The following is a 71676-nucleotide window of genomic DNA, read 5'->3' as shown; positions in this document are numbered from 1 at the left end:
GAATTCAGAGATGGAGAAGACCTGGTCCCTGACCACAAGGAGCTCACTTTCTAATATAGGAAATGTGTGTGAGTGAGGGCAGGTGGGGACCTAAATAATTAGAATGCACTGAAAAGTTTGATGGTAAATTTGCACACATACAGTGCTGTATAAGCACAGTGGAGTGGGCCAGAAAGTTCAGGTAGCACAAGGGCTTTGCCCAGGCAGTAGTACCTGGTGGGGAAGAAGCATGTGTGGAGAACAGTGTCAGGAGGGAGAGTGTAGGTAGAGAAGGAAGTCGGTGTCCTGACAGTATGAGTATTTGGGAGGGGAAGAGTGGAGGTGGGGAAGGCTGAGGCCACTTGGTCAGGGGCCCCGCGGATCCAGATGAGGTGTGGGCCAGGGAGAAACAGGAGCGCTTTTCATTAGGGGAGAAACACCACCAGCTCTGGGCTCTGGAAGATTCTTTTGGCAGCACCCTGAAGGCAGCAGGAGGGAATGGGAAAGAGATCAGGCAGGAGGCTGGTGCCATGTTCCGGTTGAGAAGGGATGGGGAGTGACCTCGAGGCGGTGGCATGCAGGAGGTAGTGTGCCTATCCATTTGGAGGTGACTGGTGACAAAGGACTCCAGGACGCACCGGAGTGTTAGGTTGGGTGTTTGGGTAGGTGGATACTAACGAAGAACAGAGATTTTGTTTCCTCTCTTCCCTGTGGTGGCAGAGGGTGGGGCACAGGGAAAAGACTTTCAGTGCTTTTTGCTCCATTAACTTGTAAGCTCTTAGAGGGCAGGGACTATGTCTGGAGCTTCTTGACAATATCCCCTCCATGCTAGGATTGTGCTGGTGTGTAGTAAGTGCTTAGCAAAAGGATGTGGCTTGTTAGACTAATCGATTAAGTCATATGAGGATGAATCTCTAGGAGAGAATAGAATGTCTGGAGCTTGTGATTCTTTTTTTTTTTTTTTTGGCAGCTGGCTGGTAGGTGGATCCAAAGCCTTGGCCTTGGTGTTACAAGGCTGTGCTCCAATTAGAGCCAGAGATTCTGAGTACAAAAAATCTGAATCTATATCCTGGCTCTGACATGTCCTGGCAGCATGACTTTGGATGGCTATTAAATCTTTCTTATCCTCATCTCTGTAAAGAGGGAAATCATTCCTCCTTCACAGAGTGGTAGTGAGGAAGATTATGTCTATAACAAATTTAGCACAGAATCTGGCAAAGGGCGTGCTCTTGTGTCGGAAGCAGTGGCCGTGTGTGGAAGCAGAAGCGAGGCAGACAGTGGCTGCTAATGTGGGGAGGCTCACTCTCTTGGGCAGGCTGGATTTCTGGACCTTTCCCAGGCCCTTATGGGCTGTTCAGTTTTTCAAGGAGAAGATGTCACCTTTCCCGGGTGAAATTTCTGAAGAAGTCAAACAAGATTGGGCTGGGGGGTAAGGAAAGTACTTGTCTTCCATGACCTCGGCAACACCTGCCTCCTGAAGCCATGTTTGCAGGGTCTGCATTACCCCCAGCCTCCCGAATCTAGACCTCCAGCTAAGTGCCACTTACCCAGTACTCCCAAGGCCAGGCCCCCCAAGGCAATCCCCATGGCTCGCCCTCTCTCGTCATCATCAGTGTAGACACTTGCCAACATTCCCAGACCTGAACAGAGTGACAGGTGCAGTCAGCACACGGGAGCTTTCTGCTGCCGCTCTCACTGGGTCCTTGGTCCCTGCCCTTTCTATCTGTGATAGTCTTGCCTATCGTTTCAGTCTGAGGAGTTTTACAAAACTTAGTCCATAGCATTTTGCAAATACTGCCCCCTCCAGTCACTCAAGCCCCCACATCGCTCACTCCTGTTCAGAATATTGCTGGAAATGCAAAGGCCTCTGGGAAGGGTAACACAGAATACCATTGTCTAATTATACCATTTTGTAGCCTTTTATCATTCCCTAGCACATTCCCCTGGATGAAGGGATTATAGGTCAGGGAAAAGAAAACCTGTGAACAGAGACTGTTCTGTTCAACTGATGTGCCCAAGGAACAGCAGAAAGCACCAAGTGCATGGAAGAGAGCCGGACGAGATGAGGCATGGCACTGTGCTCTCAGGTCCACTCAGGCATGTGTAAAATGGCACAAAATACCAACTTCACAGAGTTACATTAACTATTGTATCTGGCAATACATTGCAAACTGTGATGATATTACTGGTAGTATTAACATTACTTTTCCTATGAAATGTTAAGAAGGGGACAGAGAAAGGACCATAGGATGGCACTAAATAAAAGCCTGCCCTTCTTCATGGTTTTGCCTGGGGCTTGTTCTGACCTGAGCTAGCTGCATCAGAATGTTATTGGAGGAAGTTATGCCAGGCTTAGGGATTTATGGGCCCTGCCAGCAGCTCTACAATTACCTTGTTTCTGAATCAAAATTTCTACCTACCAGGATGATATTTTTCCTAATGTCTTCATATAAATCTCACAGTGTCTGAGCTAGTAAGAGATTTTTTGTGAGTGCGCATGTATGTGTGTGTGTACATGTGTGTTTGTGTGTGTCTGCATGTTTTGAAGATGTTGGCATTACCTGCAACAGATGAAAATGAAGATCCGATGCCTTGAAGGGCTCGGGCCACAAACAGCAGAGTATAAGTGCCAGAAAAAGCAAACACTGGGCAAAGAGAAGAGCAAGAATGCTCCTGTTAGCTAAATTGCCTTCGATTCTCCAGCCTCCAGAAGACATGCCCACGATACTGCAGATATGAGTCATTATACATATATTTTAATAAAGCATGATGACTGCTTCCAGTTTTCAAAATTGTCTTTCTAATCTTGAACCCCTCAATCAGGACAGCTTTCTAATTAGAAAAAAGACAAAAACCTCAGTCACTACACAGTGAATGGAAGGCTGAGTCTCCCCATTTCTTGCCAACAGCCCAACGTCCTGTCTACTGGAATCAGGAATGTCCATGAAGCCCAAAGCCCTGGGCTAGGAACTAGCTCCTGACCCTCTTCCTGGATCCTCCATATGCAACACCCATTTTTTGGTCTTTGTCATTGCTGGGCCCCACTGGGTCATCTGGAGTAAAGTGACAATAAGTTCTGTGCATTTCAAGAACTATATGCATGGGTATAAAATAATATCTTGTGATCAAGTTAGATCATTCCCTTTACCTTATATCAGAAGATCTTTTAACCAAATTAAATCAGCATTTATTAAATCACACTGAGCATGCAGCTCTGCTAGACTCCCCACCAGACACAGAATAAAGGAAATGAATCCAGTTCATGCTCTTGAAGAGGTTCAGTCTATTCGAGACTAACATCTATGAAACTGAGGAGCAATCAGGAATATCTTACCAAAAACTAAATTACAGGGTGTTGGTAGTACGTCCAGACATGTATCTTCTCCAATTCCAGAACAATGTCTCCAAAAGTGAGAAGAATCCCTCCCAAAGTGTCTGAATCAGAGAATTTTAGCCCCTTTGCCTATTCGATACAGATGTCTTTGGTTGCGCTTATCACCTTTTCCTGTTACGTCCCAACAGGATCACCCTGAACTGCTCCTTGGCTCTCTAACATGTGCATTCTTGGTCTCTCCCTTCCTGGCCTCCAATGCCCTTTTGTACGCTTTTTGATTTACAATCAATTCAAAGTCTACTACTCCCATGTCCTTTAAGAATAGAGTGACCAACTCATCTTGGTTTGCCTGGGACTGTCTTGGTTTTAAAACTGAAAGAAAGGCTCATGTCCTAGGAAGCCCCTCAATCCCAGGCAAACCAAGATAATCGATCACCCTGTTCAGGAAGATAAAAGCAATTTCCTCTTCACTCTGCACCCCTGATGCGGGCTACCTTTTAGCTCCTAATTATGTGAAGCATGGTCCTTAGTTGGGGGTCTTTGAGGGCAGTGATGGGCATCAGCAACCTCTTTTAAGTATTTTAAACAACCCTGAACAGTGCTACAAAAACACCCTAAACACCAAATGTATTTTCTTTTGGCTAGAGTTAGGACAACTCAGAATAGCAACTCTCGTTATCTCATGGAGACAATAGTTGCTATTTAACACATACAGTTTGGTAGATAAGAAAAGCTTTTAAAACATGAGTTCTTGGCAGAGAACATTGCTAACTTGAATTTCCTCATTTTCTTTGATTCAGCTAGAATTTCCCAACTAAGATGCAGATCTCAGACAGAACTTCACATCTCAAGCTCCTGCTCTTTGCAGGCTTCCAGCCACAAATGCAACAAATTCTTGTTAAACATTGGGTGACAAGAGTCAAGTCCTGTGCTGGGAAGGAAGAAAAGAGGAGGAGGAGGAATAGAGAAAGTAAATAAGTAACAGAAAGGTAAAAAGAAAAACATGAGGAAGAAGGAGGGAAGTTGTTGGAGAGCAGACTCAGCAGAGGTAACAGGAGCCACCGATGGGTCCCTAGGCCACCTTTGCCTGCATTAACCCCAAACGCTAACCCCCCATTCATTCCCATTTATTTTACTTCTCAAGGTCAATTTTCAGATTATTTTTCTCACTTACAGTTCCTGCTCCATTTCCATTTTATTAGATACTGATACTGGATAGACTGTTTGTCTTTCTCTTTCTTGTTTCTTTAGCAAATTTACTTTCCTAAGCTATAACCTTTAATGTCCTTAATTGGAAAGCAGTAGACTTTTTGGAATTTTCCAGATGCTATTGCCCAATTTTCTTTTCTTTTCTTTTCTTTTTTGTTAGTTGCCCTTTACCATGGCATATAGAAATAATGTGATCTCCTCCCAATATGGAAGTTTATATTAAACTCACTCGAGGGATTATTGATAGACACATACACTTGTTAGCACACATATTCAAATAGCCTTCATGATATCCCAGCTGAAGTAAATGAAGCATCTGTTTTTCTACAGCAGAATAGACAAATTCCAACCAGACCGGGTTGCCATTGCTGTTCTAGTCTCTATAACAGAAACTGCAAAGCATTTACATCAGTGTCCCAGTCCACTTAGTCACATGCTTAATTGTCCTCTGGACTAGATGGACCCCACTGCATTCACACAATAAAATCAAAGGTCATCAGTGAAGGGAGGAACAGAGGAAGCAGGTTACTTACTGACTGTGGAGAGAAACATGATGACAAAGCCAGCAAACATGGGAATGTGATATCCAATCCTAAAAGGGAATTGAAAAAAAAAGATGCAATTCCAATAGGTATTCATATACTTGGACTACGTTTTCAAATGTACATGGGAACAGAAATGCAGTTAATTTGAGTACATGGGAAAACACACCTCTGAATGCAGGTGTGGAGATAGAACACAACATCTAAACGAGTACAAAAAGATAAACCACCTTGCAAATTTACACATCGACCAGGGCCCAAATTATCTGTTCCAGAAAGAATAGCCTACATAGAGTGTATATCCTTTTAAAACATCAGCATAATCCCAAACACAACTACTAGGAAGCCAGTGCTCTAGATTGCAAAAGGACAGTCACACCCTCATCCCATTAAAGCCATGTTCCAGAGCATTGATGTAACATCAACAGTACACTGCTGTTCTCTGCTTCTCTTTCTAGAACTCAATATTCATTGTGTCACTGAGAAAACTTGAAGCTCATGACATTTCGTCAATAATGTGTTATCCTTTGGGGTAACCCGCTTTCCAAACAACTGACTCCCCTGGGGACCAGGCAAGTGAGTGTTCCTTCTTTGTACCATCTGACCACCTTTATGAAGCCTCAGTCAACCTCCTTTCCTGAGCCCCTGAGTACCGTGTGGGGCACTGCATCCACTGAGATAGATACCTGTTGGTGAGAGGTCCTACGAAGGGGTTGACCAGAAGTTGCATCAGAGCCTTTGAAGCAAACAGAACCCCAACCCGGATGTTCTCTTCCTTGAAGAACTCTGTGTCTTGCAAGCAGTTGTTTTTATGTGCTGAGATGGCTTCAGTGACTGGAGGGGGGATGGTGGCAGAAGTGCCATTCATCCATGCTGTGCCACTGGGTGCATTTTCTTCAACCACTATGGTGTTGTTGTCAAAGAAGGAGAAGATGGTGGAAAAGGCGGGAGAGCTGAGGGCCTGCTGGGAACTGAGAGCATGGCCAAAGTGCAGAGAAGAGTTGACATCTTCAAACTCTGTGGCATACAGGAAGGTGGGCACAATGGGCACTGAAAGTCAAGGAGAACAAGTGATAAGGGCTAAAGACGGTTGTCTTTTTATCACTATAAGGTTCAGGGGCATTACTATGGGGTTTTGTTTTATGCTCAAGGAAGGTGTCTAAGTGACATAATTTAAAGCCTATTGAAAGACTGTTCCTACCCAAATTATCTCACTAGCTAAATAATCTAGATTGCTACCATCATACAGATAGTCCTCATTATTCATGGATTCCGTATTGGCTAATTTTTCTACTCGCTAAGATATATTTATAAACCACAAATCAATACTCAAGGAGCTATCACGATTTTTTGCAGACATGCACAGGGTGGCGAAAAATTTGTCTCCTGCCTGCACATGTTCCAGCTGAGGTGGAGCAAGGCAGGCTCTGCCTTCTCCATTCAGCTCTTGCAAGAAGATGACCAGAGGGTGGAATCGGAGGGGCACAGTGATGTGGTGCCAGAAGCTCCAGTTCTGGAAACCTGGAGTCCCAACTCTGGTACTTGTTCACAGTGCCTCGAGCAAGTCACTTAACACTTCTGGAAGTCGTTTTCTCTTTTGTAAAGAAAATAAAATCTTCCAGGATGCATTGTTTTTAGAGTTAAGATTATAGTCTATTTTGTGTGTGCATTTCCCCTAAGAGCAATGATTCAGTATTCCCTAATTCAGGGTTTGCTGTGACTTTATAGAATATAACTGCAAATATAGTACCATAAATAATGAGAATTGACTGTATTGGATTAACAACTTGACTCAAGAAGATTCCTATTTAAAAGTAGATATTTCACCCAGGAAGTGCAATATGTTAGTACCCACTTATACACTGGTGCAAACTTAATGTAACAATTAAGAGAGTGCAAGAAAGGGAGGTCTCAATAGGAGTTGTATATCCAGATAAAGCATGGTAATTTTATAGAGCAGAGGCTTGACAGGAAACACAGTGAGGAGATGCTCACTGTCCCAGAGGCCACCTGGAGTCCAGCACCTTAGGAAGATGGAATGAGGAGGAAGAAAACCAAGGTCACCCGCTTTTCTGGTCAAATAATCTCTGAACCTTCTCTTTGAACCTCTGGAGTCTTTGAGCAATGATTGGCAAGCTTCAGACTCCATTTCCTGCAGTTTCCTCCAATCCCCACCAACCGCTGGGTATTTCTAAGCACCAAAAGAAAAATTCTCAAGTCCGTTCACTGCTGAAATTGAGCAGGGTGCCTGCTGCCTGCTGGGGTCCAAAGCAACTTAATCCTTAGCACGAAGAACCCCAACGTACCCACTACAGTGAGCAGCATGTTGTCCAGCAGCAGAGCGACAAACACCACCACCAGCACCAGCTGCCGGGACTCTCTCCCCTCCTTCAGGAGCCGCTGAGGAATGTCCAGAACCGCCTGGAGCATGCTGAGTGGGGGCTGGGGGCGCCTTCTCCTCCAGGTTCTTAGGGAGGGTCCTGGTACAGCTGCAGGTCTTCTGCAGTTCTTACAGAGAGGGGAGGAAGTCTGCCCGAATGAAACTCACTAGTAAAATGAAAGGTGCAAAAGGTTGCAAGAAGCAGGATGGTGCTTGGAAATTCTTCTGTGTCTGTATCTCTGTTCACTTCTTATACATCTCAATAGCTCTGCCTGGTTGCCAGAATTCTCTTCAGGTGTTTACATTTGAAATTATAGCTAGAACATTAAACAGACTCTGCAGATCACCTAGCTCTGTGTTTCTCAAATATAGACGTTTGCCCATCATCTTGATGGTTTACGTCATATTGGAGGACTACCATATGTGCTACTATTTACTTCATCTTCTTCTCTAAATCCACTCTTTTTAAATGTTAAAATACTGTTTTTGAAAGTAACTTTATGTGCCATGCAAAAAAGAAATTGTGGTCTATGTCTATGTACCACCCTGAAATGATGGTCTATATATGTTCTATGTACCACACCAAATGTGGCACAAGAGTCCCTTGTGTTGACTACTGAGAACATTGACCTAGATCGACATTTTCATCTCACAGATGAGAAATCTGAAGACTTAAGAGGTTAGGAGATCTGTCTTGGGTTACACAGTTAGCATCAAACTGTAGTGAAATCCCAAGCTTTTTAACCTTCAGGTCTATTTTCATCTTCCTGTGCTTTGCCATACTAGAAACACTCTTATTCTTTTGTTTAAGCTATAAAACCCCTGCTTGGAAAGGTGTGTTACTCTGTGTGAATAAAATACTAACTCTTATGATTAGTTTTCTATTTAGGATTTCAAATCATTAGCCAGCATTAAGTCACAGTACCTTGTCAAATTTCAAGTAGTAACATTTACTGGGAAGAATTTTCTTTTATGTGACTTCTGTTTTGGTATCAACTATACCAATCATTTAAATTTTAACATAGATTACTGTCATGAAATGTATCAGGTCCTAAAAATTGTATACCCGTTGATTTGGTAATTCTACCTCAAGGAACCTATCCTAAGGAAATGATCATAGGTACAGCCAAAGATTTACGCTCAAAATTTTTAATTGCTGTATTATTTTTATTAGTGAAGAAACAGAACAATTTAAAATCATGTTTTGAAATAATTTTAATGATCTAGAAAATATTCTTAATATAATGTTAAGCAAGAAAAGGAGGTCAAACTGTATTTACAGATTGACCTCAATTATGTAAAAATACACATTTTTGAGACTAGAAAGATACCCAAATTCCAGCTATTTGTAATCAATGACTTAAATTATCTTCTTTTTCCTTTTCTGTAATTTCCAAATTTACTATAATGAACTATTTTCACAATACAAAAAGTAAATAATTTCAAATGATTGTCACTGGGTTTAATAGCCTTAGATGTAGGAAGTATCCCAAGCATTGAACAACTCTGTTCTAAGAAGAATATCCTCTGTACTATAGAACCTAAGTAACCAAGGTCCCAAGTGACCCAAATTCTCAGATAAGTTTCAAACAAAAAATGCATGCAATTATTTAAGATCCTTCATTTCTCTTTGTATAGAAGGTATTTTAAATACAAATTTACTTAGGATACATAAGGATGAAAATAAGGGGAGACTGAAAGAAAAGAATGAAAACTAAAAGATGTGAAATGGAACTGCTACTCCTACTACAAGAAGAGACAAACAAACAAAACCAAAACAAAAAACCCTAAACAAAAACAAACAAAACCAGGAATTTCCCAACAAATCAGTAGTAAACTTTGATGAGAGACACAAAATACAAGAAAGGATTAAATTTGTCCAGAGAAAGAGAAATTTTACCTTAGAGCCTATCTTGGTGGGAGGCTCTCCAGCAGGCTTGGCAGCTGTTCACAAGGCAGCAGGGACTCTGTTCTCTGAAAGTGGATGTGCTGATGGGTTTATTGCCACCTGTTATCTGAGGATGCTGTGTGTGTGCCCTTTGTCCACAAAGATTTAATTGGAACCTCCAAAGGCAGGACAGCAGCGCTTGAGAGGATAAAGAGAGGAGAGATATTATCCTAAACAAAGAGGCACCGGGCTGCGCTGTTTTCCATCTGTGCTTATCTATCATCAAACTCTTTAACTCTTGCCTGGGTCTGAATACAAATTGGTAAAGAGCCACAAAAAATGATGACAATGTGTAAGGCTGAATATACTAATTATCCTGATTTGAGCATCACTTATGGCACACAGGTATTGATATTCAGGGCTGTACCCCACAGATATGTACAATCAATTATGTTTCAATAAAAAATTATGTTTTGTAATGATGAATATGTTAATAATCCTGATTTAATCATCACATATTTAAAAGCAATTACTGACAGTCAACTCTGTACCTCACAAATCTGTATAATCAATTGCTTCAATAAAAAATTTTTTTAAATACATAAATAAATAAATAATTGAAAGACAAGGTGAAACCAGGGTGCAGTCCCTGTTCTTTGCTACTTTGTCAGAGAGGCTCTGTATACCCCGATTACTTCCTGGAAAGAAATAAATCTTAGAACATGCAAAGGGGGAAAAATCTATGCACGTTTTTCTTAAGCCATAAAAATCCAGCATGCATGGCCTCTGTAAATGCATAGATTGTGCAATGATTCTTACTTTCCCAATACTAGCTTAGTACTGATACTGGAGGAGAGGATATGGGGAGGCTTGATGGCTGGTCTCAACCCACCCCGTCCTCTTACTAGGTTCTTGACTCTGCCACTGGAAAGAATTCAAGAGCAGAGTCACAGTAGAAAGTGAGGACAGGTTTAATGTAATGAATATGAGATACAGATTTCACAGAAAAAGTGTGGCCTAGCTTCAGATACTGAGCAGTGCCCACACCAAGTTTAATACAGAATTAAGAAATACACATTCACAGACAAAGTGCAGGCTGGCTTTAGAGTGAACAGCAGCCTGTTAAAGGCAAGTTTGATACAAAAAGAAAGAAATATACACCTCAGGAGAAGTGCGGGCTGGTTCCAGAAGAGTGAGCAGCAGCCCCACCTTTTGCAAGGATTCCACTTTTATAGTTTCACTGCCTAATGCATATTCATGATATCTAATGAATATTCAACTAAGGGGGTGGTTCCCAGTTATGTAACCTAGTCTTGCACATGCTCAGTTAGTCTCTTTCAGAGCATGCTCATTGGTCAAATTCCGTCACATGCACCAATATATTCAAATATATTTGGTTCTCTCTAGTGCTTCCAGTGTGAGGTCATTCAAGAGATAAACTCTTTACTGAGCATGCTCTGTCAGTGAGCTAACCCTGTGGCCTCAATCTCTGCCTGCTGGTATGGAAAATAGGTGCTACAGACCACCAGTAGCTCAGGACTCAGGGACAGATCTTGAGTCCTAGGGGAGTGGTTTGAGACTCAGGGGAGTGACCTGAAACTCAATCCCTTGGGACTGAGCACCTCCTATCTCAGTGCCAGTAAATATTTCTTGTATGGATGAGTAGGTGGATGGCTACATGGGGGGACCTTAAGAGGCACTATAGATCTATATTATTCTGACATTAAGAGCATTGGTGGGCAAGAATATAAACAATTTACAAAAGAGCAAACACAACTAACCAACACAAGTAACAGCAGAGGTCTCCTACTTATGAAACTCGAGGGCACCTCGTAATTGTAAAAATTAACTTGGGAACTTTTGATTTAGGGCTAAAACAGAAGAAAAGAGCATGAAAATGGAAACCTGGAGAGAGAAACAAGGAGAGGAAACAAGGAGGTTAGGAGAGTGTATTAGTTCCTATAGTTTGCTGCTGTAACAAACTACCATAAATTTAGTAGCTTAAAATAACACAAATTTATTGTCTTACAGTTCTGGAGGTCAGAAGTCCAAAATAAGTATTGCTGAGCTAACATCAAGGTGTTGGCAGGGGCTGCATTCCCTCTGGAGACTCGGGGAGAGAACCATTTTCTTGCTTTTCCTGGCTTTTAGAGGCTTCCTGCATTTCTTGGCTCATGGCCGCTTCCACTTGTAAAGCCAGCACATAGCATGTTCAGCCCTCTGAGCTTTCTGCCTCCCATCTCAAGATCCTAAAGCTAATCACATCTGCAAAGTCCCTTTTACTATGTAAGGGAACATATTCACAGGCTCCAGGATCAGGATGTGGACATCTCTGGATGCCATTGCTCTGTATGCCCCCAGGAGCATGGCTCACAGGCCCCCTTTCTCTCCCCTGTGGCCTGGTCTCTACGGAAAGTGGCGGTTAGAGCCAAACTCTTGGGTACTGTATTAATAAAGACACTTACAAGACTCTGGGCATGAGGCCATGTCTCATTTGGAGTCCAGGTGACACTTCTGCCACCATGCCATCCATCTTAAATACAGTTTGGTACTTAGAAGGGTTAGGGCAGCCACTAGCAGAGTAAAACTTTGTCTAACAGAGAGCTGCACTTGCAGCTGAGGGTGTGGCAGAGCACGACCCCTACAGGGAAGAAAAAACTGTTCTAAGATACCTGCAAACTGGGGATGCTCCCAAGTAATTGGGAAACTGTGGTTTTGGGGAACCGAGGGCCTGGGAGAGCAGGAGTAGGCTAAGAATCCTCAAACTTTAGGTGTTACTAGGAATAGCAACAAAGACATAGCTATCACTTATTGTGCACCTACTACATATCAGGCATGTTTCTAATATATACCCATGCATTATATGTATAATTTATATTACATAAACTACATATATATATTTTTAATTGTAACCATGCTTGTGTTCATAGGCTGGCCAAGCCTAGAGTGTCCTCACAAATGCCCATTAGTGTTAATAATCAGAGTGTTGTCTATTAAAAAGGAATAAGCTCTCATCTTACTGTTTAGCTTTTCAATGTAAAAGATGTGAAGCTCTGAGGATGGTGCAAGATAAATTCATTTGCACTATCACTAGCTGTGCAAATACACATAATGCTTTTAGAAAACAATTTGGCTTTCTGTCTTTTGTTTTTTAAGTAGCAAAATGTACATACCTTTTAACCCAATAATTCCACTTCTTAAAAATCTATTCTAAGAAAATAAGCTAAAATATGGTTGGAAATCATAGGTACAAAATTTTTATTATAGCATTTAGGGAAAAACTGGAAATATCTTAAATATCCAATTGTAGAAAAATATTAAGTACATGGGATTGAAGGACTGTCATGTTGCTGTTAAAACAGAGAAAAAAGATTATTGTGAAGACTATATATCAACCTGGAAAAATTATATATACATATAATTTATATTTATATATAATATGTATTGTACACAATTTATATAATATATAGCTTATATAATATATAAATATATAATACACACAGTTATTATAATGGGAAGTGGGAAAGTAGAATATAAAACTTTATGTACATTTATAGTATCATTATGCACAATCTTCACGAAGTGAAAGCAACCCAGATGTCCACCAACAGATGAATGGATAAACAAAATGTGGTATGCAATGTAATATTATTCAGCCTTAAAAGGGAAAGAGATCCTGACACATGCTACAGCATGGATAAATCTTGAGGACATTATACTAAGTGAAATAAGCCAGTCACCAAAGGACAAATACTGTATGATTCCACTTATATAAGATACCTAAAGCAGTCAAATTCACAGAAACAGAAAGTAGAATGGAGTGTCCCAGGGTCTGGGGGTAGGGGAAAATGGGAGGGGTTATTTAATGGGTACAGAGTTTCAGTTTTACAAGAAAAAAATTTCTGGAGATTGGTTTCATAACAATGTAAATATACTTAAAACTACAGAACTATACACTGAAAAATGGTTAAAATAGTAAGTTTTATGTTATGTGTATTTTGCCATGATTAAAAATTTTAAAAATACTTTGTGTACATTGCAGTTTTGTATATATAAGTGGTTATGGTAAATGGCAAAATTATGGGACATTTTTCAGTTATTATTCAAATAATAGTGGAAAAAATTAAAAAATAAAAAGTTACCAGTAAAAAATAACAGCTCAGTCAGTATGTAGATATACTGGTGGACTCTGAGCCCTTGCTCAGGACTAATGATTTCTAGCCAGAGCAGCTTGTTAAGGGCTCTCTGGGAGTGAAATTGAAGTTTGAACCTCTTTGATAGTGGTCCTGTTATCTTTGAAGTTAAAGTGGTTGGCACACAGCATCCTCAGACAAACAGCTTCTTCTCCAAACCAAATAACATATATTACACAATTACACTTGCCTTTGGCTGTGACTGACATGGCCTGCCAGGGTAGCTGGTCCCGTGACTCAGATCTGGAGGGGGCTTTTGTTTCTCATTGCTTCCTGTTTCCATTGCTGTACAAATATTTCACAATCAGTTCCGACTTCTGTTTATATTGAGCATATGTCATTGTTTCAGCCTCAGACTGGAGAGGTTTGGGAACCAAACCTCTGACTTTGATTTTGGAAAGAAGGCTGGGGAGGTAGGGGGTGTTACTTTATGGCCATGATCTACAATGGCATTGTGAACCCTGTAGGAGTAGATGTGTATACAAAAAGCTAGGGACTTGCTATGCCTGGGAAGCAAGAGAAATGCAGGCTTCAGATCCAAGGAAATGAGATACTTTAAAAAACCAAATCAACATAAGCTGGAACCTCGGTTGTACTGCAGACACTGGTAGCAAGCTCAGCAATACATAAGTAGACTGGGGATAAGGAAATTCAGCACCCCACCACCCTCCCACCACCAGCAGCATCCCTCCACTCCTAATCCTCTCGAGGAGATAGTCCTGCCTATGGAAATAGCAGAGTAAGAAAGGTTTAAAGCCAAAAAAGATGTAGAATCAGCCTCTATGAAACCAGCTAACATTCCTAGAGCCAGGTCCTTCAAACACAGTCTGGATTTCCTTCCACCAGGGTTACTGGGAGAAGCCTGCAGCTACTCCTTACAAGGGAGAACTTGGCAGTAGGTTGCTCTGGGGAGCTCTTCTGGCTGTTGCCCCTTCAGCCATTTCCTTTGTTTCTTTGGACAGACCTAATCCTCACATCCACATTCCTGCCTGTTTTGTACCCTCTCCCTGCTCTCAGCCTCCCTTCATCTCATCTGCCCTGATGATGTCCCTCCTTTCCAGTTCCTTCCTACCTTTCGGTATGTCATTTCAAAAAACCTCCCTTACCATCAAGTTTCAGCCTGGCCAACTTCCCCTGATAATCAGAGTGTACCATCTCCACCTGGCTTGTCGTTAGCCTCCCCTGCTTGGGCAATGCAGCCACAGCTACTTCTATCGGGCAGTGCTTTTACTGCCACCTTGGGGCTATGCAGGAGTTGGTTAAGAGCCAGACTGGCCAAATCCGGAAGCAGAAATACATTACTTTATTGCTTGAGTTACAGTTATCTGCTTCAAGATTGTGAGCAGGGGTTTTATCTTACTGATTTTTGTATTCCATACATCACCTGGCATCTTACCCAATAGAGGAGGTCAGTGACTATTTTTTATTGTTGCTGTTGGTGGTGGTGATGATGATGGTGATGAATCATTCTTACCTCTTTGAGCATCGCATAAGTCTGGCCCAGGTATTGGAAGCCCTAAAGGACACTTGCACTTTCCCAGAGCCTCATTACTTAATGGGAAACCCCATAATTAATTTAAGTAATTTCATTACTTAATAAGGAAGCTCCAGCTTCCATTTCTAATTCAGCTCCCAAACTCACCCGTCCCTGACTGTGCGAGCAGAATTCCACAAGCAGAGCAGAGAGTTTTGAAACCAACCATGGCCCCTTGAGATCTCAGCCTCAGCAATGGCTCCTTATGAACTTTAATTCATATACAAGAGATGGAAAATCTGCCATTCCCAAAACCATTGTGCTGGACCAGAGAGCCTGTCCAAATTTCTCTGACTTAAGGAGGGTAGGTTACTTAGATTGAGTGTCTCCCCAAAACTTGACCCCCACTGTGACAATGTTAAGAGAGTGGGAAATCCTATTATGGAAATAGAAAGGTGGGGCCTTGAAGAGGTGATTAGGTTGTAGGACCACGCTTTAGTGAATGGATTAAAAATGGTGGTCAGGTACGTGGTTCGGAGGGCTTTAAAAGAAGAGTGAATGAGGAGGTCAGTCTCTCTCTGCTCTACATTTTCTGCCATGTGAGACCCCTGCATTGCTGTAAAGCAACCACCAAAGACCCTCTCCAGATGTGTTCCCTGCACTATGGACTTCCCAGCCTCCAAACTGTAAGGAATAAATAATTTTGTTTTCTTACAAATCACCCAGTTCAAAGTATTTTGTTATAAGCAACAGAAACAGACTAATACAGTAGGAAATACCAGTGGTAATGTCTCTTAGGGACAAACGCCATGTTTTCTATAAATATCTTTTTATAAATGCCAGAAAACAGAAAAGAAGCACCTGACGTATCAGAGTTTGGATCCTGGGTCTGCTATTCTCTAGCTGTGAGACTTCAGACAAACTATTCGATGTCTCTGTGCCTCAGTTTACTAACTTATGGAGTTCTTGTGAAGATTCAAAAAATAAACTAACAATATGCACGTAGCAGTGCCTGGCACACAGTAGGCACAAGATATTGTATCCTATGCACTTACTTGGAAAAACAATACAAAATTGACTCTGCTCTGACTGAACCCTTCTGTTTGTTGGGGGAATTTCCAAACACTAAGTTCTCTAAAATACATCCCTCTTCTAAATGCAGTACCCATCATGAACTGCTTCAGAGTTACTACTTTTGGCTAACCATGAGATTTGATATGTCTACTCAAGACTTACTTGGGACACCCAATATTGTTCCAATAATCCAAACCTTTTCCAAATTCTGTTTAACCGAAAAGGCCTACCTCCTCCCTTGTCCCCTTATGGAGAAGCCACCTGACCTAAGTCAATCCTAGCTGACTTTCTCTTACCAGCTAGACAAACCAGCATCTCATTCCATACTGTTCTGCAACTTCTGTCTGTTGAATCCTGTGTGTTAATCTAGTCTCCATGATCTTCAGCTCCTTAGAAATAATGTGTTGCATAGTAATGTTGCCTTTGCTTTAAAGGTGTGACATAGGCCCAGAGACACAGAGCACTGAGCAAGCCTGAGGCTGCTCCCCTTACTCTCAGTCCAATGTACTTACTGCTGAGAGCAGGAACGTCCTGTAGTTCTCCCGAGGCTCTGCAGTGCCCACACCATGTGAAGTTCATTAGCAGAGCTCACTCAATATGTAGTTGTTGACAGAAAATGTCATTTGAGTGTTTTTATTTCTCTAATGAGAGCATCATAAGTAAGCCAAGAATTAAGGCCTTTTCTGACAATAGTCAGATTCAGCAGACACGGTGCTGCCACATCACCATGACAACTATTGGAAAGTGGAGATGAGCCCTAAAATATGTCTCTACAGTTTTTCCTGAGAATCCCAGATGTTCTAAATCCATTTTGTCTCCAGGTCACCTTTAACACAGAGAAGGGGCTTCAGGCAGATGCCAGGTCAGAGCCTGGGTCTTGGACTCTCCTTTCAGAAATTCAGAAGCCCTCACCTGTCTTAGAATTAACTTGGTCCTCCAAATTTCCCCTAGATGGGGGTAGGATACACTATCCATAATTGCCCTGCATCAGAGGACATCTTCGGACTTATTCAAATTAAAAAAGAAAACAAAACATCTCATAACTCAGAGATAGTCACCACTAACATCAATATATATTCCTTTTTGATATTCGTAAGTGTATGAGTAAACAAATAGATAATAGAGATTAAACTGGTACAGTGTATGCCATTTCATTTAGAATGTTCTACTCAATACTGTATTATGAAAATTTCCCCATGCTTAAACTATTTTTATTTCTGTCTTAGCATCTGAATAATACTGCATCAAATAAAAGTATCAGCATTTATCTGATTCCCTTTCGTTGGAACATTTAGAGTGTGAAAGGGCTGTCTTGATCTGGCAATAAAAGAAAGTCTTTGATAAAAGGTACTTGGAGTTTCAAGAACACCTTTCCCCACTTCAGACTACCAGGCAGTAGTACAGTAGCACCTGGTAAGGAGACTTCCAGCCACCGGCCTCTTCTTGGTTTTTGTTTCAATATTGCACCTCTCTCTCATGTTCTGATCATAGGGGGCCCTCTGCTGTTTCCTCTTTTCCAAACACATCTGTGACCCTAGTGACAATGAATATAAGATGGAATATGGAATAAAACCAGAGATCTCAGTTTTCAGGAGGTGAAAGCACGGTTTCTAGCCTATAAAGCTCACTCCGCATCTGATGGTCAGAATTAGAAAACAGCCACAAAAAAGAAATGTACATATATACGTATATATAAACACACACATATACATATGTACCTACATACACACATTACTTAATTCTCTTTCTCATCTTATGCTGGTAATTTTGTATTGATGATTTTATATTGGTTTATGCCTTATTACATGGAAAGGTACAGGCTTGTTTATTTAATCTGCTGTGGTTTGTCTTTATATTATTTTCCTTGATCAGGATTTTCCAGCAAATGAAGAGAGATACACATTATGTGGGGAAAATTAAGTCACTAGCATGAGGTTTCATGACTCTTCCCTATTTTTTCTCCCCAATCATCATTTGTAACAAAAGAATAAAAGTTTGCATTTCTTTCTAAGGCTTGATTTATGGAAGCCTTTTTAAAAATCTTTGAGAACCATGCATGACATGAAATCGCCCCAACACACAGATGGAGACTCAGAGACAGAAATTGAGGACTGGCTCAAGGTCACACTGTATGTAAGGAGACAGTCAATGCTGCAACTGGGGCTGGTGACTCTGAGTCTTGAGTTTTCACCACATTTCCTACAGCTGCAGCCAGCCATGCTTGCATTCCTTGGTAGGAGAGTAAGAACAGGATTTCAACAAATAAGAGGACAATAACCCGCAGAGAATCTGAGTAGGTGACTGTGCCTTAGGAAGAAAAACCCTCTATACAGAAGTATAAGATTGGCGGACAACTGTTCATTCCTAGGAAAGGAGCAACATATTCTCATTCATCTAATACATATTTATTAAGTACTACGTAAAAATTATCTCACTAGGTACTTTAGATAGAACACATAAAAAAATTATAAGATATGGTCCCTGCTTAATACAAATTGGTCATTTAGCTCTTAGAAAGAGCCTGACACATAATAATTAATACATAAGTGTTTTATCAATCAATAAATTAAAGTATGTAATAATAATCTTAGTTAAGAAATATCTAACCCTTGCTATTTGCTAAACATTTTGTATTCTTTATCTCTTTTAATTCTTACAAAAATTTCATAGAGAAGACATTATTATTATCCTCATTTTATAAATGACATAAATGAGACCTAGAGAAAACAAATTTTTGTTCAAGGTCATAGAATTAATATGATTAGGACTTAAACTAAGTCTGTCGCTCCAGAATCTACATCTCTCACCCATAATACTGTGCTACCCTCTCCCTGCCAAGGTGATACTCTCTGTGTGAGTGTGTGTGCCTTCTGGATATTCAATGTGCATTTTAGAGGGGAATATATATCCCTCCCAAATTGCATCATCAATTATTTATATCACTGCACAATCTTCTGATTTTTATCAACGTACAAACATGTTTTATGTTATTGCAATTGGTCTATATCTGTGTACAGCTCTTTTCACTCAATATTATTTTGTATAAAAACTTCCACATACTTAAATTCCACTATCGTACCCATGCCAGTATTGATTAAATATAGAATTCTTGTCCAGTTCATTATTATTAGATATTTCAGTTGCTAACTCATTTTCACTGTGATAAATAGCACTGCCATAACAAGCTATAAACATATTCCTGTCTTTAATAATCCCATCACTGAGATTACTGAATCAAATTATTGGATCAAACTGTGTGAACAAGTTTATGATCCTTAACCATACTGGGTTGTTCTCCTGAAGGACTGGCCAATTTACAAAGCCATCAGAAATGTGTTGGTGCAACTCACAGCCCCTAATCTTGCCAACACTTAAAAGAGAATTACTTGCTTAGTTTTCCTAATTTAACAGATATGGTGGAAACTCATGCTTGTTTTAGTTTGAATTTCTTCATTGTCAGGAAAACTAATAATTTTCCATATTTTCCTACCTATATTTTTCTATATATAAAATATTTGTTTTATCCTTTTTCTTATATTTTAAAGAAATAATTTCTAAAAACTGAGAAAAAGTGTTTAAATAACAATGTTCTAAATAATTCTGATAAACTCTCATGTTCAATTTCAGTAAACATTTTTGGGTTACCTGCACTGTACACAGATACCACCATAAGATCCTAAGAAATTATAAAATTTAAAAAATATGTAGCTGTCTAAGAAGTTGGAGGCAGTGCTAAGTAATACCAACTCCCTGACACAACCATATAGAAATTTGATCAAACACGTGTGATTCTGCAAATGGCAATACCCCTCTCCTAATTACTCAATGATGCTTAACTGTTTTAAATCTCAGGCTCCTTTGAGAATCTGATAAAAATCTCTGAGTCATCTCCACAGAAAATGCCCATATGTGTGCATTGGGCATAAGGTTTCACAGATTTCCAAGAGTCCCAAGTTAATGTTTCCTGTTTTATAGCAATCTTGGACTTATGTCTATTATTTTTTCATTCAAAATATTTCTCTCAACTGCAGTCTTCTCTACATTCCCATTGCCAGTCCCCTCATTCTGTATCTGAGGTTACAGAGAGAAACAGCAGAGGAGACAAATATAGACGGACCCTTTTCAGTGATATCATTACAGTGCTGAGTTCTGTGACAGAGCCAAGGCCAGAGCACCGTGGGGGTGTGCTGGAGGAAAACCATCACTGGAGTCTGAATCATAGTTGCTCCCCCAGACATCTACATAACTTCCTAGCTGGTCTCAATTTCTCTCTTGCCTTCTGCACCAAGTCATATTTTGCCAAATAGAATGAGCTGTCTTTTTAAGGCTAATCAGATCACAGTTCTCCTTCTTAAAACTCTATGATCACACTAGAATAAAAGGTAAGCCTCTATCCACACAGCCTCCAAGGCTCCGTGTAACCTGGCCCTGTCCTCTTTCCACTGCTCTCTGCTTAGTCCTTTTGAGCCCCACTTTCCTTCTACCTCCAGACGTCTGCACTTATCTTCCCCTTTGCCGGCATCTCCTGTCTCTTGGAGCTTCCCGTGACTTGCTTTTTCACCTCTTGTAAGCCTTAGGTGGCCGAGAGGGGCATTCCCTGACCACAAAATCTTCTCTCCATCTTCATCACTCTTTTACCTCTTACCCTGTTTTATTGTTTTTTTTTTAGCACATGTCACTACCAGGCATGTTATTTATATGTTGTTTCTTTTCTGATTACCTTCCCTCCTGTAATATAAGTGTCATGAGAACAGAGATATTGTTTATTTACTGGTCTATCTTCAGGACTTAGAACAGTACCCAATACACATAAAAATCTGCCCAACAAATACTTGTTAAATAAAGGTTGGAAATACTACTCTTCTTATGCACTACAGACCATAACTGATTCTTGTTTGCAGAGTAAAAAGTTAACAAAAAATTTTTAAAAAGTAATAATTCTGAACTATTCCTAAAATGAAAGGATAAAAGTTTTAATGATAACAGTGTGATATCACATCTGATATTTACCTACTATTGTGAAAAGTTGACATGAAAAGACTATATTTATAATTTTTATAAAAAAGGAAGTTGTCATGCATTGTATTGAAAAAATCAGTATAAACACGTTAAGGAGTTGAAACTGCATAGAAAGGTTATTAAAAGTAAAATTTCCCTCTCATGTATATGTATAATATATATAAATGTACATGAATTAAGCTACTCTACATAGCATTTTGTAATTGCTTTCTTATTTTAAACTTAATAATGTGTCTTAGAGATTATAAAAATATATTAATTCTTAAGGTTCCACTGAATTCTTTTTGAAAGGCTGAGGAATACCTTTGACTAGATAGGCTATAACTTATGAATGATTATTTCTAGGTTTTTGCTATTACAAAAATGGCTCAATGAATATCTGTGTGTATATATACATGTATATGTATATAGATCATTATACATAATCATGTGAGCCAATTCCTTCTCTATATATGTACATACATATATACACACATATTATATGGTATATAATGTTGATATAATGTATCATATATAATTGAAAATATTTGTCACATATACTGAGTATATATACATAGTTTTTTCTCTAAGGATAAGGTAAGTTCCTAGCAGAGAAATATCTGAGTGACATACCACCAAATTGTTACTCTAAATATCATACTAATCATGGTCTTATCAATAAAGTATGAAAATTCCTGTTTCGTTTTACTCTTGCCAATTTTGGATATCAGTTAAACATAAAAATTATAGTTAGACTCATGAATTAAAACAAAATTGTGTCTCATTATTTTGCCTTTCTTTTCTTTAACTGGAAAATATACTAAATACTGCACAATATCATTCATAATTAAGGAATGCTTGCTTCAGTGGTGTGGTACAAGGGGGCTGTGGCCATTTACATCAAAGAGCATGGAAATGAGATGCACACGAAATAGACTTTAAATAACTGAATAATGTTCACATCATTTGTAGTATATCACTATTACGTACAGTTCAAACCCTAAAATTTCCTTCTATGTAAAAAAGTTTAAGTTCCTCCATCAAGCATCTATCTCCCCATCATATCACAATGGTCTTCTGATGGCCAAATACAATGGATACTTTAGTTCTCCTATTACTTGCCTTTTCTTCAGAACATTATACAAAGGTCCTTACTCAAAATCCTCTCTTCTTTTGGCCGCCTGAACAGATGGCCTGGGTTCTCTCAAACTCTAACATCATTTCACGTTTGATTGCAGAATACGCTTCCTTCGCCCCTTTTCTAATCTTAGCGATCCCTTAAAAGTTAGCTGTTAGCATCTTCCCACTCTACACACCCCAGTTTGTCTTTTTTCATTCCCATTTTGCTGACATGATGGTAACTCACAAATGTTATCTCAGTGCAGCCCAGATACCTTCTCCTTGGGTATTTACATACAGTCCAATAGAAACCTCATTCTGAATATTTCTCAGGAAACATAACAGATTCCAGAACACAACAGTTTTTCTTTTCCTCCCCCAAAACCAGCAAAGCTCCTCTCTCCCTTCTCACCACAGTCAATTCAAAGCTCAGGCCTCAAGCCTGGGCTATCATATTCCACAGCCAGCTGCATACATCCCTTGAACAGTTTGCAAAACTGTTCCTTTTACACTTCCACGCCGTTCCCCGAGCCCTCAAACCAGCCAGAGTATGTTTGTTGAATTCACACGGTGAATGAATTGGGTAGGAAGATAGTAAAGTGAAATAAATGAATGGCACATAGTACCCCATGTTAATAATCACTGGAATAGGTTTTGTGTTTCTCTGCAAAGCAGCTGTCTTCGCTTGAGTTCTCTTCACTCAACGTCATGAAATGCCACTGCACAGTGGACATCAGTTGACCTTTCCTTGCACGTTTGCCTTCCTCCCTTCCCCTCCCGCCTTCCTCTGCGTCTCTTCTTCCTCCCTTCGCCTCTTCTCCGCTGCAGGCCAGCCTTGCTCTGCGGGCCCCTCTCTCGCTTCCCCTTTCCCTCTCCCGGGCCAGCGCCCGCCCGCCCAGCACGCTGGTCAGCTCCTCTAGCCGCGCGCTCTCGGCCCCGCCCACGCCGCAGAGCCGGGTCACGAGGCTGGGGGAGGCGAGCCGCGAAGAGGGCGGGGCGAAGCTGAGGCTCCGCAGCGCGCATGGGCGGAGCCGGGTGCACGGCCACCCTGGTATATCTGCGCCTGCGCGGCCCTGCTGCGGGGCCAGTCGGGACGGAGGAGACAAGATGGCGCTGCGGGCGATGCGGGGGATTGTGAACGGGGCCGCGCCGGAGCTGCCCGTGTCCACCAGCGGGCCAGGGCTGGGAGCTCGGGAGCAGGCGCTGGCAGTTGCCCGGAACTACATTTCCCAGCCTCGCCTCAGTGAGTATCAGAGCAAGACGTAGCTCGCCTGTGCTCTTCAGCGTAGCCCTTCTCTCCCGCTCACCTGCTCAGCCAGAGGGTGGGGGGTGGCATTTGGTTTTCTCTTCCGCATCTCCCCCGACCCTGACCCACGTGTCTCTGTAGAAGGAGATTTGCATATACCTTACATTTTCCTGACGTTGGCTGGCCGAGGGCAAGAGCACCAACGGGAAGTTTTTCCTGGGGTTGGTGGGTTCCTGTTGCTGCTCCCTCTCCAGCTTCCCTAAGCTGGAGCATTGCCAGGCACTTGCTTTTTGTCTCTGAGAGCCACTTCTTGTCACTCCGATATTAATCTTCCCCGACTTCATTTGGATGTCTAGGGGTCGAGGGAACGCCCCTTCCCATCCCCTCCCACTGGTGAGGACCTCCGGCAGGTGGTAAGCTCCCACCGAGGGCGGACGGTGGAGTGCCATCGCTGACGTGGTCAGGCCTTTCGTGGATGGAGGTCAGGCCCAAAGCCACAGGGAGATGCGGCTTGTTGTTCGGTGGAAGGGCTGCTCCGCGGGAGGACACCTAGGTATCAGAGAACGCTACAGCTGAAAAGTACCCTGCAGTCATCTAGTCCGACCTTCTCATTTTACAGGGGAAAAGCCTAAGGTTCTGGGAGGAGTAGGACTTGCCAAGCTTCAGACACCTAATTATTGCTAGAGCAGGAACTAAAAATATGAGTTTCTTAACTCGCTAGGCCTTTTTTCTGCTGTTGCCTCCTCATTTATTGACCAGTTAACCAAACTTGATTCTTTAGGGGAAGCCAAACAGCTTTGCCCATATGTAGCATATATGCATAATATACACATATGCATAGGCTTGTTTAAGTGTTGCGATTATGAAAAGGCCTTAAGTGGACATCTCAGCAGTTCCGGAACAAATGGTTCTTGATTACTAAAGAGTACAGTTGTGTAGCATCAAACCTCAGCTTCCTTAGGAACTGGAGATGAGCCTTTTTAAAAACTTGGGAAAGCACCTGATGTTTCCCCAAGTGCTGAGAGTGCATTTGCACTGGTTAATTGCCAAAGTGCTTATTTGTGGGCGGCTCATTGGTTAAAAGGAATTTCAGAGGAAGGGTTATAGTCTGGGTGCTCTCCAGCCTGACTAATCCCATCCTGATCTGTCACTGGGTCATGTGATAGCACTGCAGCATGAGGAAGAAGAACACATTTGATTCTGTGGATTGCTGAGATGGGCCTTTTACAGTGGGATTTGTTGGAATTAGAGAATGCTTGTTGGGGGTTTGTATGAGGTGAAGTAAATGTTTCAGTAAATTGACAGATGTTGCATTCTTACATAAAATTTGGCAATAAACTTATACCTAATAATTACAAATTGTCTTTTATAAATTGCATTTGTATGTTTTGCTTTTCTTTGGGCAGAACAGATAGACATTAGTGGTACCTCTAGAAGAAGGTTATTGAGGGTGCAGTAGTCATTTTCTGTATAAATTAATCATTAGATGTCAATCCAGAAAGTATCAACTAAAAAAATGACATTGTTTAAAGAGTACAGTACTCGTTAAGATTATAAGCCCTTAAGGGAGATAAGTATGATTTCTCAGCATTCTGTGTGTGCTAAGTCAGTGACTGAAAAACTTATCCAGATGAGATTATTCCTGACAAAACTGTTGCATCATAGTGTTTAAAACTGAACCTTTAGAGGTCAGGGATCCTTTTTGTATCTCCAGTGCCTAGCACAGTGCCTGACACATAGAAGGTGTCTTGTTATTGTTGAATAACTTTCATTTAAACCCGTTGTTCTAATAGTTTAGGGCATAGATTCTTAACATGGATGAGTAGAGAGTTGGAATACCTAGTTGAGTTTCCCTCATGTGTCTGGGTTATTCTAAAAAGCATAAATGATATCATGCTTAAGCTAACAACTAACTGCATTTGATTATCATCTTTTTCCTATTTTGCTACATTTTTAATTCTAGTTAACAGTTTTAATTGCTTTTGAATAAATATTGATCAACCTTTTAATTTTTGTAATTAATGATGATGATACCATGTAAGGTGGTATGTTATAGTTAATGTGTATTTTTTGAAGGAAGGAATAGGGTAATATTGGCAGTTTGTACAAATTAGATCCTGTTTAAAAACAACTTCAGAATTATAGGGTTATTTAAAAGAAATGGAAGGTAAGATATTCAGACTTGAAATTAGGAAATAATTTTGAGCACTTGAGTTTGATTTTCTTTTAAACTTTGAGCAGGTTTCTATAATATACATAGTTGTTAGATGCTGCATATTTTGAATTCAATGATCTCTATTTTTCTTGAGACCCTAGATCAACTCACTTAAGTTTCTTACATTATAAAATAGAGCTAGCCCCAGCAGAAAGTTAAACAAAAGAATCTTCTTGCCTTTCTTCTAGAACTTGAAGTTCTAAGTGCTCACTGTTCAGGCTGTGGGTCTCTACTGTTCTTGCACAATAGAAGGAGATTGCTCTGGGATTTTGTTTTGCTTATAAGGAAGAGACGAAAGGACTAGGACTCTATTATGCAATGGTTGTAAAATTTTCTCTTTGAATATTTCACAATCATTAAGTGGCGTTAGTAGTGCTGAGCAATCTCTCATTCTGCAGGAGGAAGAGGATGTCATCTGACAGAATATGTGATCCTTAAAACTTTTGTAGATTTTTGTTTTTAAATGTTACTCCATAAATATTTATTTCCTGCTTGATAGTTCAGAATCAAAGATAAGATGTTTAGGTTGTAAAATGTGTTAAGTATGTAACGTAAGCATATGTCTGTTATGTTGTCAGCTGTTATGTTGTCAGAAATTCTGATCATCCTCTGTACACCTACCTATGGACTCAAGTTCTTGTTCATTTGGAAATTTTCAAGAGAAGAGTGGTCATTATTTTGGTAAATAGAAATATGTAATTTATGAATGCATTTTGACTTTTTTGAAGAGCAGCTTAATGTCTTTGACAGTGTACTCTAAACTGATGTCTCTGCTTTGGGTTTTTAATGGCAGTAATGAGGAAGGCTGAATAAATATTGTCAAGGGATAAAAGGTAGTGTTCTCTACTCCACTTTCTTTTCAAGTAATTTTGTTACCATGGAAGAGAGCTATAGTTTGTATATAAATTGTCTTCTAGTACCTACTTGTAGCTCCAAGTACTAGGAACTGTGTGATCTCCATATTTTTAAATTATACTGGGGACTAAAGTTCAGAAATGTTATAGTGTCATAGAGTAACAATCTTAGAATTAAAGGGGGGAAAAAAACATTTACAAGCCTGGCTGCCCCGCTTAGTAGGAAACTTCTCAGGGCCTTAGTTTCATAAATATAAAGTGAGACTGTTTCAGCCATGCATACCTCATAACGTTTTGTGAAGATAGAATCAGATAGCCTATCTGAAAATGATCTGTAAAAGCATGCAGCACTCTCCAAATATTAAGTTTGGTAGTATTTTTGGTGGAGGCGGTGGGGGGTTTGGATTGGGTAGTTATAACATTTATTAGCTTAGTTTTGTTTTGTTTTGTTTTGCTGGCTGCTACAGGGATTGAACCGTGGACCTTGTGGTGTTATCAGCACCACTCTCTAACCAACTGAGCTAATGGCCAGCTCTATTAGCTTAGTTTTTATATGTCAGTTTAATTAAAACCAAGCATGTTTAACCTCTGATTTGTATTGGAAGTGTCATGTTTCTTGTGCTTTCCAATGAGGGAAAACTGCTGAAGCACCTCCATCAGATACTCTCTTCTCTGCTTAAACTCTTCCAGTGGTTATGACTCCACTGCAGAAAGATTGTTTTGCAGTAGTGACAAAATGTGGACACAAGGGAAGTACTGCCTGATGCATTAAATAATAAAAATAACCTATATTTCATAGCTAAAATTGCAGACTCGTGAAATTATTTTGGGTGGTATGGCTACATAATTCTTGCAACAAGAGTGTACCCCACCACACAAAAAGGAGCAGTTCAGTTTTAGAATTTGGTCTGCCGTGAAGAACAAGTAGCTCTGGAGTCAGACTATTTAGGTTTGGATCCTTGGGCAAGTTACTTAATTTGTTTGAGAATAAATTTTCTCTCCTAAAACTTGGAATAATAATAGTTAACTCATGGTCTGTTATAGACGTTAAATGAGAATTCCTGACAAGTACTCAGTAAGTGTGTTGGTGGTATTGGTGTTAATCAACTAATTTGCATGTTTACTTACTGGCATTTTAAAAGGCTAGTATGTACATTGCTGCAAATTTAGAGACTCTTCTTTTGATGAAGTAGAATCTTGTCTTCTGTAGCAGAAGTCAACTTGATTCACTGTATTCAGGAAAAGCTATGACTAGTGTTTATTTTTCTTGGTCATGCTTTTTCTTATGACTGGCAAAATTTCATAGTTTGGAATGAGCTTGCATTTTAAACATGAGATTCTGAAGCATCGTTGTTGTAGAGATTAGAAGTTCAAAGGAAATTAAATCTTGTTTAAAAAGTAAGGGGAATTTTAAGAACCTGATGGATTTTATTGATGTTGCATTTTATTCAAAGTAGAGTTTATTGTAAATCTCAAAACTAGATCCCCTACCCCACCCCCAACTGTTTAGGTTAAGGTTTTGGAAATATCTGTGTTTCTATATTTTTAATGTAGCTCACTTTCCATTTCCACATAGCAATTTTAGAAAGTCATTGAAAAACAGAATGGTTGGAATCTTTTAAAATGAGAACAATGAAGAAATTTTTTAAAAGGTCAGAATTATATATTTTTTAAAGAGTATTAGATTATTTTAAAATGGGAAGAATTTTCGTAAAAGTGGCAGAAAATGTGACAAATGGAGTCTTTGTAGTAGTCTTACGGTCATGATTAATCCGTTTACATTATCCATTCAAATAGCTTACTTTTTTTTAAACTGTAACTTGCCTTTTATCTAAGGTTAGAAAGAAAAAAAACAAAGCAAAACAAAAACTCAGTTTGGGGGCTTCTGTTGAGACAATAACAGTTTCTGATATATTCAAGCAAATATTTGAAGTCAGGATTTAAATATCTTATTATTATGAAGGATGGAGGTTCTTGATGGTGTTTGCCTGCTCTGTCTCAGCATTTGTACCAGGGTGCTTGCTTCCTGGTCTTAGACTGAAGGAATTGTGGTTTTAAATTCCAAAGCCCCTTTAGTGGACAGACTGGTTATTAAATGGTTTCCTCATTCTTGGGAGTACACACCAGAAATCTCTGTCCAAGCTCATTATAAGACCTCAGAAGAAATCATGCAAGTGAAAAATTCCCAATTAGTTGACAGCTTCATAATAGTTTTAGGCCTTGTAGTAAGTTTTCTTCAAAAATGCATGTTACGTATTTTTTTCAGCAGTCCTCATTATGAAATTTAGTGAATTTTGAAGTTGTCTGTTAGAATTACTCTTCCTGAGTATTCTGTTTTATACCTGATTACCATTACACTTGTGAGGAAGGTGCAATGGGGTTGAACAATGGCCACCTCCTTTCTAAAATGAGGAGTTGGGTAGTACCTTACACAGTAGACTAGCTAGCAGCTTACTCCTAGGGCATACTTTGCAGTGGAAAATATCAGTCTCAAACCTGGCGGTAACATTTGACTTTTTTTTAAAAGGATACTTATCTTATTTGTCCCCTGGCCTTTCTTTCCATTGTCCACTCCCTTCTGCACAAAGCTCTTTTCCCCATAGTTTTTTATGACACCACTTAATCATGGCTTTTATCTTACAGGCTCTGTTTTCTCAGATTTCTTCCTGAGTTTTGTCACTTCTGCTTAAAGTTATTAAGGATTCCCTTTCTTTTCCTCATCTTCCTAGCTGAGTGCTGCCTCATAAGCTTTTCCTTTTCTCTCCGAGGTAGACCTATTATTGTTTTTGCTTACATAAGCCTCTGCACACCTCAGTTAGAGACCTTATCTCATCACATTCTAACCCCCTTCCCTACATGAGACTATGAACTTTTTAAAAATTTAATAATGTATTTTATTTAATATATTAAAAATATTTCAACATGTAATCCATTAAAAATATTAATGAGGGATTTTACACTCTTTGTTTTTGTACTAATTGCATTTTACACCTACAGCACACCTCAATATTGATCAATCACGTTTTAAGTGCCCAAGTAGCTACCTTGTAGCTAGAGCCTATTGTATTGGACAGTGCAGTCTTAGAGAGTTTGAATGGTCGTCACATGGAAAGGAAATTCATCTTTTTCTTGAGAGTTCTTCTAGAAGAACTGACATTGATGAATTAAAATATAAGGAGACAGGTTTGACTCAATTTTCAATACAAGTATAGTTGGGTGAAAAATGAATTGCTCAGTGTGTGGCATTGAGCTCTCATTTACTGGACTTGCTGAAACAGACTGAATGATTATCTCTTTTTTAAATTTTTTTTAAAATTTTACTTCTCAAAATACATTGTACTTGATTTTCATGCCCCTTTACCCGTTCCTCTCCACCCCCTCCCTTCCCCCTGAGACTATGAACTTTTGAAGGCAGGCAGGGTCTGCCCCTCTGTGCCTTGATTTTGTATCCCAGGTATATAGAACAATGACTTACTCATAGTAAGGATTCAGGATGTTTTTTGCTAGATGTTGGATCATGAAAAGTTGTACAGGAATAGGCATATTTTATAAATTCATTGAAAAATGTTGTAGCTGTTTGAGTGTGCCATATTATAATAGGTGTGATAAAGCAGAGGGATGTTTTTTGATAATACCGGAGAGTCAGTTTGGGCTTTTGTGCTATTTGTCTAAAGCTGACTCTTCTGTGTTTCTTTCCAGCATACAAGACAGTATCGGGAGTCAATGGCCCACTTGTGATCTTGGATCACGTTAAGGTAATACCACTATCTGTTATGGTCTGACTATTTATTTAGTTAAAAATGTGGCATTAAGTCCTGTTTAGTACACTTTAAATTTTTGTTGTAATTTTTAAGCCATTCTTTGGTTTGAATGTCAGTGCTATATAGGGGACAGGAGTTTTAGACTGCAAGTCAGAAGATCAGATTTCAATACTGGATCTACTGTGTATTCTGTGTGAATCCCTAGCCTGCAAAATAAAAAGAAAAAAAGGAGAAAAAAAGTCAATTCTGCCTAATAGGTTTATTAAGAGGAAAAACAACAGCAGTGATACTTATGAGTGCATTTTATAACCTGCAGGATGCTCTTCAGATATATGGTGTTTTATAGCCCTTGTCATAGACTGCCATGTGTTACAGTTATTTTTTATCCATTTGTCCTATCTTCTCTACTAAATTTTCAGCTCTTGAGTGAACAAACAATGCTACTTTTATCTTTGAGGGCCTGACGAGAACAGATTATCTCAATAGTGACTAAAACCCTAAAGCACAGTTTTTATTTATTCAGTTTGTTGTAAGGCTCTTTAGTTACATGTTACATTTTTAGCCATACTTATACTCAAGAATTATAAACACTGGTATTATCATCTTAGAGAGGCATAGAGTATAGTCTGTAATTGGATACCCTGGACTAAGATTCCTGCCTCAGCTCTATGATCAAAATATCTTCAGAGAAAGTAATTTATATAATATGCTTTCTAGAACAGTAATTCTACATTGGTGTTACTGGGGTGGATCAGGGGAGAGGCACACAATTACTAGTTTGTTGACAGAAGTTAGTGATGGGTGTATGTTTGGCATGTGACCCCCCTCAAAGCAGAAACTTAATTGAGAAACGTTTCTTAAAAGAAAGGGTAAAGTGCATTGTCTCTTCAGCTTTATTACTGAGATAATATTTTTGTAGATGACAGGTTACTTATACAAAGTAATCTTGAGATAAAGCCTAGCAAGTTTACCTCCTGGTGAATTTCATACTAATCTGCAGATTGATTCAAAGCCTCAGTATATCCCACTTAGGTTGTACAAGATTTAGGCATGTGCCCATAAACGTTTGTGAAAGAACAGAGTGTACACTTTTATTTTTTGAGTAAAATATTAGGAAGCCTTATTTGTTTATCTTTTATTCCCCCCCCCCCCATATTCTTTGTTAAAATTTTTTGGCTCATATTTTAAAAAGATAAAATTTTTATATTAGTAAGTGTACTATTAAACAGCTCAAAAAATATTTGAGTTCCAGTGTGTTAAGTGTTGAGCGCAGCACAGAAAGTGGAATGGTAAACAATGAGAATGGGCCCTCGTCCAGCGAAGCGTAGTGCAGTGGAGAAGCAGATAGACACATAACTGTGTAGTTAGTAAGTGCTGTGAAAGGTGCATCAGGATGCTGTGAGATACAGTAATGGGGAAGACTTAGAAAACATCTCTGAAGAATTAATTTCAAGAGAACTAAAAAAAAAAAAGAAAAAAATGTTTCATTGAATGTTACTTTGGAGTGTAGCTCCAGGTGAGGAAAAACTGATAAATAAGTTTTATGTAGTTGTAAAAAGAATTGGTTTATACCATGAAATTTAGAATGGGTTTTTTTTTGGTTTTGTTTTGGCCTTTTGTTTTTAACTTAAAGCATATATGTAAGGTCAAAGAAGAGAAAATCTTCTCTTGTATCAGAATAGAGGAAGGTGATGGGCTGCTTACCCAACTCATTTTATGAAGCTAGCATATCTTTAATTCCAAAACCAAAGGTTAGTACTAGAAAAGAAAAATATAGCTATTCTCACTTATAAACAGATACTAAAATTCTTAATAAATACATTCACATGTTAGGTATCAGCAAAAATATCTATGTAAAAAATCACAACATTATCACAAGGTAGAATTTATCCCAGTAATACAAAGATGATTTAATATTAAAAAATATAACAGTGTAATTGAGCACATTCATGGATTAAATTAGAAAAAGCTTATGTTCTTCTCAGTAAACCAACTCTCTTCACACATGAGAATTTGACTTGATAAATGCAACATTACAGGGCCCATGGGGACACTTTGTGCTACTCAGAATATTGTTGGGGCAACTGGTTTTCCATATGGAAAAGAATGAAAATGAGAAAAGTAAAACTAGATACCAAAAATAAATCCAAGTGGATCAAAGACCTAAACATGAAAAATGAAGCAAGCCTATTAGCAGACAACATAGAAGACCATTTTTATGAATTCAGGTTGGAAGGTTTTCCTAAATAAGACACACAAGGCAAAAATCAGAAAGGACCACAATTCATTTTATTACATAAACAGTTTCAAAACTTTTAAAACTTTTGTATGGTAAGATACCATAAACAGAATTGAAAGACAGGAAACAGGACTGGGAGAAGGTATATGCAAAAGGATTAATTTCCAGAATCTGTAAAAGTCCTACAAATTAATAAGAAAAGACAGATTCACTTGGTAAGTGAGGAAAGGATATTAATAAGCAATTCATAGGAAATGAGGTTTGAGTTGTCAGTAACAACATGAATGAATAATGAGCAGTAATGAGCATGAAAAGATGCTCAGTATCAGTAGAACTCAGGAAAATGCAAACTAAAACGATGCCATTTTTTAGTTCATCACAATGGCAAAAATTAAATTTAAAAATATAAGATTGGCAAAGATGGGATTAGTGGGTACATTTTTTATACTGCTAGGGGGATTGTAAATTAATACAGTCCTTTTGCAGAGTAGTTTGGCAGAAAATGGGCATAGCCTGTATGTAGCCTACCAGATACCTTAGGGGGAAACTCAGGCACACTTGCAGGAGCAGCCGCATGCAAGAATGCATTGCAGCATGTTTGTGCTAGTGTTAATTTTGCAGCAACCTTGAACTCACTCCACTGGTAGAAGAACAACTGAATAAAATGTAGTATAGTCATTTGACTTCTTTTAACTGCATCTGAACTGTTTTAAAATTAATTCTAAGATGCCCATTTATTCACATTTTAACATCTCCAAGGGCATTACAATCCTTATGATGGTGCATCATAGTTTAATTGGCAGGTGTTCGGGCCCCCCCCCATCACACAGAAAAGTGATGCATCTTTCAGTTATGTCAATAAGGTAAATATTAACAACAAATAGTAATGTAATGTTAAGCATAATGTCAAATAAAACAAGTTGCAGAATGATATATGTAGTATGTTGCCATTTATGTAAATAAAACACTAAACTATATTTTTGGAGGCATGTATTTTAAAATAGTAAAAATGAATTAGATACATATCTGGTTAAGAGAACTAGATTGAGGGGGTGATTTGAGAACTATTTTATTATAATGGTAATTATTATTTAGTAACATTATTAAGAACATTAAGTTCTTCCTCCACTCCTCCCGTCTTCATGCCTGGCATACAGGTGATGGCATGCACACAGCCCAGAAAGCAAACGTCAGTTCTGAGTGGTGGGAACATAGTTATTTGTAATTTTGGTACCTTTCTATGGTCTCAAAACTTTAAAACATAAACATAGAGGAAAAGCAGAAAATTTAATTGCCATGTTTTCATTGATTTAGGACCCTTTTCTCTGTACCTTATGCTGTGTTTGCTGGTATATGTGGCCGTGTTATGTAAGGACTTAAATTGCCTGAGGATATTATAAACTCTCTCAGCATAAACTGTGTGTATTGGGGAGTGGATCACACATGCATACACGCTATGGTAGAGATAGAGCATTTAGAGCAATTTGGGGAGCTTTTAAAATGTTGATTATTGACCCTTTATTTTTTCCTGTCTAGTTTCCCAGATATGCTGAGATTGTACATTTGACATTACCAGATGGCACCAAGAGAAGTGGGCAAGTTCTAGAAGTTAGTGGTTCCAAAGCAGTGGTTCAGGTAAGCATCACTTTAAAAACCAGGCCAGTTGAACTGTTTCCTAATCACAAACCCATAAGGAACATTACTTGTTTTTTTTCTAGTGATTATTGTGTAAGTGTCTTTGGAGATTGATTACTGGCTGCAGGGGAAAAAATTATTGTATATTTTCTTGCTCAGTGTCAGCCATCTAGATCCATTCTAGTCCAATAACTCCACTGGTAAAATGGCTTTGTTTGTTAAAGTGGATAAAATAGAAGGAAAAGATGGAAACATAGAAGGAAAGAGATGAAGAGCAGAATTCACTGCTTATGAGATGAAATCAAAATGATATGAGTCTATTCCTTTAAATTGTCTCTTATAGTTTCTATTTTTTAATGTTATCTGATTATGAGAAATGATGGTTTTCTCAAATAACAAGTTCCCCTGAAAAATAGTTTAGAGCACAGGTTGACAAAATTTCTGTAAAGGGCCAGACAGTAAATTTTTAGTCTTTGTGGAGTCTCATGAGGTCTCTTGCATATTCTTATTTCTTTTTTTTTAAGCAATCCGTTAAAAATGTAAAAAATGTTCTTAGGTTGCTTCTCAAATTTGGCCTGCCAGTGTGACCCTTGGTCTAAAGATTGATAATTTGGTTCATCACCATAAATATTTCTTTGTTTATTACATTAAAAATAGTATAATTTATGTATTTTACTTTTTAAGGGCTGTTTAACAGACAAATAAAATGTAAGTGCCCATGATCTAAACTTTTTTATCATGATTAATTCTTTTTCTTGACAGGTATTTGAGGGGACTTCAGGTATTGATGCCAAGAAAACGTCCTGTGAGTTTACTGGGGATATTCTCCGAACACCAGTGTCTGAGGATATGCTTGGTAAATGGATATTATTATTCATTCTGATCAGAGATCTGTTTCCTTTTAAACATATTTCCATAAAGTCTAAAAAAAATATGAACATTTGTAAGTCAGTGTTTACTCTGTACTGTCTTGTTAACTGTTTTCCAGGTCGGGTTTTCAATGGCTCAGGAAAACCCATTGACAGAGGTCCTGTTGTACTGGCTGAAGACTTCCTTGATATCATGGGTAGGAGCAGTAAATGAATTTCTGTGCTTTGGGGAGAATAGGCTCTGTCTTGAACCTTTGCCAGATAGTGATTTTTGTGATGTCATTTTGAGTAGATAACTAATGCTCACCGTAGGTTATAAGTTACTTTATTTACTATTTATAAATTAACTTCCCCTGGAAATCTTTAAAATTTTATATGATATCTTAAGATGTTGTAAAATATCGAGGATATATCTGAAATGTATATGGTAAAACCATGGCTTTGATTAGGATTTCTCTCTTATTCACTGTACCTTTGTTTTTCTTTAGGAGCTTGAGAGTTCTGCTACCATGTTTTGAGAGTCTATAAAAGACTAAAGGAAGAAATCATTTCAAGTTTCAGATTTTTTTTTAAAAAACTAATTTTTTTAAGAGTAGAGAGAAATGCTTTCTATAATTCTTATCTTCTGGTGCTTTTTATTTTTAATTTAATTTGATTTCTACTTCCTTCATGAATAATGTGTATTAAAATTTTTCCTTTCGGAAATGCTTTAGGTCAGCCAATCAATCCTCAGTGTCGAATCTACCCAGAGGAGATGATTCAGACTGGTATTTCAGCCATAGATGGAATGAACAGTATTGCTAGGGGGCAGAAGATTCCTATCTTCTCTGCTGCTGGGTTACCACACAATGAGGTGAGAACTGTGATCTGTTTGATATTAAAAAGTAACAGGGAGGAAGTTCTAAATGCATCACTGCTTATTGAGAAACCAGATAAAGGGTTTTCAAAGTAAATAGCCAATGTTATTGTTTGTATAACTCAATTACATTGAATCTTTATTCATCATATCTGTCTTCTTGCTTACCCTTGCATGTCTTTGCAAAAAATACAGAATAGTTTTGTTGGGTATGTTCCCTAAAACATACAGTTTAATTTGTAATCACAATTCCAAAAAATTTAGGATAAAAGTTATTTTGTTGTAAAAATGTTATTTTAGAATTCAACTTAGTTCTTTTACAATCCTTACCAGATTGCAGCTCAAATCTGTCGCCAGGCTGGTTTGGTAAAGAAATCCAAAGATGTAGTAGACTACAGTGAGGAAAATTTTGCAATTGTATTTGCTGCTATGGGTGTAAGTATAAATTTTTTCTGTTTTAGTATGACATATAATTAATTACTTGTGTTATTAGAACAGTGTAGTATACACAAACATAGTTGAATTTATCTCTGGATAAAGAAGTTTCAACTTGGCATTTTAGCTAAAAAATGAATTAAAATTAAGCATTTGATTGAAACTTAAAAATAATACACTTTGTGCCTAAAGCAGGCACTTTAGTCTGTTGGTTTTGGGAAAATTTTTTGGATACTTGAAACTTTAAAAGAAGGAACAATTCAGATCCATAGCTTGGCCTTCATCAAAAATGAATGTTGAGGGCCGACCCTATGGCGCACTCGGGAGAGTGTGGCGCTGGGAGCGCAGCTACGCTCCCGCCGCGGGTTCGGATCCTATATAGGAATAGCTGGTGCGCTCACTGGCTGAGTCCCGGTCACGAAAAAGACAAAAAAAAAAAAAAAAAAGAATGTTGAAAATTTTTCTTCTCGCAGTGCTGATAAAGTCATTGCTTTTTAGGTAAACATGGAAACTGCCCGGTTCTTCAAATCTGACTTTGAAGAAAATGGCTCAATGGACAATGTCTGCCTCTTTTTGAACTTGGCTAATGACCCAACGTGAGTAAATAGAGCTATTTTCTTTTTGTTCACCCAGACTTAGGGTCAAAAATGTTATGTAAGACTAGGCAGGTAAATGTTATAATGAAAGCATACAGGCCTAGGAATGAGGTAATCCTGTATTTAAGTTCCAGCCCTGCTTCTTGGTAGTTATTTGGTGTCGGGCAAATTACTTAGGCTGTGAAGCTCATAAGATGTAAAAGAGAACACTTGTCTCACAGGGTTGTTGCACGTGTTAAATGACATCGTGTGTATAAATGCCTAGCATGCAGTCGATGCTCCATAAGTGATTTTTCCTCTCACCTGAGAGATCTGGCTTCCATTTCTTCCCTCTCTCTTTCCCTCGGCACCACCCACCTCCCCCTCAGTCTTGAGAAACTGTATAGCTCTATGAAAGGTGATGAACTCACTTTCTGTTGGACCTGGACAAAATAGGGTTGGGAAAGGCACAAAGGAGGGGACAGTTCATGTTTGCTTGTCTGAGATAAGAACTGTTTTGGGAGAACTTTCTAAAACCCATCAGAAATCCCTTCTCATCTTTCTCATCCTTCACACGTCTCCTGCTTTGTTTCTGTACAAGGCTTATCACTAGACATTCTTTAGAACAGTAATTCAGATAAGAAGCTCTGAGAAGGAAGTGCCCAGTAACAGCATCTCAACTAATGAACTGACGACAAATCTGACTTTGTCTAAAACCAGTGAACTCTGTTTCCAAGCAGCTTATGTGAACCTCTCCCTTTTTGCCTATAAAAGTCTTCTCTCACCCTTCCCTCACCTAGTGCATTCATGGCTTGCTATAGTTTGTATTGCGGATTATAATCCTATTTTCTATTCCAGAATATACCCAGCATGTTTGGAGATATGTTTCTCCAATGTGTTTTTTCTAGGTTAACAGCTCTGAGAAATTATAGGGCATTTATAAAATAATCAATTTAACTTTGTAGCACTAAGTCATTCTTATATAAATACATAATAAAACTGTGACTTACATAAGAATTTTTAAAGAAGTAATTGCTTTACTCTCCTTAATTTAAAACTTTAAAAGGGAAACTACTATTATTTCCAGAATCATTTTTTTTTCACCCTTTTGGTCTGAGTGACCTAGGACTTAATGTTCTTTTTCAGTATTGAGCGAATTATCACTCCTCGCCTGGCACTAACCACAGCTGAATTTCTGGCGTACCAATGTGAGAAACACGTATTGGTCATTCTAACAGACATGAGTTCTTATGCTGAAGCACTTCGAGAGGTAAATTTTTTTTTTCCTCTATTAAACAAAATGGTTTAATTTTCAAGGTTATCTTGTCCCTTTGCAAGTTTTCATTTTTTAAAATCATATTGTTTAAACTCATTGTTCATATGTTAGTAGAATACCTTCATTAATCAGAAAGGAAAATACAGCTTCTTTTCTGTCAACTTGGTGGAAATTATTAGATTAGAGGATAAGATGTAAATCATTAGCCTGTTCGTCATACTGTCACCGTTTCCGAGAACTGATTGTAGAAGGGAGTCAATAACGCCAGCTATTTATTCAAGTACTCTCCCAGGTAGTTCTGTCTCTGTCCAGACTGCCAATTTTTAACCTCTTTCAGAATTCCATTTTTAATAATGTTACTATTTAAATAAAGACCATACTCTGGCAACGCTCTCTACAAAACTATTTCCTTCAGAAAACCCAATATTATTCAGGTATAATATTAAAATTCTTTTGGAGTGTTTGTTCTAATACAGATTCCTGAAATTTTGAGTATGTTACTCTTTTAAGCATGTAAAAAGGGAGGAAAGAGACTTCTGAAGAAATATGCTGTATAAATGTCTGTCTATCTTTAAATTCTGTAAGATCTATCACCCTGTCTCACTCTGCTACAGTGCTGTTACGGACTAACTCTGGGGAAGGACTAGTTTTTTTCCCTCATCTGTCACAGACCAGTACTTTTGTAAGATACAATAAAAATGAGTTTTTAGAAAAGTGAAATTTTAAAAATAGATATACAGTGTACAAACCCAGATTTTTTTATCATTATTAGATTCAGTAGACATAAAATTATTCTGCCATATTTCCGTGTTTCTACGTGCTTATTTCCCGTTTTGTACTGTCTCACTGCACATCGATCACAGCTGGTCTGCAGACCCCACTTTGAATAGCACTGCTGTAGCACACTCTTTTGGAAGTACCAAAGTAGCAAGTTGTGTTTAATAATGCTTTGGGTTCTTGGTGGTTGTAGGTTAATATGTACACCTGTATTCTAGCCGGCATGTCTCTAAGAGAAAGATCAGTTATTACTATTCTTACTTTGTGCAGTGGAATGGACTCCTGATTTTGTGATCCTGGGAAACTAGTTTATCTGACCTTTGATTCTACTCGTAAATTGGGGCTAGCAACTTTCCTTGTAGGGTTGTGAGGATTAAATTAAATAATGTATACAAAGTGCAACTAATGATTCCTGGTGTACATTTTCTTCTCTTTTGTTCTTTTTGGGATGAGTTTACGTAAATATGGCTAGTTCCACAACATGAAATAAACCTTGTGAACTAAGGATCTTCTTTCAGTTTTAAAATTAACTTTTTGTGATTTGTCAAATTGCAAGCAGATTTTGTTCTCTCAAGCTATTGGAAGATTTACAAAAAGCTTCTGTTCGCCCTTGTCAGCATTTTTGTTGCAGAATAATTTGAACTTATGTTGTTAGAAGATTTTTCTAAATCATCTCTTAAAGGCAGTATTTAAAATGAACAATATGGGATCTTCAGCTTTGTTATTTGCCATCAAATGTGCTCTAAGCGAGCTTTACCTTGTGTATTCTGGTATGTGATATTCTTCTCCTTGATTTACTGTCAGGTGTCAGCAGCCAGGGAAGAGGTTCCTGGTCGACGAGGCTTCCCAGGTTACATGTATACAGATTTAGCTACGATATATGAACGTGCTGGTCGAGTGGAAGGTAGAAACGGCTCTATTACTCAAATCCCTATTCTCACCATGCCTAACGATGGTAAGTTTTTGGTTTTTGGATTATAGCAGGAACTTTGGCAGGGACTTTGATTATAAGAGAGAAGACCATCTACCTTTTTGAGTTGAAATTCTTTTGAGAGTTCATCCTGCAAGAGTTTACCTTAACTAGTTATTTGTACTTCAGTAAAATTTTTTATTTGAAAAATTACCCATAATTACCGTTATCTTTTTGTGGGAAAAAAGTAATTTTCTTTGTAATTAAAGCTTTAATTTTTATTTATTAGGTATTATTGAGTGCCTGCTGTGTGCAGGACATTGTTTTAAGTGTAAGGAATTTTAAAAAAGAATTTATGGTCTCTCCTTAATGTAAGTTACTCAGTCTGGTTGGGGATATTTTTTACGTGAGCAAACCAATAATATAAGGTAGCTTATGGTAAGTACCAAGTGAAGAGCACAGATAGTAAATGCCACAAGACTTCAGAGACAGAATTTTTCACCCAGGCTTGTTAGAAATGACTTTGTTTTACTGTGTCTGTGACGTACGCACTGCAGGGCCTGAGTGTATATTCAGGATGGCTCCTGGAATGAGACTGCTCAGAATTCCTCAGATGTTATTGCCGTATTATCCTTATTTTAGCTTTTAAAAAGCACTTTTATAAGATATTTTTGTAATAACTCACTGTAGTTGAGCATTGTTCTGAGTGCTTTATAAATATTCACTTATTTGATCCGCACAACAACTTTGAGCAGATGCTGTAGTCTGAGGCACAGGGAGGTAAAAAGTAATTTATGAAGATGAGAAGCGATAGATTTAGACCCAGGTGGTCTGAATTCATAATTCACACCAACTGTTGCACTGGACTGCCTCTGGCATGAAAAGGATTCGTTCCAAGGAAGTAGCTACAAAATTACTTTATGTAATTTAACACATTTAGAAATGTATTGTTTTGTGTGACCTTTTTGATGTTGCCTAAGTAGTTTTACTTTTCTTGTCTAACATCCTTTATTTTGCATGGTGAAATGTTGCATATCCATCTGAGGGATTTCTGTAAGGGAACTTTGTGTTTAAAATGGAATTTTATGGGTATTTCAAGGAGAGAGCATATAACTAGGAGAACTAGTAGTTTTTATGCAGCTAGTTTCTCTCACAGTGCCAACACGTATAACTGCTGTAACAAAATTAACCTGTCTAATATGGTAGCCACTAGCCACATTTAACTAAGTTCAAGTTAATTAAAATTAAATAAAATTTGAAATTAAGTGTTTCAGTTTCATTAGCCACATTTCAGGTGTTATTTGGCTAGTGGCTACCGTACTGGACAGCACAGACACAGGAACATTTTTGTCATCACAGAAAATTATTCTGTTTAGTGCTCTTCCGGGTAATGTGGTAGGTAATACAGATTGACTTCCTGTGGGTTTGGTTATATGAGATGGCTACTTTAAAACTCATAAACTGAAAATGCCATGCTTAACATCGTATGTCTTCCTCTGGTAGATATCACTCACCCCATCCCTGACCTGACTGGGTATATTACAGAGGGGCAGATCTATGTGGACAGACAACTACACAACAGACAGGTATTTGATGTTTGAGTGATGCTGTGAAGCTTACAGATGTACTCTGTCAGTACTCCATAGTGACTTTGATTTTGCTCATTGGCATTATGTTGCTTAGCAAGTATCAACTTGATTGTTTTTAATATGGCTATAAAATTGTGATTTCTGTATACTAATATTCTGGTGAGGGCAGAGGGCCAGAATTAAGAATGATCACTTTTCTTATTGTGCCTTAGAATGGAGTCAGTTGCCCTAAAATGGAGTCAGTTGTTTCAGAGAACTTTTTGGGGGTATTCTATTCCTTGATGATGTAATCTGCCAATCTTGTTGTTAATAGAAAAACAGATTATTGATGGTTCTGTAATAAGCGCTGGCTTCTAGAATCAGCTTTTAGGTGGAATTATTGTTAATCTTTTTATTTTGTATATGATTTTTTTGAGTCAGCATTCAGAAGATCATTTAGACTTGATACTGTGGTAGCACCAGGCAGATGTTGAAAATTCACAGTTTTTCAAAATAGTTTTGTGCTGTTTTAAAGATTTCGTTCTTGGATTTGATTCTCAAAAGAAATATTATTCCATAAAGTGTTCTTACTACCTTTTCTTCCCAAGAAAAGATATTAGAATTCATCTAGAAAAGAAATGCGGCGGTTTTGTGTAATTTAAGGGGTAGTAATTAATTTCAGATGCTTTTCTACCAGTAAAGCTTGAATTTTGTATTTGTGGTTTTTTTCCTCACATTGTACCCAAGATTTACCCACCTATTAATGTGCTGCCCTCACTGTCACGGTTAATGAAGTCTGCTATCGGAGAAGGTATGACCAGAAAGGATCATGCTGATGTATCTAACCAGCTGGTACGTATGTTCTAAGGATGGTGTTTGAAAGAAATGGATGGCTTTCTCAGTCCATTCTTTCTGCTATCTTACACCTCTTTCTCCTTACAGTTTTCTTCTTCCCATCTAAGTAGAATTTTAGTGTAGGCTTGTTGTGGAATCTGTAGTCACGCACTAGAACCAAAGTAGTCTTTTTCTCATAAGGATAGATGCTGCTAATCAAGATTAAAAATAATATTCTTGGAACCCATGTCTAATGGTATATAAGTGAAAAGCTAAGCCGTAAGGTCATTTCAATTTTTTATTAGCAATTTTATTAATGATTATAGACTGTTCCTAAAAGGTTACTCTAACATATTTCTTGCTTAACGTATTAAGCAATCAATCACCAGAACACTAAAGGATACAAATTCATATATTTTATGAAATCCTTGATTTCTACAATCATGTGAGATTACATACCAAACACAAATAAAGAGAAGTACCACAGAGTAGAAATGGTAAAGCTACTAATACCACAAGTATTTTTCCTGAATGGGACTTTGAGGTGGATTTCTCCATGAATTAACTATGAGTTCTGATTTTCAAATGCTCTATGAAGGGTAAGCTCACTGACACATTGAGGAAGTGTATTTCTTGCAGTGTTAATAATGCTTTTGTATTGCATGACTGAAGTCTCCTTTCTGAGGGAGAATACTTTATAATAAAATCCTTCTGATACTTCCATCTGAACTTCATGTGAATTGTGTTTGTACGTTCCTTTCATGGTCTCTTGTGAAGAAAGCTACAGCAATACATTTATACATCCCAGATTACTGTCAACATGTGTAAAACCTTATCTCTGTTCTCATAAACATTTCTTTTCTTTAGTATGCATGCTATGCTATAGGAAAGGACGTTCAAGCCATGAAAGCTGTAGTGGGAGAAGAAGCCCTCACCTCAGATGATCTTCTTTACTTAGAATTTCTGCAGAAGTTTGAGAGGAACTTCATTGCTCAGGGTAAGATTATCTATTTTCTTACCGACATAAAAAGCCTCATATGTCCTTCTGAGGACTTCTTTCCCAATCTGAAAGAATGAATTTACATTGGTCTCTATACAGTTTTCGCTGTGATTAGAGAAGAGGTTTTCCAGCTGCCTCTCATGTTTTTGCTGTAACCCTTGGGCCCCTTCTCCTCTGCCTTCTAAACATCTTGGGAAGGTCTGAATTGATTATCTAGTTTTTTAGCTCCCATCTCATTTTTTTCCTTCTTCTGTGCACTTCTGAACTCGCCTTCCAACTGGCCTTCTGCTGTGCTGCCCGACTGGCCAGTTCTCTGTCCTCATAACTTCTTGGCAATGATCTCCTTTGGCTCTGGGGGTTTGGGACTTTTCCTGATTCAGTTGTTTTCATCCCCTTTTCTCATTTCTTATCTTCTTGCTTAACTGTTAACATTCCAACAAGCTAGTTACCTGTTCTTTCTGTGCTTTTCACCCTTGCATTGGCTTCTCACTGTGCTGTGGACCCTAACTTGCTATGTTTGATCCTTAAGCTCTTTCTAAAGCTCTAATCCCACATGTCCAACTGCCTGAGGGATACCATTATTGTTTATGCCACCATCTCGTCAGGCTCAGTATGGTCAGAACCAAAGTTTTTCTCAACCGGCTTCCTGCCTAGCAGTTTCCTTTTCAATTTCTGTCTGCCTCTGGCAGGATCGCTGTCCTAATTAACCCAGCTCAGGACTGCCACTGGGCATTAGTCTTAATCTCCTTCGGCTACTCTTCAGTGGTCAAATATTTGTTAATTTGTGGTGTTCTCCTTTAAAATACCTTATCCTATTCTCTCTTCATCCCCATTACGATGCCTTAGTGCTTTCTTTCTCAAATTTAATATGCTTTTGAATCAACTGGGGATCTTATTAGAAGGCAGCTTCTGATTCAGTAGATCTGATGGGGCCAGAGAACTGTATTTCTGTGAGTTCCTGGGTAATGTTGAAGCTGCTGGTGTCTGACCACTCTGAGTCGTATCACACTTGTCTTAAAGCTTAGTACAAGCCTTTGTTCCATTATCTTTGGTCATTAACGACAGCCTTTGCACCAGTCTCCCTGACTCTTTCTATACCATTGACAGGGCAAATTTATTACTGATTTTATTGGTTGCCCTTCTACTAAAAAGCTGTAATGGTTTTTGTCACACAGCATAGGTAGCCTTTTCAAACTGCTTTGCCTGGTCTCTTTCTGGTCACCCTGGCTAATGTTGGTGCTGTTCTATTCTTGATCTCAGGAGTAGTTACAACAGGTGTGTTTACTTTGGAATAATGCATGAAGCTATGTACACTTGGGATTTGTGCACTTTTCTAATTATGTGAGACATTATTAATATTAAAATCCCCAAAATATACATGATTGTTGGTTTTTTAATGCAGAAACTCAATACCTTAAAGAAAAAAAAAAAGTGAAGTTTTTCTCTAGAAAAAAAAAAAACCCAGAACTCTAGTCACTCTTGATTCTTAGCTGAAGAATAAGATTTACTTGGGGGATGAGGATGATCCTGCTATTAAAAGTAACAACAGCTTTGAAAACCACTGAGCCACGCCTGTATTCAGGAGCTCAGTTGGCATTTAAGGCATTCTGAGCATCTGTATTAGTCTCTCAAGTTCACCATTTTCTCCTGTGTAAATAGGGAGACTGCTTTCCTCACTTATTTCTGGACAAAACACTGGGTCTAGTTTCCATTGTTCATGTGTCCTACCCAACTGTCAAAGCCCAGCTCAACCCTCCTCCCACCACTAGTCTACCCACCGTCTCTAGCCCTTTTCTGTTTCACGATGGTGCTTGTTGTCTGTTCCTGCGTTTCCACATTCAGCCTCGTCCTGTCTTGAGAGTCCTATGTTTTGTCTCCTCCTTTTTTATATTTTATGCTCACACGGCTAGTGATGTAACAGAATAAATACTGAGTAACAGTGATATGATGGAAGTAGTTTGCCTTTATTAATTCAATCTCAATTTTCTTAAGGTCCTTACGAAAACCGCACTGTCTATGAGACTTTGGACATTGGCTGGCAACTGCTCCGAATCTTCCCCAAAGAAATGCTGAAGAGGATCCCTCAGAGCACCCTGAGCGAATTTTACCCTCGAGACTCAGCAAAGCATTAGCTGCTGCTTCATCCTTGACTTGGTACTTCTTGTGAAATACTGGTTCTATTTTCTCCTTTCGCACTCTTCCACCCCCACCATTGTGCTGGAGTTTACCGTGTTACCCTGTAACTAAAAACAAAGAATAGGTAACATACTGTGCCAGTGTTGCAATGTTTTAAACTGCTAACAGACTTTAAAATATCCCTTATTCAGAAAATCTGGATCTTCAGTGCTTTGTTTAAAGTAGCTGCAGGGATGGAGGTGACGTTTTCTTATTGATGTATGTATTTGTACATAGTGTCCTCATCATTTGGGTCTTCTAGACCTTACCTCTCAACCCCCTTAAGAGTATCACTATCTGAAGTTATAATGCTTTGGTTTGTAAATTAGGGGCAAGATCAGGTCTGACAAAGAAGTCTCTTGGAAGAGCCCAGAGGCTCTTTACTGAGTATTTTCTTGTGTATCATTGGTGTTCCTGTCGGTCTGTGCCGCAGCTCTAAGCAGGCAGTTTTCACTGTCCACTTGCTCTTGCCTGTATAATGAATAGATTAGCAAAAGGAGTTTTCTTTTCCTCTTCACTACATATGAGTTGGGATTCCTGTGTCTTATAGTTCTCCCTGTGAGTAACACACAGAATCATGCAACTCTTGCACAGCTCGTGTTTACCTAATAGCAGTGAGATGCACTGTCTTGGTGATCCTTACTGGGTTTCCATGTAGAGGAATCAGATAATTAAAACAACTAATAGAACTGTTGCTTGGAAAGAGTTAGGGAACAATAAAAGAAGAAAGAAAAACCTATATTCGTCTACATTCTGACATGCTAACAGTGGTTTACATTTCTAAAGTGTTTACCAGACACTGAAGGCAAGGTTGGGAGGATAAAGCTCTTATGTTTATGGATATTTTAAACTCTGTTAGAGAGCAGCCTTTGGAAAGTCCTTGATTTGGTACTGCTTTCCAACCTATCTCTACCTTTCCAGGGTAATCTTGCGGCACAAGTGATAGCATTGAAAAGCTTTAGAGTTTATTACTTCCTGCTCCTTCTGATGTGAGCCCTGAGCTATCTTCTATGCAGTTCTGCCGTGTCTACTGTTTGTTCTCTTTGTGTCCTTTGTTACTTGGGTGCAATAGCAACTTCTTACTCTGTGCATTCCATCTTTCAAGTTGTGTAAAGTTCTTCACTTTTTTTCTCTGGGGGGTGGGGGGAGTCAGCATGGTTATATTTTAATGTAGAAAATGTGACGTCTGGATATAAAATGAAAATAAATGTTAAATTAAATGGAAGCTACCTAAAGCGACTCTGTATCTTCCAACTGGAAAAGCAGCAGCAACAAACAAATGTATGATAATGCATCTCTTCAGTTCACAGTTTGGCACATCATAACTAGTAGTGTGAACCAGCTCCCTGCGTTAGGGGGGGCATGGCCCATGTTTAAACCCTTCTGTCTTTCAGGCTGCCCTTCCAAGCCCTTTTTGGTAATGACTCCTGCAACATGCTGTAGTTTGAGCCAAGGTTGAGAGTTACTACAGGTGCTCTATAGCATTCTTTGTTTCAAGCATTTTCAGAACTTCTAGGACCTATCTGCCATGCACAAAAGAAGATGATAAATAAAAAATACATCTTGAAGCAAGTTAAAACTTGCCTCAGATGAAGTCTTAAGTGGATGACTGGTATATAAAGCAAGCCCTCTGGTTAAAGCACAGGGGTGTGGTGTCCTGGAGGTCCCTCCCATTTTTCCTTCCCTCAATTCAAGGCAAGAACAAGGAAGACCTGAGTTCTCTTTCTGATTCTGACTCTAACTATGGCGCTGCTTAGTCATTTAACAAATTTGAGTCTGCTTTTTATGCCTTTCAGAGTCATAATAAGGACTAGAGAGTTCGTGTTTAAAACACCAGAACAGTGCCTGGTCCATAGCGAGCACTTATAGTAGGCTACTTTTATTAATAAGCCTTTATTAAGGCAGATTTTCCTTATTACTCTTATATAATACTTAGGAATAGTTGGTTAAGTAGCACTCTTCTTAGTTTTTTAGTGAAAACATTTTCTTAGCCTTTTTATATTGGTTATAAGACTTAATTAAAAGATCACTTAAAAAGACAAGTATCTTCAAAGGTCAGGCTAGCTAAAGAACTCATTAAACATTTATTGCTTGCAGTTGATTGTTGCTTCGGTGTGTGAGATCTCGTGTAAGTGAAAAATGTTTTCAAACTAATGTAATAAATACCTCACTAGGATGTTTTATTTCCAGCAAGTGTGGGAGGCTCAAGATGTCTGAGGTCAGCAAAGCACCGTCTGCTTTGAAGTGTTCCATCTGGGACTCTAGTTAGAGAAAGGGAGCTTGATCCAGTATTAGAGGCCAAGAGAAAACAGTTCCCCAGCCTAAACTAAAATGATCGTTTAGAGGTACAACAAGAAACACCTAGCAAGGCAGTTCTTGAGGGAAAATGATCTTCTGTGAGAAAACTGAAGTACAAGGAAAAAGGTTTTTAAAATGAAATAGTCATGTTCCTTACTCAGCTACCAAGCTGTAGTTTTATTCCAAACCGTGTTTCCAGTTTCGGGCTGAACACCTGCTGAGTACTCAAGCAAGGCATGTGCTGTCCTCAGCAACCCCTTCTCCATGAAGGCCTGTGGTGGCAACGAGGAGCAGGGGACTGATGCATAGAAACAGCGAGAAATCCCTTCCAGTCACTCCTCAGTCACAGGGCTTTGCATCCTCAAAAAGAGTGGCAGAACCTTCCCGGAAACTTGGTAAATGTTTCCAGAGAAGTGGGCAACCTAGGAATTCTTGGTCCCTCCCTGATCAGTCTTCCACAGTTCTTGCTTAAAGGAAAAGCAAAGCATCTGACTGGTGATTCCTGAGGCCAGAGGCACAGATGAGCAAGATCTGGGGTTGGCCATCCTTTGTAGGAGGCTGAGAATCCCCAGCCTAGAATAGGACACATGCCTATTTGCTGTGATTAGCAGCAATGATAAGTAATGTGCGTATGATACACCACTTTTCTCCAAATCATTTCATCTCTAAACTTCCAGAGCATTTATAAATTTAACAAATTTGTAGCATTTCAGATAGCAGTGATCATGAAGCACCTTATCAACAGATTTTTTTTTTTAATGAGCAAACATAAAATGACTTGTCCAAGGTCACATAGGGAATGCCAGAACCTGAGCTAGAACGTGGCCTCTAAGCCTGGTGTGGTGCTCTTTCCATAGCACTATGTTGACCTCTAAAGGTCACTCCATACATTGAAATTGCCTCCGCAAATTCCCACCACACTCTGGGAACTGGGCTTTTGTACTGTGGGTAAAGTTCCAATATCTTCGGGGGCATAGTGGTGGTGTGAATGTAAACAAAAGGCCCTGATTGGCTGGAGTCAAGAACTTCAGGGTTTACACCAAAAATTAAGCTCTTGCAGGGAGGTGAGATAAGGGTGTATGCAAACAAGAGCCTCTCAAAGCATCCGGATCACTTTTCTAAGCAGTTGTATTCTTCTCCACAAGAGGGCAGCAGCTCCTGAGCAGCCGCTCATGTGCTAAACAGTTGCAGAGACACTTTCAGCTGCAGCAACTGGGCAATCAGCAGTTCAGCAAGCCAAATGACGCTTTTTTTAAGAGCTACATATTAGTCTGGGGGCTATAAGGGAACGTGCTCTAATAAAAATAAACCAAACGAACCAAAATGGGTACAAAGAGCCCTGGACAGTGATCAGAAGATATGGGTGAGAGAGATGGCAGAGATGATCTGGTCCAGCTCTCTTGTTATCTTTTAAGTATCTGAATTGGTGAGATCCAGCTTCTGGTGAAGGTGGAACTGTCCTAGGAGGCAGTCCAACAACAGGAATGGACATCTCTGGTGGTTAGAATGTTCTTAAATCAAGGTAAAACTTGCCTCCCATAACTTCATATGGAGGTGTCCTTGGCCTGCCCCAGGGCTGTCCCAGGTGATAACCCTCCACTGCTTGGAAGATGGTTGCCGCTTATTTTAAGTCATCTTCAGTCTAAATATTTCTAGTTGCCGTAACCATCCCTCACTTTATGGGTAAGGGAGTTATTCACCTCTTTAGTAGCTGAACAGGAATTAGAACCCAGATCTAGCCTTCTGGCATAGGAATCTTTGTATTTCTGTTCCTGGCTTTATGCTGTCTGTAGAAGATTTTCTCCAAAATGTGGAGATTGGCCCATGAAAATCAAGGCCTCTGCTAAGCAAGCAGCTGGAACTGGAGGCAGGCAAGCATTGAAAGTGGGCTTTGGGGCCAGCTCTCGTTGAGGCTAGGCCTCTAATCCAATCTCAGGTCGCTGGAAACCTCAATATACTCCAAGCTAAGACATTCTGTTCTCCGGCTCTACTGTACTTTTATCCCAGGATCTGTTACTCAATAGCACTCAGGGGTAAGGCTAGTACTGGGGAAGTTTCATTAATGGTTTATTTTATAGATATTCATTGCACAGATAAAACTTGAAAAGTGCAGATCAGTACAAAGAAAAGAATCCCATAATCCTACAATTCGGAGGAAATTTAATATTTTATTCTATAGAATCCCTTAACAATCATGAATTTGCCAGCTATGGCTTCGCCCTCCTATCTGGTTAAACCAAGGCCCACAGCAATTCTGCCTTTCTCCCACAGACTTTGTAGGAGGGTACTTCAGAAAGCTCCTGGAAAAATAGAATTAAAAGGTAATATGTATCTTTCCATGAACTTTTTGAAGTACCCTCGTGTATAAGATGATGAGAGTCGTGTCAAAAGAGATGTGTTTGAACTAGAAACTTTTCAATACATACACTTAGAAAACAGTGAGCCACGTGGTTTAATCTGAATGGTGTCAGTTGAAACAACACAGCTTGTATAACCAAAAATAATTTCTAAATAACAAAGTCCTTTTGTTAGAATTTCTTAAACTACCACGAGGGAAATTACGGTCCCCTATCAGTACTTAAAAGTTCCTTTTCATGGGTCTACTGTTCATCTCCTTCAGGCACTTGGATCAAAGCCTCAGGGAGGGTGAGGAGACAGGAAACCATTCTCCATGTGCTGCTTTCTGAGAGTCTCTTCCCCCTTTCCCCATTTTGAGGCCTCAGGAACTGGAGCGGTGAGGCTGAGTCCAGTGGGAGGGTGGGAAGGAGACCCGGCTGAAAGGTCCCTGCGCTCATTTCCAGGCCATCTAGAGAGAGATGGGGCCCAGGCAACTCATCTCTAAGTGCTTCACCGACCTGCGAAAATACCAGGGAGTTACCCACCCATTTTGCTAAGGATTCCAAAAGATACAAAAACGTGAGTGTGGAAGGCTTCTGTTTAAAGCCAATAGAGTTGCATGAAGAAGGTTAGTAACAGGTTCAGTCTGTGTGCCCTGACTTTACAGGAGGATCTGCTTTAATTGGTCTTGACTGGAGCTCTGAACGTGCCCTGAACCACTGGAGGTGAGGCAGGAGAGGGTTACTGTAATCATTAGTGTGTGTGTATATTTTAGTAACAGCTTTATTGTGATATAATTTACATACCATACAATCTGCCCATTTAAATAGCCATTTAATGGCTTTTAATCTAGTCACAGAATTGTGTAATCATCACCACAATCAATTTTATAACATTTTCATGGTCCCTTCAAGTATCCTGTATCCATTAGAAGCCGCTTCCCATTTTCTCCTAACCCTACTAGTCCTGGGCAGCCACTAATCTATGGATGTGTCTGTTCTGGATATTTCATATAAATGGAATCACACTGTATGTGGCTCTTTGTGTCTGGCTTCTTTTACTTAGCGCAGTATTTTCAAGGTTCATCCATGTTGAAGTATGTATCATGTTTCATTTCTTTTTGTTAGTGAATAATATGCCATTCTATGAACATGATACATTTTATTTATCCATTCATTGGTTGATGGACGTTTGGGTTGTTTATATTTTGGTGCCATTATGAATAATACTGCTATAAAAATTTGCATACAAGTTTTTGTGTGGGCATATGTTTTATTTCTCTTGGGTATATACCTAGGAGTAGAATTGCTGGGTCATATGGTAACTATCTGTTTAACCTTTTGAAGAACTACCAAACTGTTTACCAAAGTAGCTGTACCATTTTTATAATCCCACCGGCAGTGTGGGGGTGGGTTTTTTTTTTTAATGAATCTGGTTTGTTTGGGAAGCAAGTAACTTCCGGAAATCTTATTTACTGGGCTTTTAAAGATATACTTAATGTCATTTTTTTTTTTTTTTTTTAAACCAGGTCTTTATTTACTATGAGACTCCAAGTGCTTTAATACAGTTGAAACTAAAGATACATAAGTTTTGCATCCTGCCTTTTTACTTATTTGCATGGGAAACCTCACTTATTATACATTCAAACAGTTTAATAACTATATGATACTTTATCATAGCTATACCATATTAGTTTGTTTCTGTTGCTTATAACAAAATACACAGAACTGGGTAATTTATAAGAAAATGAAATTTATTGCTTGCAGTTTTAGAGGGTGGGAAGTCAAAAGTCCAGGGAGAACATCTGGGAGGATCTTCTTTGGTCGTGGTGGCTTTACAAGCAATTCAAGGATCTCACATGGCAGAAAATGGCAGAGCAGAAATACGTCCTCATTCTCTCTTCTTTTAAAGTCCTTGGAACCATGCCCTTGACCACCATTTTTAATCCATTCACTACAGCATGGTCCTACAATTTAATCATTCTTCAAGGCCCCACCTTTCAATTACCGTAATAGGATTTCCCAGCCTCAACAGTTACAGTGGGGATTAAGCTTCTAATATATGATCCTTGGGGGACCCAATTCAATCAATCCACAGCATATACCATATTTTCTCTATTGTTTAACATTTAGGATATTTTCAACTTTTCACTCATGCTGTGATGAATTTGTTGGTACATAAATATTTGTCTGTATCCTGGGATATTTACTTAAGAGATTTCTGAAAGTACAGGACAAGGACTGTAAACACTTCTAGAGCCCCTGACTTAAATTGGCAAACTGCTTTTTAAAAAATTTGACAACTTTTGGTCCCACCATCATTTTATCACACCCTCACTAGCACTGGGTGGTGTTCTTTCTGGCTCAAAAACAACAGAAAACACCTTAATTTTAAGATAATTTGCTAATAGAGTAACATATATAGAAAAATGCACAGATCATTAATGTGATAGCTTGATGTGTTTCCACAAAGTGAACGCACCTGTGTTACCAGATCCGACTCACCAGACAGGAAGAAGCCCCCATTATGCCCCCTTCCAGTGACCAGCCATTCCTCCTCCCTCCCCAGGGAAACTACTAACAAGACTTCTATTGCCCTAAGAAGAGAAATTCTTGCTAATTTAATGCATAAAATGTATACTATGTTAAGGTAAACCAAGTTACCATAGAATTCCTAATAATCCTTTTATTTATTTTTTTCTGATTTTTAAATATTTATTTATTATTATTTTTTTACATTCTAAGATGCTGTTTGGAGTGGTGGGGGGTGGGGGCAGGGCTGACCCATGGCTGGCTCCTGTTGGCCTGGTTGCAGATGGGGGGTGTGTGGCTTAGGCCCTCAGCACCCCCCACCCCAGCTCAGGGGCCTCAGGGGGGCTTCCAGGGACAGCTGGGCTGGATCCCTAACCCTTTTAGCCGTTTGTATTTCTTTTGGAAATCCCAGGCCTATACTCTGCAAAGATAGGTTTCTTTATTTCAAGGTTCCCAATTGGGTGGAGAAAGAGGGAGCCCACATGCTTTCTAAGTCCCAGGATCTCACTTTTGGCCTGGCATCAGTGTGCCATGCTCGTGGCCAGTATCCCTCTTAGAAATCCAATGGGACTTCTTCTCTTACCATCTTGCCTAGGTAACAATGAGCTTTTTCCTGCCCCTCATGTATCATCAAACCAAACTCTAGAGATGCTACTCTTGGCCAGCAACAGAGCTTTCCTCATGACGGATGAACCATTTCACCCAAGGCAAGACCATCGCTAAACTCACAGCTCTCTTCCTGATCAATTTTTCTATAGGTGGTGCACTCTCTTTCTAGAACAGGGTAGAATAAATACCTTAGGAAGCTGTTACTGTTTCCCTTACAGACCTGAACAGAAGCCTGAAATGGGAAGCTTCTGTTTCCCATTGGGAAACACATGGGAGGCTGTGGAAATGCAGGATACTTTTCTCAGATCAGACCCCCAGCTCTGCCTAGTCCACTCTGTTCCCTGGTCTTCCCCTTACATTGAAACCTGAAATACCTACATACAGGACATGACATCACCACAAATTCAGGCGTCTAAAGCTCTTTGGGGGGGCACTTAGTTCCCTGTGGCTGCCATGTAAAAAGATGGAATAAAGAATAGAGTTTTTCTCAAGGTCCCTTGGAAGATTCCATGTGTATTGCTATTCTCAGCACTATTCCGCAGCTTCACCTTGACCATCTGTACTGTAGGACTGTTCTTTACAACCATCCTAAGATAGAACAGGATGAACATTACTGCCCTTTACCCAAGGATCAGGGAGGTCGAGTAACTGACCCAGATTTAGAGGTAGACTTGGGATTGGAACTCAGGGATCCTGAGATCTAGCTGAGTGGCCTGTCATTCTGTGATCCTGTTGTGGGTAAAAAAAGTTCTCAGATGTGGCAGCCTAGTGTGGAAAATCATGGGCTTTGGAGAACAACAGATCCAGGATGAACTCTATACTCCACCGTTAAATTATGAGAACTTAGACAAGTTATTTGTCATCCCTGACCCTGTTTATCATACCAATGGGGACAGTGTCTACTCTAAATTGTTAAAGATTAAGTGAAAGAACTACAGAATACCTACCAAAGTATCTGAGTTTGAAGCCTTGCTTTTTCTGTTTTTTACTGATTGCATGACAAATTGTTTAATCCCTGGGCCTCCATTTCTATGTAAAAATATACCTTTTTAAAAAAGAAAGGTCTTATTTTTTTGATGATGAAATGGATTCACAGCTAATGAGAATTTCATTATCCCACACCTCAGTGACTAAGTTATTTAACCTTAGTTTCCTCATCTGTAAAATAGTTTGAGCAGGGATTACACCTATATTGTTGGGTGGTTATAGAAATCAAAAGTAGATAAAAACTATTCTGTAATGCATGATCTCAAAACAAAGTGAAAATAATAAGACTCCATGTTTCCTGGAAGAATTATAATCTTAAATTGCTTTAAGTACCCAGAGAAAGCTAACATTTTATTTTGTCTCTTATGTGGCTCGTGAGATACTATTTTATTAATGTAAGTACTGAAGCTAGATGTTAAGTAACTTACCCAAATCCAGACAGGGAGTATGTGATCGACTGGCTTTAACTAATGGCTCATTTTCCAAAAAACATAGTTTTTTTAGGGTAAGAAGATCATGACCAGAACTTTAAGTTTTATTAGAGAAATGAAGTCAATGGCTACAAATGAGGATCATGTAGAATATCTTAGTGGGATAGCTAACCTTAGAGCTACTGGAATCATATTCCTGAACAAAACTGTTTGAGAGAAGAGGGGCTTGGGACTGGCATCTTTTTCATAAGAGCAAAACAAAATCGCAAAGCCTAGTGACCCTGCGCTGTCTTCTCTCCACACCCACCACCACTACTCCTAACCAGATCAGAAGAGAGACCCCAAAAGAGCTGCTGTGAGCATGATCAGTGTGGCAGCTGGGAGGTTGGGCACATCCCACCCACTCAGAGGACCTCTCATTTCTGCTACATGACACCCACCGAGGAGCAGGTCTCAGAGGACAGGGAGGGCAGTGACTTGGGAGCCCTTAGAACCTCAGGACAAGACAGGATCCTCTGATCCCTGTGGGACCCAAGAAGGCACAAGGAGCAGATGCCATTCCTGGAAGCCTTTCCCCTGCAGTCTCCACAGTCTTGGTGGCACAGCCCTGTTCCCCCCCTAGAGAGAGTGCCCTTTCCCAAGGAGAAGCAGCCCTGGGCATCACCCCCAGGCAGCAGCTGCATATGCCCAAGAGAGCCCACCTTCCCTAGTACTGGTGGGGTCCTTAGACCCTCAGGCCTAGCTGCCAGTGCTCAAGGTTTGGTCATTGATGATGTCTAGAGAATGTTCCAGTTCTTCCAGAGCTAGAAGTCCTTCTGAAATCCCCAGGGAGAGGAGGCATAGGGCTTGAATCTCAGTCCTAGGTAGGTGATTGACAATGTCATGACATCCCCGGGGAGCAGTAATTGCTTCATAGATTTCTAGAAAGGGCCAGATACGTCCTTCTCAAGCTGTACTCTCTTCTCTTGCTCTCCCTCCACCAAATCCACACACTCAGGTTCTCAGTCAAGCTGGCAGTTACACCCTTCCTGTATCCCTTGGGATTGGCCAATTCAGCCTGGGTCTCTTCTGCTGGTTGGAAGGCATGGACTGAAGAGAGCCTCAGGCAGGCAGCAGCAGCTTCTACTCTAGAGATTTTTGAAGGGCACAGAGAGGACTGACTCCTTTCTGCAGCCCGCTCTGGGGTTGGCCTTGCCCTGAATAGGGAGAAGAGGCTCCCACAGCAGCAACACCTTCAAAGACCCCTGCTGAAAGCCCTCATAATTTGGGGGTCCATGTCAGTCAGTGAGCTATTTGGAGAAAGTTAGACTAGCCACAAGCAGGGGTGTCTGTGTGTCTGAAGAGGTGGCAGTACTTTTAATTCTGTTACAGAAGTACAATCAAACTTAAAAAAAACCCTGTGACTCTTGCTTCAATTCCATTATTCACCACCAGGTGCCAGTGGACTGTGTGGGAGGACAGGTGTTTTTAGGGTGGTGGGTGTCCTCACGTCCATTTGTGCGTGGGGAGGAGGGGTGCGCCTCCAACTGTCCAATCCCCTCAATGGGAATCACCCCGGATGCCTCCTTTCTCCTCCTGCCTGTCTGCTCTCTGCTCGGATCTGTCTTTGTAGTCCCAACAGTTTCGCATCCAAAGATACTTCTGTGTTCTCTTCAGGGCATTCCTCCCCTAGGGCTGGGTAGCGATGTCTGGGCTTTATGCATTGACTACATGCCAGGCAGTGATCTAAATGTGTACAGGAATCATTTGATTTAATTATCAAAGCAGCTCTACAAGGCAGGCGCAGGGAGTTACTCTGATTGACAGATGAGGACGTGGCTCAGGAGGTGAAGCTTGGTGGTGCTGGTCATACGTGGGCCTCACCTGAGGTGGTTCCCCCAAGGCAGAGCTGCAACCACCGCAACCACCGTGTTAATCCACTACTGTCTCCACGTGGAGTTTGATGGCTGGGCTCTCGGTCACCTCACAGGGAAGCTGGCCTTCCGGCTCTCCCCAAGTGGTTATTCTGGAATGGCAGCCTCATTCCTGCCTCAGAGGCCCTGGGTCCCAAACACACCAGTTTCTTTGCCTTCTCCCAAAAAAGTCACACCTGAAAGCTCTCTTGCCCTGGCCTTGGGTACCATATCAGGAGGTAAAATAGGATTTCTGGCCAAAATCCTATTTGACCCTTAAATCCTGTTATGAGTTGAATGGCATCCCCCTGCAAATTCATACGTTGAAGTCCTAACCCCCAGTACTCAGAATGTGACTTTATTTGGAAAGAGGGTCATTGCAGATATAATTAGTTAAGATGAGGTCATACCAGAGTAGGGTGAGCCCCTTATCCAATTTGATTGGTGTCCTTGTAAAAAGATGGCCATGTGAAGACTGGGACACGGAGAATGCCGCATGAAGAAGGAGCGACTCAGCTACAGCCAAGGAATGCCAAAGATGCCAGCAGCCACCAGACTCTGGGGACAGGCAGGAGGCAGTCTCCCTCGCAGCCCTCAGAAGGAACAACCCTGCCCACACCTTGGTTTGGGACTTCATTTTGACACCTCGATTTTTGTACCTCCAGCCCTTGAGACAATACATTTCTGTTGTTTCAGCCACCCAGTCTGTGGCAGTTTGTCATGGCAGCCCTGGGAAACAAAGCCCCAAGTCCAATACCTGCTGGGTTCAGAACAAATGTCCCTATGGGGCCCAGGACGGCACAAGGAGCAGGTACCAGCTTCCAGAAGCCTTTCCTCTGTGGGCTCCACAGTCTCGGTGACACAGCCCTGTCCCTTCCAAGATAGGGTGCCCTTTCCCAAGGAGAAGCAGCCCCGGGCATCACCCCCAGGCCACAGCGGCACATGCCTGAGAAGGAGCCCATCTTCCCCAATGCTGGCAGGGGCCCCTAGACCCCCAGGCCCAGCCACCAGTGCTCCTCCCTTGGTGGCCTTGCATTTCAGGTGGCACCTGTCCCTCTCAGGCTGCGAGCTGCTCAAGAACTGAGGCCTTACTTTACCTCAGCCAAGACAGACCTGCCACCCTGGGGCCCTGGAAGAGGCTGGTGACCAAGTAGAGAAGTGGCCTGGTCAGCAGAGGAGGAGCAGATACAGGGGTGGAGGAAGGAAGGAAAGTCCCTGAACAGAGCAGGCCTGAGGTTTCTCTCTCACCTCACCTGGCCCGCCTTCCACCTGCTGGTCGTGATGCTGGCACAGAAACCTTCCCAGAGGCTCCTTGGGTCCTAGGGGAAGGAGTGTGTTAAATATTATTGATGGGTATTTACACACACTTTCTCATGCCCACCAGGAATGACTGGTTCAGCAGGCATTATTCCTTTTTTACAGATGAGGCCATCGAGGCTTGGGTCATATTACATGACCAAGCCCCACAGAGCGCTGAGCACCGGCACTGTCTCCATCTGTGGGCCATCTTGCCAAGCCCGGGCTCTTGGAGCAGAACCCTTTCCTCGGGTCTTGACCTCTGTGTGGCAAAGCCCTGGGGTTGGAGGGGGAGCCAAGCGGATGACACTTGGCCCCCTCTGCCGCCTGGAGCCCAGTGCTCCACATCCTATCCCAAGTTCACTCACTGTTGATATCAGAACCATCAAGGATCCGGCTCCCCCTGCCCCTGCCTGGGAGTGAGTGGATGTTAAACAAAGGGCCCCTCGTGCCCCCACCCCCACCCTCCCACTCCGCCATCACCACGGCCCAGCGGGGACAGCAGGTATTAAGCAAATGGGGAACCAGGAGCGCAGCTGCTGCCCAGCACAGTAAACACTGTTTTCTTCATTCCCCCTCCCGCTAAGTGGTGATTACGGGGTCTGCTGGGGCCTGATCCTCCAGCCACCTGACTTCAGCCAGTGGGGCCCCCAGAGAACGGGAGCAGCTGGCGAGCCGCGCTTCTGCGCTTCAGGCAGGCAGCACGGCCAGCAGATGGAGGCACCGATGTGCCGGGGGCGCTGCAGCACAGCCAGCATTTGCACTTCAAAGGGGGCCAGGCCCCAGTTCCCCACTCTGGGGACCTGGTCTATTCTAGGGAAAATAAAGTTGCTTTGAGTGAGTTACCCGCCCGGCCCCACCCCCTTCTTTACAGGAGGGCAGTTTTAACAACCCTGGGAGTTAACGTGCACTCGCCAGACACTCCCAGGGCCCCTCCTGCGTCTAGCAGCTCTCCTTCTAGTGCGGTCTGTTTCCATCTGCTTGGGCGGGAGGAAATCCAGCATTCAGGAAGCCCCCACTCTGTATTTACCCGCTTTAATCTCAATTCCCCTAGCACCCTTTGTTATGGGTTGGATTGTGCCCCCCCAAAAAGATATGTTAAGGTTCTAACCCCCAGGACTTCAGAATGTGGCCGTCTTTGGAAATAGGGTCATTGCATATGTAATTTATCAGGATGTCTAATGCAACATGACTGGTGTCCTTACAAGAAGAGACACAAGGTGAAGACAGCTGCATGAAGACAGAGACAGAGATTGAACAGGTGCTGCCACAGCCAAGAAACACCTGGAGCCACCAGAATCTGTAAGGGGCAAGGAAGGACCCTCCTCTAGAGCCTTCTGAGTGGAGGTGGCCCTGCTGACACCTTGATCTTCCAGCCTCCAGCCCTGTGAGAGAATGAATTGCTGTTTAACCTGCCCAGTCTGTGCTATTAGGTTATGGCAGTGTATTAGTCTGTTTCTGTTGCTTATAACAAAATACACGGAACTGGGTAATTTGCAAGAAAATGAAATTTATTGCTTATACTTTCTGAGACTGGGAAGTCCAAAGCCTAGGGAACACATTTGGTGAAGGCCTTGGTGGTGGTGAAAGTGACCCACGGGTCTCACATGGCAGAAAATGGTAGAACAGAGACTAGCTTCCCATGTGCTCTTCGTTTAAAGGCCTGAAGAACCATGACCATGACCACCATTATTAATCCATTCACTACATCATGGTCCTAGAATCTAATTACCTCTTTAAGGCCCCGCCTTTCAATTACCGTAATAGGATTTCCCACCCTCTTTACACTGTTACAGTGCGGACTAAGTTTTGGGGGGATATTCAACCCAAGGCAGCAACCCCAGGAAACTAATAGCCCCCTGGAAGGCAGGTGGTATTATCCTTATTTTATTGAAGAGGAAACTGAAGCTCAGAGAGGTCCCCTGACTTCCCCAGCATCAGACAATTAGAAGTCATGGGGTCTCTGCTGTGCTCACAGATCACAGTTCTTGGCAAAGTTTCACAAGGACCTTGCTGTAGCATGATTTTACTCTGAAGCAGTGTTTGTGGTTGGGAGGACCAGCCCTAGTCCTCTCTCTCCAGCCCCACCTATTCCCCATCCTCCTCTCCCATCTCCCATCCCGGTCATAACTAAGACCACAGTAATTAAGCTGTGACTAGGGCCCTGAGACCACAGATGAAATGGAAAGGTGGTTGGCGTAGGAGCAAAAGGCGAGCCTCTTCCCCCCATCAATTTTCCCTCCCCCATTGCCTGCAAGGTCTGCCTCAGGTGGTAATTAAATGTGTTTGTGTCTTCCCTGCCTTTTTCCCCCACTCTCCTCCCACCCTGCTCAGTCAATACTGATTGAATTCGTGTGACTTCTGGGCTGGCTAGAGTTGGGCACTCGGAATTAACACCCTGGAGGAGTTTACAATCTGGAGACAAACCTGAGGGAAGATGTGTTTTGCCCCTTCCGGGCCTGCAAAGCAGCTGCAGGTGACTGCCATGGAGGCAGCAGGGCCACCAGCTCTGTCCCCATTGCTGAAGGCCACCATGCTCGTGGGCCTCTGTGAAATGGAGTCATGACAGCCCTGTCAGCCTTGGGCATGAGGATCTTTGCAAACTGAAAATGCTGTGTTCTGTCATTCATTGCGGATGACTCAATGGTCAGGGTGAAGGCTGCTGGGGCCCAAGGGTGGGTTTATGTCTCCACCTGCAACCCAGGCCCTCCAGTCACGATTGAACGGCCCTCGTCAAACCTTCCATGGCCCTCTCCCGACAGAGACACTGGCCATCGGCTTTCCAGACAAGGAAAGCGGTCTGTGGATAATCCATAGGGCTGGCCCTCAGTCAGGCGTACAGGTGGGCATCCTGGTGGGGCAGCAGCTGGACGCTGTTGGGTGCAATCATTCTGGAAGGCATTGGCAGGTCCCCTCCCTCCTTGCCTGTCCCATCTACATCAGCAGATGCAGATTGGAACACAGTGAGAAGGAGGAGAGAGAAAGGGGTGTCCCAACGGTCACTAGACCCGTGGGAGACCCTCAACAAGTCTCCCAGCCATTCAGGGCATCTGTGAAATGAGATGGTATAACTCATCTCATGGCATAGAGTTGTCCTGAGGCTTCTGTGGGACATGGGCTTGAAGCCACTTTGCAGAATAGCAAGTGCCCTGCACAAAGCAACAAGCTTCCCCAAGGGGCCAGAGCTGCTCGCCTGCCTTGCTCTTGGGGCTTCTGAGCGAAACAGGGCCGGTTACCCTCACTGGGACATGAGGGAAGCAGAGGGATCCCACCCAGCCTCCTGCCCAGGGGGCTGGAGCAGCCTTAACGATCTCCACTTGCCTCATTAGTCCCCTGAATGGAGAGCCCTCGCCCCCCTCAGGCCCCTCCTCTTTTCTTTCTCTGTCAAGCACAGTAGCCTGGAAATTGTCACTTCCTCTGTCACTTACTGCCTGGGATGGCTCACCAGGCAGCGCAAGGCTTACCAAGCATCTTCCAGACCATGACCCTGTGGGAAGGGGAAGCTGGGCCCTTGGAGGTCAAGGCTCAAGGTCAACTGGGAGAACCTGGCAATAGAGCTCAGTGCAAAGTCTGACTTCCCATCCATAGCCCTTTCAGCCCTAGTCCTGAGCACCTACTGTGGCCGAGTCGATGCTGGGCAGCTGCTGGGGCCAAAGCACTGAGGGGTCAGGTGGAGCCACTGCTGAGGTGACAGACAGCCGAACTGGCTCTCGGGCAACCCACGGAGCAACCATGATCCACCACCGCAGCCCCAAGCCCCCTGCCCTTGCCAGCCCGAATTCTGGCTGGCTGCCTGGGCACACTGGAGGTGTTCTATGCGTTCCTTGTCTGCCCCACAGATGGTCTGAGGTCACAAATGAGTTTGGTCCCTGAAGGTGCATGGCAGTGAACATCTACACAGTTGGGTTTGGGGGCAGGAAGAGGGGGACGTGAATGTCACCCCTACTTCAGCTTTGTTTAGGACTTGCAGTTTGGTTGATACCATCCATGGAGGGCTTGGAGGGTCGGGTGGTGAGAGCCAGGATGGAGCCCATCCCTAGGTTTTCACTTGCAGTGCAGGGTTGGGGGCAAAGAAGAGGAAGCAGAGAGGAGGGGGCGAGGAGAAAAAGTGGGGGTGTGGTGGAGGCTCTCATGCCCCTGCTGGGCATGCAGCGGCTACAGCTCTCAGCTGAGCCCCCTCTGAGGCTTGCCCTCAGCTCAGGAAAGCTTTATCTCCCCCTGGTGGGGAGGCGGGCACAGGTAATGGCTGGGATGTGGGTCTGGGGAAGGGTGTGCATGTGACTGCCTCGCTGATACCTACACCCTTGCCCCCATCCTGCTGGCTTTCTTTCTCCAAGGTCTTTCCCCGAGGTGCTGCCAGGAGAGCTTTTCCAGATAGGTCTGCATGCCAGTCATCCTCCCCGGTGTCGGAGGCGCTTTCTGGAGGTTGGTCTGTTCCCCAGTGAGGGTAGGGATGAGATGAAATCAAGGGAAGCAATCTAGCACCTTCCCGACATCGAAGCCCCCTCCTGCCTGCACCCACACATACGCGCACCCACACGTATGCACTCAGCTCTCTAGCCCTAATTTTCAATATCAACTTTAAAAGACATCTAGAAACTAGAGAAAGGGAGCACCATCTATTTTACTGGTTTATTCTATGTGTGTGTGTACAAGAAAAGTAAATTTAATAGGCTTTTTTCTTTTCTGAAATAGTTGTGCCCTTTGGGAATCTATATGCAGGAAAATACCCTACTGAGCTAAGATATTCTCAAGGTGGCAGTGTGACATTGAGCCTGAGAGCATTCACTGTTCTTGGGCTCAGGAAGCAGAAGAAGGAGGTGACCAGATCAGGGGCTGGGGGACAGGAAAGGCAGAGGGAGCAGGGCTTGGGTTGTAGGGGACTTGACTCTGGTTTTCCTGTAGCTTGTGTCTTTTCCTATCTTTGTGTCTCTGGCTTGGAGCTGGCCAGTTGGCATCGCTGTAGCCCCGCCCACTTTCTAAGTATAGTGTTTGAGGCCCAGCCAGATGGAAGCTGGAGCTAGAATTTCCCTGGAAAGCATCTGCTTTTGCAGGGGTAGGGCCAGGAATCTGGCAAAGGAGGGCAGTGGGACGGGAGGGTGGGCAAAGGTGCTCAGACCACCCCTCATTTCCCCTTTCCACAGGATGGGCCTGGTTCCCTTGGGCTCTTGGTCTGAAAATAACAGGCTTGGATAAATGGTCCCTGAGGTTCCCTTGGGCTGAGCTCAGGGTGGGTGGCCCTCTATGGTGGTGATCAAAGCCAGGCAGAGTAGGCCAAGCCCCTGGCTGCTCAGACCACCATTTTTCAGGGCTCAGCAGATGCTGGCCCTGGAGAGCTCTGAACCACTTTGATGGTAGTGGCAAGAAAAGCAAGGTAACATTGAGCATAATTGTGACATTTGTCTACTAATCTCTGCCTCCCTTACTGTGCCCATACCCAGCTCCCCGCAGCCAGCTCCTGAGCCCAGCAATCCCACAGGACACTGTTTTTTTCTATTTTGGGAAATGCTTCGGAAACCCGTTTACTTACACAGGTATCACCCCTTCCTGGTATAGTCATATTTTGAAAGCTCAACCCAAAGACATGCATTTCTAATGGTAGAATTTCAGGACCTCTGTAAATGAAAGGGGGTGTGATGAGGGAAGGGTGGGTGTAGGGAAAATGAAATACAAATGGTAGGGATCCCTCAGATGTTTAGAATCTTGCTGAGCATTTAATGTAAATATGATAACTGCACGTGTGCGCAGGTGTTCTTTGGCTATTTGATGTGGATGTGCATGGGCAGCCAGGTGTTCCTGGGTTGTCTGACTTGCACCCAGGTGTCCTGGGTTATTGGACTTGAGTATAAAGGACAAATGGCTCTGATCCACAGTGCCCCCCACCCCTGGAAAGCCCCTGGGGGGGGCCATGGGGAGGCCACCACCGCCGCTGGAGGCTGTTGCTGCCAGGGCCCCTGGGATGCTCTGGGAGGCCACCGCTACTGCTGCTGGATCTGCCCGAAAATGGGCCTCTCAAACAGTCTGTGGAAGGAAGGTGGGGAAGAGGAGGTCTGTGCCGAACACCACCTTTCATGGCTGTGCAGGGACAGCCAGGATCTGGGTGCTGTAGTAAACATGGAGGGAGGCCGCAACCTCACGTCAGAGCAAATGCTTGTGCTTGGGCCCCAGTCAGGCCTGGGGCTGCGACACACGCACTGGGGGACTAACTGCACCTGTCTTAACCTCTCTGTGCATAGCTTCTTCTATGTGTAAACTACAGTGCTGCTTGAGGCTTAGGCAAGATGCAAGTGACAGGTTTGGGAAGTCATCCAGTCCAGCCCAGTAAACATCACTTTGCCTCCCTCTTCCCGCCACCCCCCCCCCCCCCAGTCTGCTCTGCTAAGCGGAGTTTCTGCCTGGGAGAAACAAGCAGAGGGAACTTTGCGCCTTGAAGCCCTCAGTTCTCACCCGCAACCCAGGGGGGTGCCATCTGAGTGATGGGTCACGGCGGGCAAATCGTCTTGTTATTTTTGGTGTGAGGAATTTAATTTGCCTCACCTGTCACTGATTACAAATGCTGCTGTGAGCCTGCTCACCTCTCAATTAGCTGTAATTGAGGCAGTGGGAGGTGGGGACGAGGGAGAAGAGAGAATGCCGTGGGAACTGAGCGTGCGCCTGTGTGTGCATGCATGTGAGTGTGCACATGGATGCATACTTGCACACATGCACGTTATGTGTGTATGCATGTGCATGCATGTGCATGTGTGTGCATGTGTTTGCACTTGGGCTGGCGCTATGTGGCAGAGCTGGAAGAGGGGCTGTACCTAGGGAGGGGGTAAATAAGAATTCTAACCAGCCCCCTTTTGGCAGGGGGGCATTTTGGTCAGTGCCACAGGCTGGCCCTGCTCCACCACACCTCCTAGCAAGTACCTCATTGTTCCTTTCATCCCTCAGCTGTGTCCTGTCTCCCAGAGGCTTTCCGCCCCAAGCCAGCCTTCTGGAGTTGAGAGCTGGAGAGAAAAGGCTGCAGTGTGTTGGGGAGACAGCTGATCTGAATAAAATCAGCTGTTCCCCACGGTGTGGAGCTTTGCCAGGCCGAGGGAGTCTGGGCACCGCTGCAGTTCAGTGATGGTAACAATAGATTGCGGCAGCACTAAGAAAAACAGCAGTGATACTTTAGCTAACCTTTATTGGGTGTTATCCCATTTAATTGTCAAAACAGCCCTCTGGAGCTCAGAGAGGTTAAGTAACTTATGTAATGTCACACAGCTCAGCAGCAGGGATGTCTGGAGGCAAACTCTGCTAGCTCTGAGTCTGTGGATGGAGCACTTTACCACTACACCATGCTGCCTTCCATTGAAGGTCTCAGAGTAGACCACAGGACTGGGCAGCAGAGTAGAGTATTGTCATCAAGACTGTGACCGACAAGAGGAATGTCTCATTACTTATTGAACTTATAGTGATGGTAGATGTGATGTTTTAGGGAATGTGCTGTGACCTGTGGTTAGATTCAGGTTTGTCAAGGCAGGTGGTGGAATCATAGTGGAGAGACCTGACAGCCAGCTTAAGGTGTTGAACTTGATTGTGAGGTCAGTGGGGAGCCTCTGAAGGACTGAGAGGGGAGGTCATGATGGCAGCAGCACATGGCTGCATAACCTGTTGTGTGTCAATGGATTTAACAGACCAGAGTGGGGGCAAAGACACCAGCAGGGTAATTAGAGCTGTCAAGGGGACTAGAACTATCCAACTTGCTATGTGACCTTGAGAGAGCCCTCTCTCCTTTCTGGGTCACTCTTTTGTGTATTCATAAAACCAAGATGCTTGCAATTAGATGTCTAAGATATCTCAGATATTTTGTGATTCTTTTGATGACCTCAGCTGGGCCAATAGATGTAGGAAGAAAAGAGGGTGGTGTGGAGGGCTTGAAGGAGTGTATAGATCCTGCGGAACAGATGATGCCAGAGAGGCAGGTGTCAGCAATGGCAAGGAGAGACTGAGAACAGAGAGATCCTGGGGAAAGTCTGCATTAGGAGGCTGAACGCGCTTCTGCCTGGCGTCCCGGTAAAGCACAGCCCTCCACCAAAACAACAAAAGCATGTGGGTAAGTTCATTGTAGCTGAGCATTTTCTTACCTAGAAAGTTACCTAGAAAGAAGCTATTTGAATTTCAGCATCTGTATAAAGATCGTGCTATTTCACACAATTTCGTCTTCGATTTTCGCATGTCAGGAACAATGTTTAATGTGTAAGGTTCTTCAAGGTCTCCATTGGGAGGTAGTGGGAGGATCTTGTTTTAGGTGGAGAAGAAGATAAGGTTAGAGACGCCCATGTTAGAGAAGGGAAGCCACCCATCTCCTGTTAGGAAGGTATCGTATATAGTAACCATTTGACTGTGCAGATGCATTTTATGACACCACGTTGTATTCTTTAAATATACATGATAAAATCTTTTTTTTTTTTTTTTTTTAAGAAAACAAGGTATCTGCTAAGGCCCCTAGAAAAGATGAGATATCCAAGAGAAAGAACTTGTGTGTTTGGGGGTTTTCCCAGTTAGGAAAGGCTCCGTGGCTGGCATAGTGTCTCCAAATGTTGAAATCAGAGGACGTCTGTGGTTCTCCAACTTTCCTTTTCCTGTACCAGTTACCCCACCTCACCCCTCTGGAATAGCATCTCTAGCCTACGTATAGCCGGCTTATACCACCCTGTTCATTTTCTCTGTGACTCTTATAACAACGGAAAATTATCTTATTTTTTTACTTCCAGAGTGTAGACTCCATAAGGGGAAAGGACCTTGATTGTTTCGTTCACCTCTGAATTTCTGGTATCTAGGACAGGGTTTGGAAGAGAGTAGGAGTTCAATAAATATGTATTGAACAAATACGTGCGTGTAGGAATGAATGAATGGATAAATTAAATGGTAATATTTCAGGCCTCGTGACATCTAGGTTGGGAGAAATTTGGGGACAGCACCTGCTGCTGAGGATGCTTGGGGATGATCACCGACCTGCCTCCCCCACGTACACACGTGCGCTCCGAGTCTGTCTATGGCTTGACAAAAATACCCTGACACTGTGTCTCAGATGCCGGCGGAGGCTGAAGATTAAGCTGCTTGTTGTCAGGAGGAGGAAGAGTCTCTTTCTCTCTAGTTTCCCTTTTGTTCTTTCTGTTCCACCCCCTCCATCCCGGACCGATTAGCAGGTTTGGGGGCTCCAGGAAGGCTTGTGTCCCCAGTAGGACTCTGGAGGAGAGGGGGTGGGTAAAGCCTTTATTCCCCCACATCGCTGCTCCTCCTGCACAGCTGGCAGTCTTTGTCATGGCCCATCCCTTTCCAGGGTCCTGCTTTTATATTATCCTAGTCCTTGGTGGGGTAGGGGGAGAGGCTTGTGGAGGTGGCAAGTTGGGGTTGCTGAAGAGCATTTCAATTATCTGTTTCTATCCACATAATAGACCACCCTGACTCTAGTGGCTTAAGAACACCGCCATTTAACACGATCATGGCTCTGTAGGTCAAGATTCTGGCCAGGCAGAGCTGGGGAGTAAGTCTCTGCTCCACGTGGTATTGGCTGGGTCCTGGGTCCTTCACCCAGCTGCACTCGGCTGGAGGCAAGGCCTAGCTGGGTAGCTGGGACAAGTGGGTCCCTCCTGTTGCATGTGGTCTCTCCAGTGCAGTAGGGGGGAGCTTTTTTCTTACATGGCAGCTCAGGGGCCCCAAGAGCATAAAAGCAGAAGCTGCCAGGCTTTCTAGGCTTAGGCTGAAACTGGCAGCGCGCCACTTCTGTGGAATCCCGTTGGTTAAAGTGAGTCCCTGGACTGCCTGAATTAAAGGGAAGGGGCTACCCAAGGGTGTGATTAGTGGAGGCATGCACTAGCATAACAGCCCACCAGCCTTGGGCCAGGTCCAGGAGGAAGACCAGGAAGGGTTACCCTGGGTCTGACCTTTGCCTCTAAGTGGAAGCTATTGAATCAGACAGATTGGTTCTTGTCCTGGCTCAGTCACTTCTCAGCTGTTTGACCATCTTGGGCATCGGGGTTTACTGCACTCAGCCTTCTTGCCTCTCCAACCCCCAGTGCTGCTCCTGGCACCAATGAAGGCACATTTCCACTTGCTGTGCAGACACCTGCCGCAGAGATATATTCATCTTTTCCTTCCTCCCTGCTCCTCTATGTCCCACCCTGGCCCCCCAAGCTCCTCTCCCACCCGCCACCTTCCCTAGACATCCCAGCCAATACCAATCTTTTCTACCACAGAGCACTGTCAGCTACTTGTCATGTGCTCTGCAGGCTGCTTTGTTCTTTTAATTCCCTCTTGACATGTCCCTTCTGTCTCCTGCCACCTGAGCAGAAGCCCTTCGAGCCTAGCATCTGAGCCCAGAACAGTAGGGAATGCTTGTCGAAGAGGACTAGGCAGGCTGGTACCAAGAAGGCTGGACAGATGGCCATTGTGGTGACTGCACCCTCCCAGCTAGGGGCCCTGGGGCGGTGGCAACAATAGCCACTCTGGTCTCCTGCCAAGAGGCCATATGCGACGGACCGAGGAGCTGGCTCATGAGGTGAGCAGCTGGTGGACTGAGACAGGAGAGGTGTGTGCAGGTAGGGTTGGGGAGGTGGCTCTCTTTTGGAGAGGACCCTCTGACTCTGCAGCCACTTATCCCTTGGTCCCCTTTCCTCTTTTCTTTGGGTCGGCCCAGGGCACATTTCACAGGGAGGTTGCAGGTTGGTGAGGGGCAGAGGCCCGTTGAAGTCTGCCTGACCCCCTCCCACTCTCCCCCACTACCCTGTCCCACCTTCGTCACCTCCCTTGCTGGTGGAAAGGGACATTGCCTTTCTTGTCCCAAAGGGAAAGGCCTCAAGGAGCTGCCATGCCACCGCAGCAAGGGGACAGTTGGGTAGCTTGGGTAGACAACTGGCTATGGAGGACATGAGAAAGGTCATTCTTTATTCATAAATAAAAACATAAAATTACCAGAAATAGTTTACGTGGCCAAAAAGTGATGTCTGAAATAAAATAAAGCTGACAAAGGCAAACCAAACAAGAAACAACTGAGAGAAAAATAACTATGTACATACTCTTCCAAATTGCCAGTTCACCCAACACCGGCCTCTGCGAGGCTCCCGGCTCTGCCTGCAGACGCAGCACAAGGGCCAAGTGCACCAGCCCGGGGACAGCACCAGCCAGAGAGAGCCAGGGCCTGCAGGGAAACCTCTCGCCCAGAGCTGTGCTAACATTCCCACCTGGCTTCCCCTTGGGCAACTCTCTCGCCCAGGAGATGGCCCGGGCTGCGACCAGGACAAGGGGCTCAGCAAGTACCTCTCAGGGGAGAGAGACCCCTGCCCAGTCCCCACAGGAGCTCAGAGTTCACCGGAAGATACCCACAAGGATGCCTGGGAGAGCTGGTCATTCCAAGGCCCTGAGGCAGACCCCGTGCCTCAGTGAGATGGTGCACGTGACGTTCTCTGCAGAGAGCCAGAGCATGTCCAGGCCAGGCGTCCTCAGGGGGGAAGGGGTAGTTGGTCTGACTCAGTGAGCAAGCTGCCAGAGGGAGAGCTCAGGGGGAGGGCTGCGCCCACAGCCTGCTCACAGGCTCCTGGAGGCTCGAAGTGGCTTGGACTCCCTAGTCCCTGCTGTTCAGGGTCTCCTTCCAGACAGGCTGGGTGAGGGAGGCATGGTCCAATGACAGTGAGGGTGCTTGTCAACAGGGAAGGGAAGAAAACCCACAGGAAGGCGAGGTCACTGTTACAGGACACTTACATCCTAGTGCCACCTTGGGCCACCCTGGGGCCTTGTGAGGGTAGCAGCCCAGGGAGGGCATCTGCCACCTTGGATGCTGGGCATGGCCCGGGTGGACATCTCTGGGATCGGCAGGGCAGGACCATGGGGATGTAGAAAAGCTGTGCTCCACTGTGGGCGGGGGTCTCCAGCCTGGGGAGGGGCAACCAGCCCCTTTCTCTCTCTCCGTGGGGCAGTCTCACTGCGAGGAAGGACTCCAACAAGGCACAGGCTGGTGGAAATGGAGGAAACGAGCAACAGGGAATGGGACATCTCTGACTTGGAGCGTTAAATGTACCCAGTGGAGGGCACTGCCTTCCAGGCAGGGAGAGCTCCTGGCCTGGAGATTCCAGGTTTAAATCTACCCTGTGACCAAGAGCAATAGTTTGAAGTTCCAAAAAACCTCCTCTGTTCTGTGAGGACTGCAGGACAGGCACAGCCTAACCCCGGGGACTGGAAGGCAGGTGACCCTGCCCCCAGCCCACGCTCAGGGAAGGGATGTAGTGGGCTTGTGAGAGACGAGGGTGGCAAAAAGAACTGGGGTTGGTCTGGGCTGCGAGATCCCCAGACTCTCCCCTCCTCACCCCTTCTGGCTCACCCCTGCATGCTCAGCAGGCTCAGGAATGCAGCGAGGCTGGCTGTCCTAACGGCAGCAGCTGTGGCTCGTGTCAAAAATAGAACAGGGAACAGCCTGGCTGCCTGCTAGATCTGGCTTGCTTCTGAAAAGACAAGAAAGAAAAAAGAAGAAAATTCCCTGAACCAAGCAACTGAGAAACTCCACCTTTTCTCTGCACTCTCCCCTTTGGTTTGCACATCTTCAGAAGAGGACCCCCAGCCTCCCCCAGCACTGACCCAGCTCCTGAGAAAGGCTGCTCTCTGGATTCTTTACAGTCTGGGCCCCTTTGGAGCTGGGGGGAGGGAGGACAGCTGATGGCCAGGGGCTGTTCACAAGCTGTGTGTGCCTCTTATTCTCCCTGCCTGGGGTTCTGGGGACTCCTCCTGACCCCTAAAGACAGAATTTAGAACTGAAGATGCTCAGGTGTGCACAGATCACATGTGCACCATCGTAGTGGATATGGGTTACTCTGGATCTAGGCAAAAGCTTTGTTCTTGGGAAGAAAAAACATTCTGGAGTAGCTGCTGGCTGACTTTGACCCAGGCCAGCAAATCCATGCTTCTAGTCCTTGCTGGAAAGATCAGGAGGCTCCCCCTGGGAGAGCTGTAAAGCCACACCCTCTGCGACATGGCAGACACCTGCAATCTTTCTTTCCCAGCACCGACCCCTGGGGCTTGAAGTCTATGGCTTTAAGAAGAGTGGCCACTGAGGTAGAAGGCCACCAGTTGTCCAGAGGTTGCTCAGCTCCAGTTAGCAGAAAACAGCAGGCAGACACTGGCCCCGAAACCTGGCCATTGCCTGCCAATGCTTCTACTATATAGCTTCTCCCTCTACCCTCCCCTGGGTCTTGTGGGATCTTGACACTGCATGGCTGCCCAGCCCTGATGTTTCTAGGCCAGGGTCTCATGCCCCACTCCAAGCCCTGCAGCTTGCTGGCAGCTGGAGGAGGAAAGAGCCAAGGTTACAACAGGGCCCCATTCCAAGGCTGCTGGTCACAAAGGGCTCCTTTCTATTCCCAAGGCAACCCAATGTGTCCAGGGGTAAGAAGGTTTAGGGATGACAAAGGTAAGAGGGCTTCTGTCCTCGTGTGGCCATTTAAACTCCACACAGTCACCTCCTTCCCTGGGGTCTCTAAATGTTTTGAACAAACGCCAAGGTTTAGGGAGCCCTTCACCAACACATGGAGATCACGGATCCAACTCTTGGTAAAGCCAGAGGCAGTGGCCTGAGGTCCTGTGGGCTGCAGGGTTGCTGAGCACTGGGACATGGGAAAGGGAGGAAGGCCATCTCGCAAGCCCTGCCCTCCACTTCAGGCTCCTGGGTCCGTGCCCCAGAGGTGGTTCTCTCAGGGGGCCTAAAGTGCTGAGCAAGGGAGCCGGGGAGGAGAGCCACCCCTGGGCACCCCTGCCTGCCAGCGCCAGGTCCCCAGCCCTTTCCCCCCGGCCAGGCCTTCAGATCTCGGTGGCTATGATGTCCTCGTAGGGGATGTCACCCCCGCCCAGGTCAATCTCGAAAGGCT

General features: G+C 42.4%; 3 protein-coding genes across 3 annotated transcripts in view; 1 reads left to right on the top strand and 2 right to left on the bottom strand.

Annotated features, from left to right (window-relative positions):
- The window catches only part of SLC18A1 (solute carrier family 18 member A1), a 25588-nt gene extending 18094 nt beyond the window's left edge, over nt 1-7494 (bottom strand). Inside the window, exons 1-5 of the mRNA XM_063087717.1 lie at nt 7371-7494; nt 5751-6114; nt 5056-5114; nt 2541-2624; nt 1527-1619 (exon numbers count right to left, since the gene is read on the bottom strand). Of these exons, the coding sequence (XP_062943787.1) occupies nt 1527-1619; nt 2541-2624; nt 5056-5114; nt 5751-6114; nt 7371-7494 (724 nt within the window). The remainder of the gene's footprint in view (nt 1-1526; nt 1620-2540; nt 2625-5055; nt 5115-5750; nt 6115-7370) is intronic.
- A 15786-nt stretch (nt 7495-23280) lies between these two features.
- Nucleotides 23281-46636, top strand: ATP6V1B2 (ATPase H+ transporting V1 subunit B2). Its single transcript, XM_063085992.1, has 14 exons — nt 23281-23433; nt 30205-30260; nt 34042-34140; nt 34903-34996; nt 35129-35206; nt 35723-35862; nt 36199-36300; nt 36799-36896; nt 38022-38145; nt 39733-39883; nt 41342-41424; nt 42154-42258; nt 43108-43237; nt 45233-46636. Exons 1-14 carry the CDS (start codon nt 23298-23300, stop codon nt 45370-45372), a joined length of 1536 nt encoding a protein of 511 aa, XP_062942062.1. The 5' UTR covers nt 23281-23297; the 3' UTR covers nt 45373-46636.
- Nucleotides 46637-71608: 24972 nt separating this feature from the next.
- The window catches only part of LZTS1 (leucine zipper tumor suppressor 1), a 5757-nt gene continuing 5689 nt past the window's right edge, over nt 71609-71676 (bottom strand). The window contains exon 3 of the mRNA XM_063088163.1: nt 71609-71676. This exon is cut by the window's right edge and continues 601 nt beyond it. Coding sequence (XP_062944233.1) covers nt 71609-71676 — 68 coding nt within the window.

The sequence above is a fragment of the Cynocephalus volans genome, chromosome 2 (genome assembly GCF_027409185.1).
Source record: "Cynocephalus volans isolate mCynVol1 chromosome 2, mCynVol1.pri, whole genome shotgun sequence".
Classification (NCBI taxonomy): Eukaryota; Metazoa; Chordata; class Mammalia; order Dermoptera; family Cynocephalidae; genus Cynocephalus; species Cynocephalus volans.
Note: the sequence above shows the minus strand (reverse complement) of the source record. Positions and strands in the feature narration are given on the sequence as shown.

Excerpts from the sequence above, each read along its gene's own strand:
- ATP6V1B2 (XM_063085992.1), top strand. The coding sequence starts at position 23,298 with ATGGCGCTGCGGGCGATGCGGGGGATTGTGAACGGGGCCGCGCCGGAG. Across the intron at positions 34,997-35,128 it reads AGTGTCTGAGGATATGCTTG|GTCGGGTTTTCAATGGCTCA; the intron begins GTAAATGGATAT and ends ACTGTTTTCCAG. Across the intron at positions 43,238-45,232 it reads GAGGAACTTCATTGCTCAGG|GTCCTTACGAAAACCGCACT; the intron begins GTAAGATTATCT and ends AATTTTCTTAAG.